The sequence below is a fragment of the Lissotriton helveticus genome, chromosome 5_1, assembly GCF_964261635.1.
Source record: "Lissotriton helveticus chromosome 5_1, aLisHel1.1, whole genome shotgun sequence".
NCBI lineage: Eukaryota > Metazoa > Chordata > Amphibia > Caudata > Salamandridae > Lissotriton > Lissotriton helveticus.
The window spans coordinates 1074168224-1074240312 of record NC_136065.1 but is presented as its reverse complement, the minus strand read 5'-3'; the positions used below and the strand labels follow the sequence as shown (position 1 = coordinate 1074240312).

Here is a 72089-nt window from a genome sequence, read left to right as displayed (position 1 = left end):
CAAACTCGGCACCTTCCAGGTATAAATATACCAGCATCTGCCCTAGCAAGACACACGGTGGTTTGGAGCAGATCGACTATCTACTTTCCGACGCCCTGCTGTAGCAAGTGCCGAAGCAAGCCGACCATCCCACTGACGCACTGAGAGAGACGCTGTCTTTTTTCCTGCCGAGAAATCCAGCTCCGGTGTTTCTCTGTCACCCTTGCGGGTTGCTGGGAGATCAAGTCCTGAGAGAGAGATACAAGACCTCATTCATTCTATAACCAAGGTACGGAGCTGATTAGACCCTTAAGAGAATTCTTGATTTAGATTCTTGGCAGAAACTATCTTAACTCAAACTACATCTCACTTACTACTTCCCTGTACTAGGCTTAGGTTAGGTACACCGGGGTAGGCGTATCTTAGAAGCACCAGTTGAGTACGTTTAGTCATTATTTTATCATTGTATGTATTTTATCCATTTTAAACACCGTATGGCTTAGAAACCATACTATGCTTTTACAGTATTATTTTATAATATTCCTTTTACTGTACGCACTTTACTTTATGACAAGTATTGCGATTGTAGCAATTCACTTCTCTTGCATGAGAAAGAAGACGGTTCAATAAATAACCTCTTTTATTGAAAACGCCCGTCTCTCTGTTTCTCTGCACTTCTGGTGAAACTAAGCATGCACGATTGACTGAGTAAAATAGCTATCTATTGTTTCCGTGACTCTGGAGATATACTCCTTGTTCTAGGGGAGCAAAGTTGTCATGTTTATGCGGTTGTCAGAAACTAATCCCTTCTTGTGAATTTGAGAAAGTTTCTAGTGACCTCTGAGCTAGCTGGCATTCATAATTAAGTCTAACATATTCAATAAAGACCTAGTCGACCTAAGTCCTACGTCTAAACTATCGTTTATGTTATTCCAATGTGCAGAGCCTGTTGGGAATATAGGAACTTCACTACAGTATCACTCCATAAAATTATCCAAAGGCCATAGAGGGGGAAGAATTCTTTGAGCAATAACTTTGCAGTGGCTAAAGCGGTATTGTAGCGGGTGGGGCATGCCTCCACCCATTTTCTAAAAGCGCACACAACCACTAGGACATATTTCAGACCATGGCACCGTTCTAGCTGGATGTAATCCATTTGTAGGACTTCAAAGGGGTGGTCAGGGACTCCAAACCCTCCCTGTGGTACTACGGTCCCCTTCCCTGGGTTGTATTGTAGGCAGACTATACATTGTTGCACTAGGCGTTTGGCAGATTCGGCTATCTTGGCATTATGCCACACTCTGGTGATCAGTTCAATTATGGGGGAGGAAGTAGGCATTGGGCAACAGCCATTTATTCCCATCTTTAGTTCTCCAGCAATCTTCCTCGTCCTTCAGTCCCACCTTTTCCCACTCAGTCAGTTCGTCCTGCGTGCCTGTCCTCTGTATGTCTCTTACAGTGGTTCTAGCATTCGTCCACTGTTCGGCTTGTGACCTGGTCACATACATTCATGTCATAGTCCTGTCTTCTGCCGTGGCTCGGGCAGTAATGTCAGCTAGTGCGTTTCCCTGTCCAATAAGATCAGTCACTTTCTTATGTATTTGGCATTTTATCACCGCTAGCTTCTTGTGGAGGAGGACTGCTTCTGTCAATGCGGAGACTAAGTCTCCATGTAGGATGAGTGTACCATGTGAAGTCAGGAACCCTCTCTCCTTCCATAAGATCCCGAAATGGTGAACTACCCCAAAGGCATACTGACTGTCAGTGTATATGTTGACTGTCGTACCTGCTGCTAAAATACAAGCTCGTGTGAGGGCAATGAGTTCCGCTGCCTGGGCAGAACGTTGAGTAATGCGGACTGTCTCTAGAATGGTTCAGGCTGTGGTGACAGCGTATGCGGCTGAGGTGGTGCCGTCAGGGAGTTTGATGCAGGAACCGTCCACCCACAGTTCTCCGTCTGGTTCTAAGAAGGCAGTGTCTCTAAGGTCTACTCTACTCTTTGTCTGTTCATCTGTCAGTGTCACACAGTTGTGCGGTGGAGTCACACCAGGATCGTTTTCGGGTAGTGGTAACAATGTGGCCGGATTGAGGGTGGTGCACCGTTTCAGGGTAATGTGTGGCGCTAGCAAGGGCAGCTCATATCCTGTCAGTCGGGCGCTAGCCAAATGTTGGGTCTTGGTCTGGTCCAGGAGTGTGTCAACCGCATGGGGTACTAACACAGTGATTGGATTGGAGAGCACTATTCCTTCGCTTTGTCGTATTGATACTGCTGCGGCTGCTACAGCACGCAAACACGCTGGCTGAGCTCTGGCTACTGGGTCAAGGGTGGCAGAGAAATATGCGCAAGGGCGCTGCTTGTTACCAATTGATTGCGTTAGGACAGACAATGCACATCCCTCCTGCTCGTGTGTGTAGAGGGAGAATGGTTTGGAGTAATCTGGGGTTCCTAGGACAGGGGCCGAACAGAGTGCATCACGTAGTTCTTTAACGGCAGTTTGACATTCAGGGGTCCAGGGGAGTGGTGAGGGGATGTCTTCAGCTAAGAGGGAGAGAAGGGGTTTGACGATGAGGCTGAAGTTCGGCAGCCACTGTCGGCAAAAGGAGGTGAGACCTATCAAGGAACGGACCTGCTTCTGACTTCTGGGGACAGGAGTGTCTAGGATTGTCTGTATTCTGTCGGGTGTGAGTTTCCTTCCTTCTTTGGATAAGAGGTGGCCTAGATAGGTTACTTGTGATTTACAAAATTGTAATTTCTTTCGGGAGACCTTGTGACCATTCTTGGCAAGAAAATGGAGCAGTTTGATGGTGGCTGTGACAGCTAATGGTGTAGTGTCTGCTGCTAGAAGGATGTCATCTGCATATTGTATTAGCGTCACGCCGTCTGGTAATTGTATAGCATCCAACTGTCTTTTTAACGCTTGGCTATAGATGCTCGGGCTCTCTGTGTACCCCTGGGGTGCTCTACAAAATCTATATGAGCGAGAATTTAGGGTAAATCCGAATAGATAGCGGCTGTCTTTGTGAATAGGTATGGAGAAGAACGCATTTTTGAGGTCGATTATGGTAAAGGTGGTAGCAGTTGAGGGAATTAAGGTCAGAATGGTAGTGATGTCGGAAACTACTGGGTACTGTGGTACTACAATTTTGTTTACTTCCCGCAGGTCAATGATGAAGCGGTAGGCTTTTCCATCTCCCTCTCCCTGTCTCTTTATTATCGGTAGTATGGGGCTGTTGCAAACATTGCTCAGTACTTCCTCTACCACCCCTGCCTCCATCAAAGAGTGTATGATGTCCATCAGTGCCTTCTCACCCTCTGGTGAGATTCTGTACTGTGGTACCTTCGGTAGAATTGCGTCTTGTCGTATTGTCACGTGTACTGGGTCAATCATCATTCATCCTACGTGCGAATCAGCTCTAGCCCATAAGTGTGATGGTAAAGTGTCCAGTAGGGATGTGTCAGTCTCAGAGATGAGATACATGTGCTGGGAAGGGCTATCTCCATGGTGCTGGTGGTTGTCATATAGGATGACACGCACTCCGTCTGGCGAGCACCTGATTGTCGCATAGAAGTGCTTCAGAAGGTCAAGACCCATAATGGCGCCTGGGGTGTTGGAAGAGAGGAGAAATGTTGTTTCAACGATATTGCTGTCAAGGTTGAAAGGAATCAGTTTGGACAAAGGGTTGGTGGAGGGCGTACCATCAAATCCTATTAAGGTCACATGTGAGCCAGACAAGGGTGCCCTTGGAATCAGTCGTTTGGATAGTGCACTACGTGTTGCTCCCGTGTCTACCAAAAATGGCGACTCTGTGCCCAGGACCGTTGCGGTAACATAAGGGCCTTGCTGATCAACATAGAGCTCGACTGGATCCCTCCCTTGCCCCTGGCTGTCCTATGCAAATTCATACGCGTTGTCGTAATCTTTCTGTTGATACTGGTTCTGTCTCAGATGGACAAATGCATTCACTCTTCCTGGCCTTTCTTCTCTTGCTTCACTTGCATACCCTCTCCCACGTCCTCTTCCTCTCTGTTCACTTGCTATTTCCCTTGCCCCTCTGCCCCTACCAGCTCCTGATAAGGCCGGGCATTGGGATTTCCAATGTCCATCATCCTTGCAAAATGGGCATTGATCCTGTCCTAAGTCCTGGCGTCGTACATATGGTGTCAACGAGTCATTTCTAGGCGGGTGTACTCTAGGGACATTCTGTTGGTATCATCCCTTTTATTGTTCCCTCCCTGTATTCACCTCTTGGAGTTGAGCTATCATTACTCTTTCCTTCAAGTCCTTCTTTTTCCTTTCTGTAGCTCTGTCATTCTCGTTTTTCTGATGTTCATAGTACTGGGCCATTTAGAGAATGGCTGCCGGTTTAGATGCTGCCCAACTACTTTCGCTAGTCTGTAATTTCTGGGATACCTCCGGTTGCAGTCCTTTGATGTAATTTTGCACGAACAAGTGGTGTCCGGTTGCAGTGGACATGTCCTGTCCACTGTAATCAGAGAACACTGTTTTGAATCTTGAGAAATACTCGGAGACATCCTCTTGTGGTTTCTGGCGGCACGCAGTTACTATGGACCAGTCTATCTTTTTCTCCGGTTTCAGTGTTTTTACCTTCTGCACTATTTTGTCAGGGAGGTCCAATATAGCTTTAACCGGTTTTTTACCAGGATTCCGCTGTTTGTCTAATGTGCTGAGTTGTTCCCAGGTATGACCGAGCAATTCTGTGTGGTCTACCTTCCTAATCTGCTTCCACACATCGGCTGGTAAACATAACCCAAAGAACAAGTCGATGTCAGCAAGTGTCATTATTGTGGACCTCAACGCGGTACCTAGTTCTGTGTAAAAGGCGGTGGGATTCTTTCGTAAATCCGGCAGAGATTTACGGAACGTCAGGATGTCCTGTCTGTCCCATGGCTGATACACCCAATTGTAGACCACCCTCCCTTTAGCGTCTTGATGATTTATGTTGTCATTAGTCTCTTGCCCCCTAGGGGGAACCCAATACGGGGCGGTTTCCTTTATTGGCGTCATGTTATCTAGCTTCACTACTGGGGGTTTTACTAGCTTCGATGTCCTGTCTGTATGTATCTGCCCTTGTTCTAAGAGGTGGCGGAATACTTCTAACGTGGACGAAAAGAGTTCTGCCACATTGTTGTCATTTTCGTCTCCGATGTTAACTTTTATGTAAAGAGTCATTAGTCTCCCGGGCCCTACATCCTGATATTTCTCTTCATAGGCAGTAAGTGCGTAGTAACAGAAGCGCACAATGAAGAATCGTTTGTGGTGCTTGACATATGAATTGCATATGTCAGTCACATCCTCTTCCGTTTCTCTTCTCTCCACGAGGGTTTTGACTATCTTGTCAATGTTTGCCCGCTCGTGCCTACTTAGTCGTGGGACCCTGGGTGACTCTTTTTCTATCGATCCTATTTCTACTAATGCATTTGTCGATGAGGCACTTGGTGCAAGTGGCTCGACTGGAGCGGAAACGGTTGTGGTGTCTCTGTTGGTACCTTGCTGTTCTTGGCGTTGTACTACGGGATGAGTAGGGACATAAGGAGGTGGCATGTAGATGATCGAGGTGCCTAACAAAAGGTCATCATTTATTCTCTGTTTAGCCGGTACCTCGGGGTAAAGAGTTGAAGGCATTAACAGGGTACTGGCCTGATATTTTTGATACTTGTTCATTTTTATCGTTTTCCCTTTCCTTTATTTCATCTTCTAACCTTTTACAGGTCTGGTAAGCAGACTTTCGCATCTCTTTATCCTGCCTGGCTTCGTCTCTTTTCTTTCGTAGAGTTGCTTCTTTCCACCAGAGGCCAAAGCTGTCAAGCATGGCTGGCGTAGCTTTCTTTCTGTGGGGCGCTATTTCTAATATTTCTATTTTAGCGAGAACAAAAGATCCCGTCAGTGTCCACTGATTTGCCCGGTCCTTCCTAGTGTATTTGTGCCACAGTTTGCTATAAGCACCGATGGCTACTCCATATTTAACTTACATGTCCTTGTTAGGGGTGCCCTCCGGCGGTGCTGGATGACTGACCTCTAACAAATGGTCCGGTCCAAAACAATCAAACAATTTTGAGAAGGCAGGCATGACATACAAGCGTTCAATATAAATATCTCAATAGGTCGTGGACAAAGGTCCGCACTACCTGCCCTTCACTGCCTGCAAAGAGGGAAATATTCCTATTCTATGTGGTTTGCAAGCAGGGAATGTCTCAATGACTACAAATAACTTCAAGAACGGAATACTAGTATTCGACCAAACAATTTCAATACAATCAGACAGTCAATTTTGACATATTTTATGACCTTACCCGGACCGTATGGACAGTTCTTCATCTTCCCCTTCCAGCGCCTGGTTGTCCTCTCATTCCGATATCCATACGGCAATTCTTTAGGGTCCCAGTCAGGACCGCAGGTCACTCGAGAGAGAGAGAGGTCCGCTCGGAACTGGTGAAGTTCAGGTTGATCGGCAGCCAGACGAGGGTCCTCTCAAGGCAGGTTAACCCCAATCGGTTAGTTGTTCACTCCGTCGTTGGGACCTCTCCTACTTGGACCAGCGAGTCGCTGATGGGCCCCACGCTTGGGACGCCAATTGATGAAAAGCAGCCCCCTTTGAGACCCCCGAAGCTGCTTGGCTTATCACCTTTAATTCACTTTTGATTGACAGGCGCTGGAAACTGGAAGGCAAGAACGAGGTTTATTTACTCTAGAGGAGAGCACGTCTACTGCAGACACCGGGATGTCTCTCAGGGAGGTGTTCTAACTTCAACTCTCCAACAGGCTACTTTTATACAGTGTTTCGACAATACAATCTTTATGAGCGGTGTCATGTAGGCTTGGTACCCCGCCCCGGACAAGATGCCATACATTTCGGACAAGTTGGTTTGTACCCTCCCAATCATAAACAGTCGGAGATATGATGTTTATCAGGCAGCTGGCCTTTGCCTCAGGGTCGGGAACATGTGAGACTGGTCAGGGTTTAACGTCCTTTACTGTTGATAGGAAAACAAGTTCCATTGTCCATCGGGAGGTGCATTCTTTTGGGTGCAATAAACCAGGTTAGTGCGGGACCTTTTGATATCCGCATCTTTGGTTACATGCACAGGGATGGGGATGAACAAGGAATGCAGAGGTTTGTGGCGGCAATAGAATGTCGTTCTTAAGCTAACATCAAACGTGGGCTTGTCCGCTAGATTTTGACCCTTAGCACACATACCAAGTCGGCCAGAAGGTTATACAGATACTTGTGGAAGTGCAGGTGAAAGAAGGGTGAACAACAGAACACAAAATGGTCGCGGTCGATCAAAATTGCTGCGGCCTATGTGTGCGCAAAAAGGGATCATCGAGCAAGACGGCGCAGGTAATGTTCACGATTATCGGCCCAGGTTTCACACTAGAAAAACGAAGTTTAGATGGGCAATTCTAGATTTTTTTTATTGAATTTGTAACCCTCAGAGGCAATTCCAAGTATAGTTGTATTCACTCTGTGCCTATCCAAGTCATCGTCTGTTAGATAGATGTCATCAACATATGATAACTCTTCATCATCATAAGTTTGTAGTAACTCTGTTACCCTCGTTGAAAATAACCTAGGACTATTCTTGAATCCCTGTGGGAGACGACAGAAGTGACGCTGTGTGTCAGGACTCAAGCTGTTATACTTAAACGGCTTACTAGTTCTTGCACGGGAACAGAGATGCTAGGTCCCAAATCCCACTTGGCAATGCTAGGAGGTCTTTACTCAGAACCTCGGGGGTAGGGGAATTGGATAAAATAATAAACAAAGAAGAGACTGGTCCAGAAACAGCTCCTTCTGTCAGCTATCTTCAGACGTCCTCTGTTCTTTTAGTGGAACCTGAAAATTAATACACCATTACTATCTTCACCTCTACTCTACTCTAGAATTACTCTGCTGTATATCTCACCCACCCTAATTCTCCTAGACCTTGCTTCTATTCTGTCTTTTAGTGATATTCTGTCTTCCTCGCCAGTTAGTTGTTACTAGTAGAAGAAAACAAGCATCAGTTTCTAAAGTCTGCCTTATCCCAACTAGTCCTTACTGTATTAAATTGTAAGTGCACTTCCTTCACTAACTGAGGAGTACTTCTTTAATTGGTTTTCTGTGATTCTCTCTTCTTTTTAAAGTGCTGTCTATTTAATGCGCCATCACTTCTTAACACTGTCTTTTTCTCTTGCAGGCTTCCTGAATAAACTCGACTGCAGTTCTGGTGAGTATTTACATATTTACTTTTAGCATTTGATTTTGCATTCTGTGGTCTCTAATTAATCTAAAGTTACTACGTCTTTTCTCTCTTTCTCTTTCTCTAGAGTCACTTAATATGAATAAACAGCTGCTCTACATCCGGTGAGTATTCACAACTCAATTCTTAACTCCGTGACTACTTTCACTTAGCTTATATTCCGCTGTTCTCCCAAATGACGAAACGTGTGCTCCACTGCTCTTCTCAGCTGACGAAACTCGTACTTCACTCTTTGACAACTCTGTCTTTTCAAACTCTGGTATGTAACTCGCACTAGGCTCAGGCGCCGACTTACGCTGTAAATCTTGTTCTTCTGCTCTCCAGATACCAAGGGATAAGGAATAAACTATCTACATGACTAAGAACTCTAAGGGAGCTGGGCGCTATCTTCAAACGACCTTCCAAGCGGGAAACTTCTGTGAAGTGCGTTGTTTCAAAAGCGCTCACGCAGCACCTCAATTCTCATGCAGCTGTGAGCTCAGAGACTAGACCGCCCACCTCCAGTTCTACTTTGGCGGCCATCTTATGTCTCCAACAGCGGATCAGTTCTGTCCAAGTACTGCAACCAGGGAACTCCTGACCCATTTTCTTTTTTTTTTGTGAAAACTTTTTATTGATTTTATAACACAAACACAAACAACTTGCAAGGAGGAAGAAAAAGAGACATCAATATACACAACGTTGCATTACATGGTGTTGGATCGGGAAGGACAATCCAATGAGCGTTCGTTCTATCGAGAAAGAGTTGCACAGTGGGGGGGGGCAGAAGAAACAAATTGCAAACAGTATACAATAGTGTGTGGAGGAACCCTCGGGTTACGGGGACATAGGTGCAACATCAGGGTCAGGAAGAGGAGGGGCACATATATCACCATGATAAGCGTTCCACTGAGTCCATATCTTTCCCCATTTCCGGGGGGTACCACGAGAAATATACACAGTTTTTTCTCTGAACATGCACCAGTCCATGTTTTGTTTCCATTTCTGAAGTCCGGGCGGGCCCTGAGCGCCCCACAATTGTGCAATGTCTCTTTTGGCAATCATGTTGCCCAAGGTCACCCACCGAAGCTGCGACACGAGTAATCATTCGGTTCCCACACGTTCAGCAGGCATCTCCTAGCTTCCGGCATCGATCGCACCCCGGTAACCTCACTCATCACCTCGTGCACACGGGTCCAGAATCGCACTATCTCAGGGCACTCCCAGATGATATGTAAAAAGGTGCCCAGGAGACCACAGCCACGCCGACACAAACCATCCACAGAGAAGCCCATATGCACCAAACGGGGACCAGTGACATACACTCTATGCAGGATTTTATGTTGCACAAATCTAAGGCGCGCCTGGATGGCCACCTCTTTAGGGGAGGAGATCGCCGCCTGCCACTCCTCATCGTCCAGCTCCAGCCCATCACCAGTCCAGACCTCTCGAAGTCGAAACAGGAGATCAGACCTGGAGTTGATTAATTTTTTATAAATAAGCGAAATCGTACTATCAGGAACATGTCCATCCAGTACCCTGTCCTCAAGCGGGGACGACTCCGGAATCTCCACACCCGAGGGGAAGACCGAGAGCACCGCGTGGCGGATCTGTGCATAGCGAAAGAATTCGCGATCGCTCAAAGCGTACTCGGTTTTCAATTCCTCAAACGTCTTCATTCTCCCCTTAGTCCAAACATCATCAATCCTGCTGATACCAATCAAGTCCCACCTATCAAACCCCCGGGACTGCCAAAGTGAGCCAAGTCTATCAGATGCGTACAGGGGGGTGGCACGAGTCAATTTATCAGTCCACCCAAGCGCCATGGAAGCATGTCGCCATACCTGGACGGCCGTCCTAGTGGGGCCCGTCACGTTGTGAGGGGTGAGTTTCGAGTAGAGGGCTCTATTGTAGTCGCCCCCCGGTAACAACCATTTGTCCATCGCGAAGGCCGGATTTGGCAAAGGGCCATACATGCAATGATTTATTGCCCCCAGTTGAGACGCCCAATAATAGCGACGGATATCAGGCAAAGCAATTCCACCGTCGTACCACGGGAGCGACAATTTAGCAATGGCAATCCGGGGCCTACCCCCCCACACCAGTCGTCTCTGTAAACTCTCGACCTCACGGAAATATGTAGCCGGGACAACGTCAAGTGTGTTTTGCAATGCGTAGAGGAAGAGGGGCAGTGACATCATCTTAAACAATGCCGCTCTACCCAGGGGAGAGAGAGGAAGTTTCCCCCAGGCGACCACATCTGCCCGAAGGCGCTGAAGAGGGGGCAGTAAATTACGGTCGAACCGCAGTGCAGGGCTCAGCGAGATAAAAATGCCTAGATATTTAAATCCATCTTCTACAATCGCGATAGGACAGCCGCTTGGCAGAAGGGGGGCGGTACCCGACAGGACGTATACACAGGACTTCGACCAGTTGATTACAAGACCTGAGTTTTTGCGGAAGGACGTTAAGACATCAAACAGTACAATGAGGGATTTACGGGGTGATGTAAGATAAAGCAGAATATCATCAGCGTAGAGGGATACACGGTCCTCAAACTCCGAATTCCATCTAATGCCCTTCAGGGACGGTTCCCACCGCAACCAGGCCGCCAGCGGTTCCAAGGCAAGAGCAAACAACAAGGGGGACAGGGGACAGCCCTGTCGCGTCCCTCTGCTCAGTGCAAAGGGCGCAGAGACCCGACCATTGACCACCACCTGGGCCATGGGACCGGCGTAAAGCAATTTGACCCACCGAACATAGTCCGAACCGAAACCAAACTTAGCAAGAACCGCCCACAAATACGGCCATTCTATTGTATCAAACGCCATCGTAGCGTCCAAGGACGCCAAGATGGCGGGCTCACGCAGCGTCTCGGCCCGTGCCAGAACTCCATGCAACCTTCGGAGGTTAAGCGCCGTGTTACGATGCGGTATAAAGCCGGATTGATCAGGGTGAACCAGGTCCCCAATAACGGTCGCCAAACGTGTCGCCAGCAGCTTGGCCAAGATTTTAGGTTCCGCATTAATCAATGAAATGGGTCGAAAAGAGGCGCAGCGATCCCGAGGTTTACCATCCTTGTGGATGACAACAATAGTGGCCAGTCTCTGGTCTGGCGGGAGAAACCCCACCTCCAAAGACTCAAGAAACATAGAGCGCAAATGAGGAGCTAGCGAATCCGGGCGCAGTTTATATAGCTCAATGGGGAGCCCATTAGGGCCCGAGGCCTTGCCGGATCGGACCGAACGGACAGCAGCGGCAATCTCGTCCACAGTAGGCGGAGCATCCAGAGCATCCCTATCAATATCAGACAATCGGGGAAGTGCAATATCACGCAATAACAGGTGGGAGTCCTGCTCCGATCGATCAGACACCTGGGAGTACACCTCGCGGAAATAATCGGCAAAACATGCGTCAATATCAACAGGGTCCGTACAACACTCTCCATTCTCCGCAACAATCACAGGGATGACACGACTCGCACTTTCCCTCTTATCCAACCAAGCAAGCAGTTTCCCAGCCTTATCACCCACATCATACAGGCGTCCCTGCTGTTCCCTCCCCATTTCCTTAGCAGCTTCAGTGACCAGAGCTCTGTATTCATGTTGTTTCAACTCCAGTAGATGTAACCCCTCAGCGGTAACCCCAGATTCCAAGCCCTCCTCCAGGGCCGTGACCTCCCCCTCAAGTCGAACCGTCTCAGCACGGTTGGCCAACTTCACGCTACCAATCAATGAGAGGGCCTGGCCACGAATGACAGTCTTGTAAGCTTCCCAAAGTACACCAGGGGAGGAAACAGAGCCCACGTTTTCCTCAAAATAACAATCGTGTGCTTTAACCAGCTCATCCCTGACCCTGGGGTCCTTCAAATACCAGGGGTTGATCGGGGCCACTCGGCCCGCCAAACCCTGCCGTGCATCAACCACCAGCCAAAGCGGAGAATGGTCCGAAATACCCCGTGCCAGATGTTTAACTTCCCGTATGAGGGATGCATGGGCCGAGGGCAGTAAAACGTGATCTAACCTCGAGAGACTACCATGAGCACCAGAATGATAGGTATATTGCAACTGTCCCGGGTGAAGCAACCGCCAGCAATCAGTGAGCCCCAACGTCTCCAGGAAGTCGCTCAACCAAGTCTGGGCCCTCGGCAGTTCCCTGGGAGGGTGACGATCATGCATTCCCGAGACCACCGCATTAAAGTCACCCCCAACCAAAAGCAGACCCTCGGGGAGGCCCAGGATAAGTCCACTCAGATCAGCAAAGGTGGTGGCCTGGAGGCCCGGGGGCACGTACACAGAAATCAGAATAAGAACCTTCCCCTCCCAGCGCCCCACAATGGCGGCGTATCGTCCCTTATCATCCAAAATGACATCATCAATGGCCAAGGGGAGGGAGGCCCAAACCAGAATGCCCGCCCCCCTAGAGCCCGAAGTGAAACCCGAGTGCGCCACAAGGCGATAACCACGCCTATTCAAAGCGTAGCACTTGTTGCCGAGCAAATGAGTCTCCTGCAGTAAGACAACATCTGGAGTCAAACGTTTCAGCAATTGCAACACCACCCTCCTCTTAATCCCATCCCCCAACCCGTTCACGTTCCAACACAATAACCGAAGTCCCCTACCCCCCATCCCCGTGCCCAGCCCCTCCCCGGCCCCACACCCAGAGCACCTGCAAAAAACAGGAGTGCGCCTTTCCTTCGCCTTGCAAGTAACAAGAAAATTCAAACAAACAACCCAGCCCCCCCAACAATGTCAAAACAACTATACCCCCCACCCCGCACCCCTGCTGAAGACCAAAGAGCCCCATAAACTCGCAGTGTGCCTGTCGCCCAACCACCCAACTAATCTACGAAAAGAAAACCCAGGAGGAGAAAGGACCCGTTCACCCCCCACCCACCCCCAAAAAGACTATTACTTGCAAACATTAAGAACACAGCATAGCACAGTTCAAAGCCAACGGGAAGGGTATGGGGTCGAAGTCAACAGTTACTCTTGCTCCGTCGGGCCACCTTCCGCCCGATCCGACTTGCCAGAGTCCTCAAAAGGTTCACGATCCGTAGGCAGCGTGTCAAGCCAGTCACTCACAACCCCAGGATGGTCGAAGAAAAAAGTACGATCCTTATGTACCACCCGCAGACGGGCCGGAAAGAGCATGGCATACTTCATAGACCTTTCCCGGAGTCTCTTCTTGACCCCCTGAAACCCCAGCCTCTGTTTCTGGACCTGTTGTGTAAAGTCCGGATAGAAGCTGACAGTAGAGTTCTCAAAGGCAATGGGACCAGACTGCCGCGAAGCCTGCAGGATAGCGTCTCTGTCCCGGAAATGAAAAATCCTCGCAATGATAGGTCGAGGGTTAGCACCCGATTTAGGTGTGCCGCCGGGGATCCTATGTGCACGTTCGACAGCGAAAAACTTGCTGAGACCCTTGGGCGCCAGGTGATTCAGCACCAGGTCTTCCACCAATAGGTCCGTCGAGGCAGCAGTCGATGATTCCGGGACCCCAATCAGGCGGATGTTATTGCGCCTGGCACGGCTTTCATGGTCCTCTAGGCGCCCAGAGTAATAATCATTAGCTTTCCTCAGATTCCTGACTTCAGCCTGCAAGTCAGAGACGTCGGTGACCAGGCTAGAGGTCTTAAGATCCAAGGATTTGACCTTTTCGTTTGTCTTCGCCAAGTCCGCCCTGACCAGATTGACATCAATCGCCACCGTATCCAGTTTGAGAGTCAAGGCCTCATATTGTTGCCCCAATGAGGCCTTCATACCAGTGATGGCGCCCATGAGATCTCGCAGCGAGGGCTCGTCCTCAATCGATGAGTCCTCCGGCATTGTCGTCGAGGTTTTAGCTGCTGCTCCCGGCGATCCCTTAGCTTGAGTGTACCGGTCCATAATGTTCGTTTGCAGAGCACTCCCTCGAACGCCCGGTTTAGGCCCGCGCTTCCCACCCTCAGGCTTGGTGGCCATCTTGGATCCTGGACCCGTACGGGTCGCCTGTTGACGGGTAAAAATGGTGACTGCGGTGGCGAATGTAGGACCAAAAGGGCGAAGGTGGTGCCAGTCTCAGATCTGGAAACCGCTACAGATCGGCAGTAGGAACGGAGAGACCAAGGGTGTAGGAGTGTCCGGCCGCCCACGGAGCCGACAAAGTCAGGTTAAGCTCCGGACAGAAACCGAAAGCGATCGCCAGCCCACGCAAGTCTGGCTGTCCGTTGTTGTTCACTTACTGAACGGCAAGCGAGACAAGATAGCGCGGGGCGTCACCATGGAGCAGGCCAGAAAACTGCGACAGTCTGTAGCTCTGGACCCCGAAGTCCAAAAAAGTTTGTTGAAACAAATAAATGAGCAGTAGAACTGTGGCAATAAACACCCGTCGTCTGAACCAGGATAAAGTACAGGATAGTCGATGGAGGTGGCGAGGGTCCGGGAGCCCTGTGCTCACGTGACCATCTTGGGTGCGCGCGAAGCTCCTCCTTCCTGACCCATTTTCAATGAATATACTCCGCAAATGCTGGCACCGGGTTTTGCGGTTCTGACACTGTGTCCCCATAATTGAGAAAGCAGTCAAATACCTAATTTATGGTGCAATGTTTTGACAGAAAAACACGTTAGAAATATCTAATGTGGTTTTATACTTTTTACGCACAATGTTATTCATTAATGCTGCACTATGTGCATTTTGTACTGCAAATGTTTTGCAACAAGAGTTTAAATGTCTGTAATCCAATACTAGACGATATGTATTGTCCGGTTTGGAGACAGGAAACAAAGGATTGTTCATCGACGAGGTGCATGTTTCAATCACCCCTTGGTATTCAAGTTGATCTAATATCTCCCTGACCGGTTTTTTAGCTTCTTGCTTAACTGGGTACTACCTTTGTGCAGTTAGTTGATTTTTTTAACTGGATTTTATGGGGAGGAGAATCCTCATCCCGTCCTACATGATTTTTATATAATGTAGGTGCCTGGGCCACTGCCATTTCCTGGCGTAAGTATATTTTAAATGAATTGGAATATGGTTGGAGAAGGCTGGCATAATGATGTCTTCGCCATGTGGACACTCCCTGACAAATTGTGGTGGCCAGTCTTGTTCAGCTAGAAGAATGTCATAACCCTTAGAAAGTCGCTCCCAAAAGAGTGCTCTCACTTTTCTTGGTATGTCCCCCTCCATCCGGAGTGTTATTTCATATAACTTATGTGGACAACTAACCCTGGTATCTGCAGTTTCAACTTGAATGAATTAATTCAACTCCACTGTCTCCAGGTGATCCTTCAAGTTCTTGCGAGCTATGGTTACTTCTGCTGCACTGTCCAACATTGTCCGAGCCCATTCCCCGTTATTGAGTTGTGTCCTCAAGATCCTCGGAATGTCAGATTCTTAGACCTGCTACTTTCTTTTTGGTAAATTGAGGTTTCTTGTTTTTCTGAACATGTTGATCATCTTTGGACTTCATCCGTTCTTCCTTGTGTTCTGACTGTCCTCTTCTTTCGGATTTCTCTGACAGTCTGAAAGGTACGAGAGGAACGTGTAGCAGTATCTTGATATCTATCAGGTTTTCTCAAATTATCCCTATTCCTGAGGTTATACCTCCTTTCAGAGGGCTCCTTTTGAGGAGACCTACATCGGGATAGAGAATGCTTCTCTTTAGAAGTTTGTTTGCTATTTTCCCACTTCTTTTTAATAGGAGTAGGAGTGTTTTTAGTAAAGACCTTTTCAGGACTTTCTGACAATTGGGGTTTAACTGGTTTTCCACCCAAGCTGTCTCTGCCTAATTCTTCATAGGATTTTTCAATTATTCTGGCCAGTTCTTGTAGTAGCTCAGTTACATCAAATTCCCTTAACTTTTGGCGGATCGTCACGGGTGCTGCTTCACCTTTAAAATGAGCGAATATTATTGTTGAGACCTGTTTGAAATCTTTCCGTAATTTCATACCTAGATTTAAAGCAGACTCTGCCCCGTATTCATTTTGAACTTGTTTCAGGACGTCTGGTATTACCGCCATAGATGGAACACCATGTGTTTTTAGTGTAAATTGCGTTTTTCTTTTTGTGAAACAACAACGGTCCATGCAAAAGAATTATATGCAAAGCAATGAATATAGACTGAATCAGTTCTATATTTGGGGCGACATGTCCAGCCGGACAGAGGTCTTCAATTTTTTAATCAATTGAAATATTTCATACACAGGAATACCTTCAACAAATCACCAGTGTGGGGCACAAGCCTGTACCCAAACACAGTCAGATCAGTACAAAAGGTAAACAGAGGAAAAGAGCAGGGCTTTTCAAGGCAAAAGCAGCGATTTCTGTAAAGTATTGAGTGTACAGAAATATCAGTTAAACACCATTACATATAACATATAAATCAAGCATTTGTATATGGTGTACAATGAGTCGACGGCGTTTTGGTCCCACTACTTAGTCATGGGGACCATCATCAGGACATTTATATTTGCCTTTAACATTATAAGCCTCTAATGCCGGGGGGGGGAGGAAAAAGGTTACCCCGATCGGCACGGGCAAGGGCTAAGAAATTGATAGCCTGGGGAAGCAGCCCAGAATCGGGCGCTATTGAGGTGGGCCGCGCTTCATTGAATCTGTTTCCTGGTTTCCTGGTTTAGTGTAAATTGCAGCAAAGACTGTACTCCAAGTGTCGCAGTCCTCCAGATGTGGTGCGATCCCCATTGGTAAACAGATTGTTAAAATTCTGGGTTTCTCATGAGGGGTAGTATTAGGAAATACTGCCTCGATTTAAGTCATTTTTGAGCTATCCAGAATGGAATTTGTTCCCGTTTTGCGGGTAATTTACCAACGACCGAATTTAGAGTCTGTGGTGTAATTTTATTTGTGTTCCCCTGGTGGGGGGATGCTGTGGAATCATTATTGCTGGTTGGACTGTAAGAGTCTGCATGACATATTGAACCAATTGTCTATAGATTTTGATTAGCTCTTTGAGTTAAGCTCATAGTTCCACATCTGTCATTTCATTAATTTCAGGATGTGGAGTATAGCTTGCTAAAACCGGCCATGTTGCTCCTGGTCTACCTAGTGGACCGAGCCTGGTAATGTGATTTATGTTTTAGGGCGCCTTTAAACCAGAGCGCATGCTCCTGGTAAGTTAGTGGAATTTCAATATCCTCGAAAGAAATGTATTCCGTTGGTGGTTCATCTTCTTTGTAGAAGTGAAACACATTTGTTACTGGATTTGCTTCATGGAAGATTATCCATGAATAGAATACCTCTGTCTGATGATATTCATGTGCCTCTATCACAAAAACTACCCTAATACCGCTCGGTGTTAGGCCATTTTTTATACGTTTTATAGTGATGGCTTTCCTTAAACTTATAGGAATGCATAAAGCATCCTCGTCGGTTTCATTAAAACCTGTTGTGTTGAAAGCTGCTGGATCATCCGCAGCTCCACCGTTCTCAGTGTTGTTGCCATTAATCAACATTTTTGTTGACTGAAAGTTTGCAGAGCAAGTTTCAAGGAAACTAAGATAAGGTGCACAATATTTTGGAACGCTGTATCCTTCAACTTTGAACAAACCAAAAAGCTAATACATAGGATTTTCGTCCTACTCAGCTATGGCGGATATTATCCCTTTACCCACTCCAGACGTCTATTGGAGTATTAAGGAAAAAGGGGTCTCTGAGAAAAGCACGACTGAGTTACCTTAGTATCTAGCGTTAAATTAGTGCCTTACCAAACGTTGGGCGCCATGTACTGTAGTTCCTATATTCCCAATAGGCTCTGCGCATTAGAATAATGTATCCTATAGATTTGATGTAGGACTTAGGTCAGTAGGTCTCTATTGTATATACTAAACTCAATGTAGGACTTAGGTCAGTAGGTCTCTATTGTATATACTAAACTTAATTGTGAGTGCCAGCTAGCTCAGAGATCACTAGAAACTTTCTTGAATAGACAAGAAGGGATTAGTTTCTGACAACCGCATCAACATGACAACTTTGTTTCCCTAGGACTGGAATAACTATCTTCAGAGTCGTAAAAACAATAGATAAGTATTTCACTCAGTCAATCGTGCATACTTCGTTTCTACGGAGTTTGCCGAGAAATAGTGAGACGGGCATTTTCAATAAAAGGTTTATTGAACAGTCTTCTTTCTCATGCAAGAGAGGTAAACTGCTACAATCGTTAGACAGACTGCAAAGAATAATGCGTACAGCAAGAACAGTATTATAAAATAATACTGTAATAGCATTGTATGGTTTCTAAGCCATATAAAAATACATACATGAATGACACATAAAATACCCAACTGGTGCTTCTAAAATACGCCTACCCCAATGTACCTAACCTAGGTCTAGTACGAGGGAAGAAGTAAGTATGGTCTTTAGCATAGGTTTAGTTTTTGCCAAGAATCTACCAATGGTTTATCTAGGTTATCAGCTCCATACCTTAGAATGAAGGAGGTCTGGTATCTCTGTCTCGGGACTCGATTTTCCAACACCCCGCAAGAGGAGTCAGAAACACTGTAGCTGGATTTCTCAGGAGAGGAGGGCATCTTCCTGATCAGTGCGTCAGCTGGAGAGTCAGCTTCCTTCGGCACTTGCTGTAGCGAGCTGCGTCGGGCAAGTAGGTTGTCGAACTGCTCCGAACCACTGCGCTTTGCCATAGCAAGTGAAGGTATATTTAAACCTTGAAGGTGTTTAGGAATGCCATGTTTGACGTAAAGTCTGGCATATGAACGTCATGAATGAACCCCTAAGGAATAGATGCTCATTGCAAAACTAACTGAGTTCTTGGAGAAATCAATATTCAAGCAAGGGGAAGTCCCTAACGGCTTAAGCTGGTTTTCCAAGAAATCGTTGTGACGTTTGGTGAACGGATGGAAGTAGCCATGCCTGTATTTGTGTTGCATGGGCTATGCCTAAATAAGCGCTTAATTTCTATGCCTATATAAGGGCAACGTGAATTGTACCTATATAAGGGCATGTATTGGGAAAATCTATTCGGAATCTAAAACAACATACAACACAGGTCCCTGCTATCCTTCTTTGTGACGTTTTTCCTTCTTTTCCTACCTCCGCCTTTCCAGTTCTGGTTTTCAAAAAATGAGTGCTGGTGGTTCCACTTGCAACCACCAGCTCAAATAATGCACTGTTGTTGATGTGTTCAACACTACGTGCTTAGAGGGTCTCCTCTGGACAGGGACCAGGTTAATGCCATTTCTTTTTTTTTGTTTTAAAGGAGCCTGGAGGTTCAGTGTGCAAAAGAATTATAAGGGAATGTTGAGTGCACAGGTTTAGTTAAAAAGTGTGCAACCCACACTTGGAGCCCAGTAACCCCTGAATCCCCTGGGATCCCTCAACCAGTTCACACAGACACAGTTCCCTACGTGGTTTGTGCTGTAAACAGCTAGTATGACTGATTTGCATTACTATGCGCTGTTAAGGGTTTGGGTCACTGACTCCAGTGGGTTAATGCACAGTAGGGAGCTTGCGTCACTGGCTCCTGTGTGTTGTGTACTACGGAGGGCTTAGTCACTGATTCTTATGGACCGAAGACACCTTGGGTCACTGATCCTCCCTGCTAAGCCCTCTGGTATGGTTTGTGTCACTGACTTCTGTATGTTTTGCGCAGATTGTTTGGGTTACTACTCCTATGTGCTATGTGTAAGCAAGCTTCAGTCACTGGTTTCTGTGTGATGTAGAGGGTTTGGGTCACTAATTTCCTTATGCTGTGCACTATGCAAGGCTCAGGTCACTGATTTCTATTGCTGTGACGGCTATCTAAACAGGGGTTACTCACTTTTGTGTGCTGAGCGTGGCGTGTGTTCCTTGGTCATTTAGGCTATACGCAGTGGAAGGCTTGGGTCACTGAGTAATGTGTGCTTTGGATGTCATGCGTCACTGGCTCCTGTTTCTTTGACATATTGAGGATCTGAGTGTACGGCTCCTGTGTGCTGTGCCCTATGAGGGTCATGAGTCACTGGCTTCTGCGTTCCATGTGGAAGGCAGAGATCACTGACACCTGCATGATGTGTAGCATCATTGTTCTGTGGCCTGTGAAATGTTCTTGTCACTGATTCCTAGACATTGATGACTGATTCCTGCTAGTCCAATGTCCGGTAGAAGTTCTGGCTTACTGACTGCTATGAACTGTGCCCTGTGGTGTTCCTGGGTCCACGGGTGCTAAATTTTGTTGGGCAATGAGGCTCTAGCCCCAGCAATATTTCAGATGTGGCCTGGTAAATTCACTCCCAGTGTGAGCTCTACTCAGGTACCTACAAGACAAGAGTGAGGTTTTATTTTCAGCGTGTAGCAGGGTACAAATTTCATGCATGCCAATTTCAGCCACCTGAGCCTTTTAGGACACCAAATGCTGCATTAGGTAAATCATAGCTTTTCAACATTGTAAGTAGGGTCTGAAAATCCCAACATGAAAAAAGGCTGGCTAAAACCTCAGGACCACCTGAAGGTATCATGCAAGGTATAATGTCACTTGGAACGTATTTTTTATTTTATTTTTTAAAGCGATCTAGTAAACATATAGTACTGCCACTACTTGTTCTGTATTTTAAACCAAATGAAACTGTCCATCTCGTATACAGAATCACCCCGTTTCGTTTACATAGTGTATGAAAATAAGCCCTGACAATGCCATTTGCTTTGACTTTTACAAAGTGTAGTTGAAATGATTTTACAACTGTTCAATAACAGACATGACTATACAAACAGGAGACAACAGCAGTGCTTCGACTTTCTAACACTACCCAAGGAATAGGCAGAGTTTGCCAGCTCTCCCTCATTCTACCTGAAAATCATCTCAGTGTGTGTTAAAAACGGGGTCATGGGACCTAGGCCCACCACTTTTTAGTAATCCTGGCACCCATATTTTAATCACTGACTCGTGTGTGCTCTGTGGGTCGCCTGGTCCACTGACACAAACTTTCCTCTAAAAGAAATGGGTCACTGACTCCTGCATGCCCCTGGTGGGCTTGCATCACTGACCACTGTGTCCTCAAACTACTTCACTCACTGATTCCAGTGTGCTGTTGAGGGCTTGAGTCAGTGATTCCTGTGTGCTTTTGAGAGCTACGGTTAATGAGTGTGCTGCTGGGAGCTACTATACATGGTGGCTGCGTACTACTGACAGTTAAAGTCACTGATTCCTGTGTGCTATTGATTGCTATACCCACTGATTCCTGTGAGCTGTTGAGGGCTAAAGTCATTGATTCCTGTGTGATTTGAGAGCTATGGTTACTGAATGTGCTGGTGTTGAGAGCGACTGTAACTGATTCCTGTGTGCTACTGATAGTTATGGTGACTGATTCCTCTTTGCTGTCGAGAGCTAGGGTCACTGATTCCTGTGTGCTGTTGAGTGCTAGAGTCACTTATTCCTTTGTGCTGTTGAGAGCTAGGATCCCTGATTCCTGTGTGCTCCTGATTCCTGTGTGCTCGGACATTGACTCGGTCATTGACTCGCTTGCCCTTCGCAGGGCCCGTGTTCTGCGCGCTGTGAAGGTCCCCGGCCGCTATATAAAGCGCCCCTCTCTTTCACCGACCTTCGCCGGCTTCTGTCTTGACTTTATAAGGCCGAGTCCCGGCAGGTCGCTGGGTTGGGCTGCCAGAGCCACACCCCCTTCTCTCCCTCTGGCTGTCACTCAGCGAGCCTCTTCCCTCCTCCAGCCAATGGAGAGGCAGGGCCCGGGGCAGGGGCTACATTTCGCCCGGGCTCCCTGGCACCAGGATTGATGCTCCCGTTGGATCCGAAGGCAGAGGGACCTGGCCCGGCCTGTGGTGGAGCCGCGCACCGAGGGCTCCGGCGGCCGGTCTGTACCCGGAGCGCAGGGAGAGCTGCCGCAGGTGGAGGCGGTGCTGTGCAGATCCCACGCTGCGGGCACCGGGGGCAGGCTGAGGCTGGTACCTGTGGCACGGAGCGGGCTGGGGGCTCGCGGGAGGGGCGCGGACAGGCATGGATCTCATGGGCGCCCACCACATGCACCAGGGGCACCCCGAGCCCATCAGCTTCGGCATCGACCAGATCCTGAACTCCCCGGACCAGGGCAGCTGCATGATCTCGGGCTCCCGCCTGCAGGACTCGGACTACGGCCTGGGCTGCATAGTGAGCAGCGCCTACAACACCATGACAGGGAGCTACAGCGGCGGGGGCGGCGGGGGCGCCGGCCCCGGCTACAACAGCGCCTGCAGCATGGCCTCGCTGCCCGGCTCCTACAACATGGGGCTCAGCTCGGCCGGGGTCATCCGGGTGCCGGCGCACCGGCCGCCCCTGGGCGGAGGGGGGCACCCGCCCATGTCCACCGGCATGGCCAACGTGTCCGGCGCGGGCGGCATGAGCAACCTGACGGGCCTGACCTTCCCCTGGATGGAGAGCAACCGGCGCTACACCAAGGACAGGTTCACGGGTGAGTGCCCGCGCCTGGCACTGCCTGCATGAGTGCCTGCGCCCCTGCACCGTGCCCTAACCCACCGCCGCCCCCTGCTCTCAGCTGCGCCCAGACCACTAACACGGGCACCCGCGCCCCCTCTGTATTTACAATCAAACCAGAAGGAGCCCCCTTCAATGGCATGGCCCAAAATGCAAGACACACGTGCTCTGTGACGGAGAATCCGTGTGAAAGTTCGCAAAACTTTGTGCGCGTGTGTCTGCAAAATACAAGTGTGGCATGTCTGTCTCCCTGCCTGTTGCCCCTCCGAAGCAGAGTTTTAGTGCTCAGTTTATTTCAGTTCATTGTTGGTATTGTTTGTATTTATTCTGGTATCAATCGAGAAATGGAATATATATATATATATATATATATATATATATATATATATATATATATATATACACATATATATGTACATATATATATATATATATATATATATATATATATATGTGTGTGTGTGTGTGTGTAGAGAGAGAGTGTGTGTGTATATATATATATATATACATTTATATGTGTGTGTGTGTGTAGAGAGAGAGTGTGTGTGTATGTATATATACATTTGTATGTGTGTGTATATATAAATTCATGTCAGACATTTCTGGTAGTGATATTATTATTAGTATTATTTCAATTGGTGGTATTATGATTAATATTATTAATATTGATATTGCTATTATTAGTGGTGTTATTATTTAAGTTGATCTATCAATTAGGGAAGGCCGGGTGCGGTATTCGCACAGTGAGGCATACCTGCACACAGTGCTCCTCAGAATTTAACACGCAGAGGGTCAGCACATTACTAACGCCTTGTATGGGGCAGGTTCTTTTTTTACATTTGTAACCAGCGATAAATGTAACTAGGCAAACGCCGGTCATTGAACACCCCACCTGTCGTACAGGAGATGGGAGATCTGTATGGCAGATTCACTGCAGATAATAAATAATACGAATAATAGGTTTGCTTAGACTTGAACAGTCCTTATAAGCATCACACTTTTAATTAAAGAAAACAAATATTAAAATATGTATTCTATTAAATAGTTAACATAAGTCCCTTTAGAGTTCATTTCTATTAAATGCCCTAAATAGTATCTAGATCGGGCACACGGGTATTTAATGTCACTGAAGCGGGCACTCTCTGGGGAAAGAACTGTAAATTAATTTCGGGGTATACATACACGACAAGAGGTCAGATCCACATTCACATAGATGGATGCACATTTCACGCGCACATGCTTGACCAATTGCATATACTGATACTATAATATAGAAATATTTACACACACGACCCTGCATATAAATATGCGTGCGGTACACATAAAGACATATATGCACATTTAAATAGACGCACCGAATTCATAGGACGTATTGCACATGCATGCTTGTAAGTGCGCATACATTGTACGGGATTACTGCCTTGCCGTGCACATGTATAAATAGATACACGATTAAATTGCCATATAGATCCAATGCAAATTGAAATTATACACCTGCATGAAGTTTCTTTGCAAACGTATGAAGTCATAGACATAGGCAGACAGACAAATAGATAGATAGATAGATAGATAGATAGATAGATAGATAGATAGATAGATAGATAGATAGATAGATAGATAGATAGATAGATAGATTAATTAGATAGATAGATAGATAGATAGATAGATAGATAGATAGATAGATAGATAGATAGATAGATATAGATAGATAGATAGATAGATAGATAGATAGATAGATAGATAGATAGATAGATAGATAGATAGATAGATAGATGTGTGCACTTACAGACCCTGCACACAGCTCTGCCTCCCCCTCAGAGGATGACGTCCTCCCGCACACAGGCCGCGTGCAGGCCCCAGACGCTCAGCAATAATTTATATGGCACTTCTGAAGTGATACTGAGGCTAATCTGTGCAATAAATAATGAATCGTCAATACGTCTGCGGCGTCAACAACTGCTCAATCGATAGGTCCGCAGCAGGGCGGTGAGTGCTCGTGCGAGGCCCGTCTGGTCCCTGGGCGGGGGACCTCCGAGGGGGGGCCCTCCGAGGGGGGTGGGTGTGCACGTACAGACTGAAGCCAGCCCGGCAGCGGGCTACAGATGTGTTAGCGTGGTGCATAACACAGCTGGGAATGAAAGCGTGCACTGTTTGTGCGCGGGATTAGTGCAGAACACGGCGTGTGTTTAAACTAATACACAACGCACTGAAGTCACAAGTGCGACAAAGGGTACTTCCAGGGCACGCCCACAGGCTGAGGGCCACGGCACCACCGACAGGTTAAACTGCAGCGTGTCACATGCACTCAGCACGTCAGTCCCACTGAATACAGAGTGCCGCGAAAATAGTTTAAAATCGATCGCGTTCAGGAGGCAGTCGGAGGAGTCACAGGCCTAGAGTCTGAACTAAACTCTACCACCTGAAGGCGACAGGCAGGGTGACAGGGAGGACAGGAAGGGCGCGTGGGACACTCACATAGCAACGCCGAGACTGGAGAACAAGAAAGAGTGAGCTATAAAGAAAGTGAAAAGCAAAGAATGAGAGATAGGAAGAGTGTCAAACGAGAGAATGAAATAGATAGGTAGGTAGACAGACAGACAGATAGATAGATTGATTTATTTCATTTTAGGTTGTGAAAGCAAACTTCTTTCACAACCTAAATTGAAATAGGTAATGTCTTTCATAAGAAGCTTGAGGGATTTATCTATCTACTACTTTTACTTTGCACTTTATATCGTCAGTTTTCTGTACTTTGTGCATTGACTTTCACTTTCACATGCACAGTTTTATTATGTAAATAAAACACGTAGGTAAGTTGCAACAGAAGCCCAGCTTGTTTGTTGCCATTTTATTTCCGACTCTCGGAAGCGTCTCCCGGGGCAGTGAGTGTACAGTGTAAGCCGCAGGCAGCAGCTACTGAGCAGCCGGACATGGGGGGTCACTGAGTCACACAGGAGCCCGCCCCCAGTCACACGCACAGAGAGCCCGCTACAGGTACCAGCAGTGTCTCACGTTTAGTGACGTTTCTCTGCATAGAGCGTGGTGTTGTGCTCACTCTGCAGAGATACCTCAGGCAGGCCACAAACGAGTGTCATTGAAATATGTGTTTTCAAGCTCTGGGAAGACTAATTTAACACACACGGGAACAGGCAGGACACACTCCATCCAGCACGAGGCAGGGCGGCACGTTATCACACCGCTCACACAGGAGCAACACACAGAGAAAGACACGAGACACCCCAAACAGAGAGCACACTCACGGCAGAGAGGGGCTGCAATGGCGGCGAGAGAGGTGCACTTCCGGATTGGAAACAAGAGGCAGCACCACGGTTTAATAGACCCCAAGGCCAACGCGATGATGTCTGCCAGTCACGGCTGTGTGCATGTACATGTGTGTGCACGTTTTAGGGAGTGAGGTGGGGCCCCTCTTACATAAATTGGGGTGACTGCAGGTAGAAAGGCCGGTAGGATGGAATAGAGTCACTCACGTCATCAATGTCACGCTCTGCCCATGGGTAGCGCCTGACACGTGACAGACTCGAGCCCACCCCAGCCGGGCCTCCGTAGACCCCGTCCAGCCAGGGTGCCCCCTAAGACCCTTTCAGTCTGCTAATGCCTGCTGCTGCTGTGCTGTCGCCCCTGAGCCCAGCCCCCGGGCACTGTCTGTCTCTGGCCCGTTCTGTGAACCCTGCTGATCTCTCGCCTGCTTGCTTTTGCCGTCTGTCTCCCATCCAGTGGCCCTCTCACCCTTCACTGTAACACGCCGTATAGGTCACCCCTACCAGAACAGGACCCCCCCGAAGAAGAAGAAGCCGCGCACCTCCTTCACCCGGCTGCAGATCTGCGAGCTGGAGAAGCGCTTCCACCGGCAGAAGTACCTGGCCTCGGCCGAGAGGGCGGCGCTCGCCAAGGCCCTCAAAATGACGGACGCGCAGGTCAAGACTTGGTTCCAGAACCGGAGGACGAAGTGGAGGTAAGGGCAGCACGGCGGGGTGGGGGAGGAGTGGCTGTGTACATTGCACTGTGGCCCTGGCATCACTGCACACGATGCACATTTCACACCGTGTTCATGTTTCTGTGAGTAATTTATGCCAGGATATTTGCTAACCATGGGAACAAGAGGGCGTGACAGCAGAAGGGACTCATGGGGACACGTCACCCTTAATTTCGATTGGAGAGACATTTTTATTTTCGGTGGGTGGGTGCTTAAATACTCAAAGATACATGCTTACAGCTGTGTGTGTGTGATGTATATGAAGGCGAGTTTCTCGTTGCTAATTTTCACCTTTTGGTGGTGCTTAGAAATTGTTGTTGGATTCTCTCGAATTAGAAGGTGAGCAGGAAGGGGCGCCCAGATGTGCTACATCCCCTCGTCGGTGTGTATATGTGTGTGTGTGGGGGGGGGGGGGCGTTGTTTATGGTCTGGGTACAAACACTGGAATCGTCTTGCTGCACCGTGGGTGCCACACTGATGGATTGTATGTGACTCCAGCGGGTTCTAAATGCGTTCTGCAATTTTAGCAGACACGCCACATGTGCATTGTAAGCGTTACATTCGAGTCCTAGGCTCATTCGAGTACATCACATATAAGTAGCAGTGAGACTGGACTTAACTGCACAACCGAGCGCGTAAGGTAGCGGCTGCATATTCAGAGTATTACTGAAATTAAAACACTGGCTCGAGACAGCCTTGGATGTACCGAGGGCCCCGAAACAGCGCCTTATGAAATGGGAAGGCATAATAGCCCTGAGTGTGCCATGCACAGGGCCTGGTTGTGGGAAGCAGGAGGGTGGGATGCTTCTGGTGCATCAGTGGGAGGGGGCATTACCTGCTTCAGGATAGCTAACAAACATACCAATGTGAATCCGTGCAAGGGCAGTGCAGCGGGTTAAGCGTTCGCTGCTGAGATCAGCTTATAACTAGCAGCCACTGATTCGAATGTAGGGTCAACTCATCCTTCTGAAGTTCAAACACGTTGTCTACCTGTTTTATATCACTGGGAAAGAGCATACATGTAGAGCATACATGTTAGTCCATTTGTGAAAAGGCGTTATAAACCACGAGGATAGAAGTCACCGCAGCTGTGCTAACACGTAGTGGCTTGGGCCTGCACAGGTGAGCTGTCGGGAGTTCTTAAAAGGGCCTGGCAATGAATGCGGGTGAGTTCTTTATTTCCACCTGATTTCCCTGCCTGGTTGCCTTTGGTAATCCCCAGAGCCAGGGCCTTCCGTCTTGCATGTTGCTCATGCGCTGCAGACATTGCTCAGCCGAATAAGGCCTCGGGCGCTCAGGAAGACCACACCCGGCCTGATTTTGCAGTAACACACCTTGTGCGTAAAGTGTGCTGCTAAGATCTAGCACCACTGCAGTCCTTGCAGTTCAAGGGCCTGTGGCACCACAGCACTGGCACTTCTTTGGAAATGCCACACGCGCTCAGAAATAACCGAAACCCATAAATACATCCAGGAAGAAATACAGCTGTTGTGTGCTGTACGTGCTCCAGAGAGTGTTCTGTGACTGTAGAGGTATCCACAGCCCTTCTTGGTGCGCGGGGCGCCTGGCACCACAGCACGGGGCCTTCTACCCTATGAGGCGCTGAGGAGATTGGCCAGGACAGGCCATTTCTCAGCCATAAGGACCTGGGCAGCAGATGCATCTCCGTGAAACGAGGCCTCGCACGAGGCAGACTCCGACCGTCGAGGGAAAACGATTAGAGCGCAGTAATTTGGCCAATCAAATCAATAAACTTAATGCAGATTGGTAACGGGATCTGGGAGGCGTCTGGCAGCGGCGGGAGGCCGCGCTGTGCCAGGGATGGTCTGGGCTCAGAGAGGCTGCAGGGGGGCCCTCAGAATGGCAGGGAGGGGGCAAACCTACTCTGGGGCTCGGGGGGAGGCACCCAGAGGCTCGGACCAAACCTCATTGGAGTTCACAGGCACCCAGAGGTCTCTGAAACCTGGACACCGATCAAAATACACAGGGGCGTGAATGCACGAAATGTGTGCTTAGACGTTTTCCAATGGGAGTAATCTGACCATACATGGACAGCAACAACCCAGGGGTTCGGGGCTGAAGTATGTATAGCCCTAGAAACTCGAACACGCATCAAAACACACAGGTGAACAAGCATACTATTAGTAAACAAATGTATGTTTTCATTCTTTATAATATGTGTTCGGGATCAATGTATAACATCTCACCACAATAGATAGATAGATAGATAGATAGATAGATAGATAGATAGATAGATAGATAGATAGATAGATAGATAGATAGATTGATTTTCAGTAAAGTCACGAGGCCGAACATTTACTACATGCATTAACTATTCTAATTAGATAGCTAGATATATCGATAGGTCCCAGGCGTGGGGTTGACAGGAGCCCCCAGTTAAGGCCCTTTCTTCGGCTTTGCCCACTCTAACTCCTGTGGTCCAGGGCGGACTTGGAAGTGGCCGCCTGCCCGCTGGTCTGGGCCTCTTCCTGCCTGTTCCACTGGTTCCCTCGTGAGTATGCGGGGCTTTGCTTTCAGGAACGCCCGGTGGCTCTTTCTCCTGCCGACAGCCCTGGGCACATCCACCTGTTCCGGAGCCGGCTGGAGACGGGGCCTGTATAGAGGCATGGCCGCAGAGCCTCCCGGGCCAATGGCACAGACACGAGGTTGCATTTCACGTCCGTGGGCTCTTTAGCCACCAAGAGGAGCGGCGGACTGTAACTGACTCAAGGTGCTGTGAAAGTCATGATTTAGAAGAGGAGCAGTCCCCGCTCTCAGCCACACGCCGCCGCGTGTCTTTAAAGACTCTTTGAAACCTCATCCGATGCTGCGTTTTAGGAAAAGAAAAAGGTAAAATATTACGAATGTGTACAGAAGAAAGCACGTGTTGTACCAAGTGCTTTGTGATCACTTAAGTGCGCGGCAATCGGTGCGTAACTGGCGCAACTCAAGGAACTCACCGCCAATCTGGCTCAGCGGAAGCCGCCGTGTGGCCTTTGTGCAGGGATCAGTGCAGTGCATGTGCTGAGCTGACAGGGCCCAACTTGAAATGCAAACCAGCTAGAAATCTGCCTTCATATGTTCAGGGTTTCCATACAAAACGAAGGCGAGGTTACCTATATTGTCGGTGGTGTGTGTGTAGATAGGCAGGCTGGCAGATAGACCCAAGCTACACCTCACGTCATTTTTGATTATATATATATATATATATATATATATATATATATATATATATATATATATATATATATATATATATATATATATATATATATATATATATATATATATATATATATAGCACACCCAATCCACAAATCCTCGAACTCCCACGTCCACCGGAGCGCTTCAAGGCAAGGAAAGAGGAGCTGACCCAGAAAATGCAGTGAGCAGAATTACATTTTATTAGTGGAAGCTCGCCCTGCCAGCATAACGTTTCGGCCTTCACAGAGGCCTTGGTCACATGACGCCATAAAGGGAGGGGGGACTATTTAAAGTGCAAGTGCAAGCAAGAAAAGGGGTTACAATTGGTCAACGCAGGCACATAGTAGTAGCCATAGAGAGAGGGCAGAATATCTGCATGAATGCAAATTGACTCTCTAAATGCTGCGAATTTAACACGACTGTATGAAATGTTAAAAACATAAGAATAATAAACTCACATCAATATATATATTTAAAACAATTAAGGACGTGCCATGTTGCTCGGGAGCTCTCTGCTGCCAGAAGCTGTTTTCAATACTCCGGAGGGAGCGCCGGCTCCTTCTCGGCCGATATGTAGCGCCAGGAGCCTCAAAGAGGCCAAGAAAGAGCCGGTAAACAGACAGTAACAGTAACAGAGACGAAAAGATCGCACACCGCAGCCTCCGCTCTGGGATGAAATCTCCCAATCAGGGCCTCAGGGCATGCAGACTGTCACGGGGAAAAATATAATTGTTCTCCTGCTGCAGCACTGCGAATTGAAGTGCTTAAAATGTGCACCCATGGAGAAAGCGCCACGTACTCGTAGAATTAATAACAATGAAAATATCACTTCTAATTCCATCACTACCAATACTTGTACTGCAAAAGTCATATTATTATTACCATTATTATTAGAAGTACTGCTATTATTAGGATTATAATTAACAATGATACCATTATTATTATTCGTTTATATTATTGTTTATATTATTATTATTATTGTTTATATTATATTATTATTGTTGTTGTTTGTTGTTATTATTATTTACTAGTACCAATACTCAATGCTATTATTATTATGCCAACACGCTGTTTTCGTGATCGGCAACATTTCCCTTACAGTTCTCATTTCCGTAGTAAGGTCGGCCTTGTGTTTGCTTTTCTCTAAATTCGTGCAGACGTACGTCAGATATTGCTACGAGCTCTGTTTTTCTTGTGCACATTTGTATACAGTGAAATACTTGGCCCAAGCTATCAAAACAGCACGTTACAATCTACATTCGCGGCACCGTAGATTTTCTTTCATTATTTGCCCACATCCTAAATTACCCTGTAGAGATTCAAAGCTGAAGGTTTCGCAGAACGTATTCTGTAAGAAGCTCGTTAACTTCACGTGTGCTGAAGCACACGAAGCGAAGCGCTGCTGGAGCCAAGAAGGGGGAACGGGTGGCGTGCGGCGCTACGTTACGTCACCACACATATAAACAAAAGACATACGTCTCAGCAAATCCTTTATATATATATATATATATATATATATATATATATATATATACGAGGGATATATATAATACATAAGGGACAAATACATATGTATTATACATTTGCGTGGAATATATATATATGTATGCATTTTTTTTATGGGGCAAAAATATAATGCGCTCCACTTCTCCAAACTACTCCAGGAACTTTAGAAAAAAAACGCACTCCCGGGGCAAATTTCACTCGTTTATTGACAGGACCTCACAGCAATCTGCAGCATTTCTGACGAAGATACCTGAAATAACCCACTAAAGGACGTTCAGTGAAAAGAAAAAAAACTACTCGTCGCCCCGTCCATAAATGAGCAGCAGTCCCCTGCAGGAGAGTGGAAACCTCCGGTTGACAGAGAGGGCGCCTCAGGGCGACGGATACACTAGAGAAGGCGCTATGATGTAGAAAAGGCGCCGATGGCGGGGCCCCGCCTGCCCCAGGAGAGGGGACACCACCTTCACAGGCGCTGCTACCTTCCACCCCTGCCACCCTCAAAGCCAGATTAGAAGGCTGGGAGAGGCTGCTATGGGATGTTGTCTCCTGCCCTCCAATCTGCAGCACCGCCACCACATCAGAACCCCCCCCCCCCCCTTCGAATTACTTAATCACATCCCTGCCACCTATGGGGTGACGCGAATCAGAAGACCACCAATAAACGCGTTGTTGGCTCCGCAGACCTCAGCAGACAACGCCTTGCGCTTCTTTCAGTGGCTGCGTCACAGGTAACTTTCCACGTAAGGCCTTTTTACGTTGCTGAACTTTTGTACATTGTCCAGTGACCAGTTCTTATTAGGTGCTTTACACTAGCTTTTGACTTGTTTTGCAACGAGTTGCGTAGTAACCCGGAAAACAGCGAGATATACATCAGAGATCTAACATCTACCCAAAAACATGCGGGGGCTTATTTACAAGCCCCTTGCAGCCGGTACCGTATGTGACGTATGATGAGTGACGTTTCGGCGATACGTCACTTTTAAAATGGGAAAAGTGACGTACTGGTGGCGCAAGGGGCTTGTAAATAAGCCCTGCAGATTGTTAAAGGCGCCGCAGCCCTGGAGCTTTTCATGCTGAGTCAACGTTGGAGAAAACAAATGCAACAAACTCAATATCACTTAATGTAATGACCGAGAACATGATATGTGGCAAATAGAGACACCGAGGTCGGTTGCATTCGGCATTCCTTGTTTTCTAGTGAACAGAAGGAGCGCCTCAATAATGCACATACTTGTGCGTCCGTGTCGGGGTGCGTCTACGTGCGTGCGTGTGCACGCCTGCGTCTACGTGTATGCGTGTCCGGGTGCGTGCATCCGTCTACGTGTCCGTGAGTGTTTGCATGTATCATTGCGAGTCTGCGCGCGACTGCACATGTACAAGAGCGCCTTAAAAAGAGACACAGCGAGCTCCGTCCACAAGGGTTTTGTTTGGCTGTAGAAAAAAAACAAAAAAAAAAACTTTTTTAAGTGTGTAGAATATACATGAGTTAGGAGGAAAGGTAAGGTTACGTTTCGTTGCGAAGTCCGTGACAAATATTGTCACGTGTAGCTTCTCAGGCACCACCCTCCCGTTCATTGAGCGATGCAATACATATTCATAAGTAAACATTGAAACATTGTGCAATCTCCCGGTGCATAAATGATCGGCTATGTTGGAATCTTTGAACTGGAGCACCTGGTTTGATTCTGGGCTTCCTCTCTTAATCAATTTGCGTAATGTGAGCTGAGAACGTGTCTATTTGGCTCAGCTTCTTATCCTGCCAAAAATTTGTAGCGCCTAGAAGGATTTAGTTCAGAGGGTGTGCTAGCGAAAAAAAAAACAATAATTCGACGTGGTGCTTTAAAAAGTTATTTTTTGTGTATGCCCTTTTTAAAGAGATACGTTTTATGCGAGTGCATTGATAATTCTAACCAACATATCGCACGTGTGTATTCACACATGTATTATTACAAGTATTAGCGACCATGACATTATGAACTATGTTTACGTGCTTCTTTATCATTTGCATAAATGCAATTAACGATTTGTACAATAGCGTGCTTTATGACCTGGCTGCGTCATTTGTTCTGCTAAATGACGGCTGGCCGATCCACGCCTTCCTAACTATGAATAATACCCTTCACTAAAATTAATAATGGGCCGTCGCTAATTGCGACGGCGGTGACTGGAATGCATTTATCTGTGAAGTCAAAACAGTATTAAATATGTATAAACAGTAGGGCTGTGGTTGAGGGAGCGCCATCCATTACTGAAACAGCCGATCATTTTTGTCCAATTCATACATAAAATAACAACGCGTGTACTGTAGTACTGCATTTTTAAATATGCTTTTTCGGGCTGTAGTTTTTAATACATTTACGAAATATATATTTTAAGTCACCAATGGAATACTATTTACTTGTTTTCCATTTCTTTCAGAAAAACGCAGGAATAAGATACTCAAAGCTACTTGTCATCGAGATGTAGGTTTCCAAAAGAACCCGTAAGCGCCATTTTGTTCTCCCCAGAAGAATTAAACTATTAAAAAGGGGAACTGGGGGATCTGAAGAGAGTAACCTGCAAGTTAAATTTAACATCTTTTTTCCGATATATGTTTTTAAAGCTTGACATTGACACAGTTGTGAATGGAACCGACAACAACCCATTGACATTTAAAAAATAACCTATATCACGTATCTGTGTCTACACAAACGTACAAACACTGCTATCAAAGCGTGAGGAAAGTGTTTTGATATACAAATGTTGCCAGTATCTATGCAATGATTTTGAGAGCGTCGAGCGTCTGTATGTATTTTATATTAGTGCTTACGCGTTGTTAAAATATAGGCACAACCTAAAAAATGACCTTTTGCTGTAAATTTTGAAAACGTTTGTGGGACGGAGTTCATGGCTTACGCGCGTTACTTTTAAAATGTAACCCCTACTACATAAAGCAAACTGGGGTCTGAACCCGGATTGAAAATAGGGATCAAGGCCTGTGTGTAAGTGTGTGTGCGTGAGTGAGAGAGAGAGACACACACACAGACACACTCTCATTGGAAGGGGGCTCGCAACCTGAACTGAATCATAACAACGCAATTATTATTGTTGGTGTATTTGTGTGTGTGTGTGTGTGCCGGCGCGTGTAAGAGAGGACCCGTAGGACGGGTTCACGAATTTTACGCACATATAGTGTGGACGAAACCGACTATAAGTTGAACCTTCCTCTGTTCTTTTTGCGCCCACTTCTGTTCCTATGAGTTTGCGTAAATCCCAAATATTGTTATTTATTATATCTCAAAATACCCTAAATTCTAGTGAGGCACTCTGATCTTATTTACCCCTGTGTAAAACTTCAGAAATAAATACAACTAGTACATTAATAAATAAACGTCAGGCGCTGAGTGTTGCTGCCGTGGCAGCCAGTGTGAGGTACGCAGACCCGAAGTGAGTCCACAAACTTTGCACACCCAAGATGGGAGCAGCTTGAGCTGCAGGTTAGCGGACTACAGACCGGGGGTTGATGATTTAGCAGACGTGGGCGTTGTATTTGTTGTATTACTTATTTGATTAGAAACATGGGCCTCATTTATGAAAGCCTTGCGCCACCGGTGCGTCACTTTTTCCCATGTTAAAAGTGACGCACCGGCGGCGCAAGGCCTTCATAAATAAGGCCCATTGTGTCCAAGTGGCCTCCAGGCGCTATGGGCAAAAGGGCGGAGGAAGCAGACAGCTAGTTCAAGCAGCCATGGAAAGGCTAACAGAATAGAAGGGTGTTTGAAAGTCGCGTGTTTCGGTTTTCCAGAGATTGCAGAAAGGTTATCCCCAGTTTAGCCACCGGGAATGAGTGCGTACTCTGGGGCTACACCCCAAAGTTATTCCCCAGTTTAACCATGGGTAATGAATGCCCCCATTGGGGTTACATCCATGGGTTGGTTTGCTGAAGGGCAGTGCTTAATTTGAGCCAGTGGTTCCTGGTGCTGGGCACAGGCACTAAATTGCCAACACTGCACTTATGACAGTGTACCACATGGTGGCACTGTCTATTAGACAGTGTCTAATTTAGTGAAGAGGACAACAACCGTTGCTTATCCCTTCAATATATATTACAAATGACTAATGCCTGCCACTCAAGCCATTGTTATATCTTTGGGGGCCTGGAATAGTCTGAATGTCACACTGTTTGAGTGTGTTGGTTAGTACTTGGATTTGTAGTGTCATTGGTAGTACTGGCAGAGGCATTGGGAGGCGCACGAAGCAATAGCCTCCTGATGAGGGCTCTGGCCCTTATTTTCTTTTTCTAAACAAATTAAGCACTGCTGAAGGGACATATTGTCCGGGTGCACGAACAGCTCGTATTCCTCAGGCCATATGCACCCTGTGGGGCCCTTATAGCGCCCAGCCCTCTACTCCGGCATTCAGTGTAAACACCCCCATTAATCTGGCTAGGAATAGAGATTACAAAACCCGACCTCTGTGCTGGTTTTGACATTACGGTTTCGTTGTAATGTAGTCCGAGTGACCCGGGAGTCACAAACCCAGGCTTCTGCAGTGGCGGAGGGCAGAGAGAGCGCGAGCAGAGACCACCGGGGAGGAAGGAGAAACGTCCTCAAGGTCCGAAGGCCGAAGAAACAGCCGGAGGACGCAGCCCGAACCCTGGCCTGCAAGAGATCACCGGGCATTTAATATATAGCGGGATGTATGGAATCCTTTACACCTAGAGTGCCGTAAATACTTTCTGAGATTCACAGGCCTCGCTGAAGGTCAGCGGGATAAAAACAATATAAAGAAAACAAAGGGAGCTCGGGAACTGAACAAGGGGTGTTGGCCAAAGTCATACCCCCTGCCGTGTATCTGTAGCGCTTGGCACCAGGCCGTGAGCTGCAGGCACTATGGGCATGGGCACCTGGCTGTGCCTAGCTCGTAGTTTGAGCATGTGTACTGGGTGCAGAGTATGGACAATACTCTCTGCCTAGTATCCCCACTATGCCCACAAGTACTGCGTGCATAAGTACTGGGCTAAGGGTGATGGCCATGCACTGTGCACATTGCCATGTTCCATGGGTACTGGTGGCATGGATAATTGGCAGAAACCATGGTTGCAGGCTATGGTCCATAATGCATGGTCTTGCTCTCCGGTACTGCAGGCGACGGTACTGGGCACTGGATATGAGTCAGAGCTACCAGTGATGGAATGACGTCTATAGGACAATTAATGTAGTCTATCTAGCCTCTGAAATGGCACTCAGGGACAGGATCAGGCTAATGCAGCGTAGGTCCAACAAGCAAACTAATTTCCAAGAACAATGGCGTACCCTCCCTTAAAATGTTTCCCCTAATCTAGAATGTAAAAAAAAACCTTCATTAAAAAGGGCTGCTGGGGGAGAAGGTGCGCCATCTTTTACCACAGGGTGAAAGTACACTCTTTGAAGCATGCAAAGAAGAAATTCACCGCCTAACACCCACAGGTCTACTTTTTAACATATGTATGTTTTTTTTTAGCTTAATTATATTACCAGATCTCATTAAATTCATACACTCTGTAATACAGTAGCACACATCACAATGAACGTTGTTATGATCAGTATAGACATTCTTAAAGAAAGAATCGAGTGCAAATCAGTAGCAACATAACCAAAAGCTCATACGTCCAAATCATTTATTCACATATATGCCTCTAACCAGCGTCTGAATTGACCAATTGCTCGACACATAATTGCTTACTAAAAGGCACAAATATGCACTTTAGTCTCAAGAGCCCACGTAATACCAGGCGTGTTCATGAATTATAACTTGAATTAGCCCGCAATAGCGCATTCTGAAACATATTCAGACACACACGTGCTATGCATTGGGGTAAAGTTATATATCGCAAATTGAGTTCTTAGCGTTACATTTTCTTTTAAAGCACAACTTTATCAGGCATCATTCTTTTAAGTGCATTTTTTTTAGCAAACCAGTGCGTGGTTGAACAGGTTTAGCATCCTGGGATCTTTATCAAGACACAATATAAGTGGCTTCAGTGGGTTTGTGTTTGAAGACATTCATTTGAGTCGGAACATAACACAGATTGACCAAAGGTGCATTACAAAACACACCACTTAGGCAGTGATGCCCTGAGTCCAGGGAGATAAGCTATGAACAAATATATTTATTCAAATTATACCTTCTCATACAATGTAAAAACACAGAGACCAGGGCTACTTAAAGCAAAAACAGAGGAGGTGTGAGAAACAGTCAAAAGGAGAAAACAGGGAGGAGGTGCTCATGATGTCTATTACTACAAGAGCAATAATATGAAGATAGTATGATTTATAATTAAGGCTCCCAGCTTTCCGGTTTTTTATTGATATTTACAGATAAATACACACAGAGAACAGCATGTTTCCTGTCTGTATTTAAGTGGAAAATACGAAAAATTGTGTTTCTTGTGGTTGACTCTCCATGCTGTCTTTTGTGATTTCCAGGATAACTGCTAAGTAGATAGACATAATGGGAAGTAAAAAAACATGTTCGGATTTCCCTAAATACAGGCATATCTTAACATATATTTGTAGTATAATCAGTGCTTTAAATGAACCAGTACTGAGTATCAGTACTTTTTCATTTTGAGATCGAGAGTACCGGCACTTCTCAAGAGAAATGTAATGCGTTTAATTGGTGATTACCAGCACTTCTCAGAAGCAAGCAGGTACTCTGGTACAGAGTACCCACACTTCTATTTTTCCATTTCAAGCACTGAGTATAATGTCAATATTTAAGAGGATGTGATGTTTTGCTATATTTGGCTGCTTAATTTGCGAAAACATGATAGGCACCAACGTATGAGTGCATATCAGTTAAATGTGGAAATATAAAATTTGACTACATCATTTATTCTCAAAACACATATAAGTGTGTATAAATACCAATATGATGGCCAAAAAATAAATATAAATAAATATAGATGGAAATGTAAAAACAAAATAACATACAACAGTGAGCCCTGTTTAGAATTAAGGCTCTGTGTTTTCTCTTTTTACTATTTTTTACTGATTAATGTAGACAGAAAATAACGTGTTTCCTGTCTATATTTATTTTAAAAGTGGAAAAATACAGAAAAGTGGGATTCTAGTAAGTGACTCCTTATACTGTCTTTCAGGAATTTCAGGACAACCACTCAACAGATATACAACATAGGCAGCTAAAAAACAGGATGAGATTTCCTTAAATACAGGCTTATGTTAACATATATTTGTAGTATAATGCTAATATTTACCTGTAGGCAAAATCTTTTGTTATATTTGTCTGCTTAATTTGCTAAAACACAACATGCTTCAAAATATGATTACATGTTTATCAGTTAAATAAATGATGAAATATATCATTAACCACTCCATTTATTCTTAAAATGTGCAGTAAATATGGATAAATACCAGTAGGAGGGCCAGGTATAGACAGAAATAATAAAAAATAAATACCATGACCCAAGGAACCCTAATTATAATCTAAATTATACTACATGACACCCTAGGTGTGACCCAAGATGTAATATTACCTTTAACACCAGAACTAATTCTATCTAGAGTGGTTTCACATGTATAATAAACTCAACACATTCAAAGAGGTTTACAGACTTTTACTTTATGCAAATCTTTATGCAAACAACCAGCCACAAAACTCTGAGCCTCCTGGAATTTCTCCTGCGCTGACTGAGTTGGGGCATTTTCATCCTTAGGCATTATTGATATTGTTTCAAGGGATCTTCATGCAACTTAAAACCCCGAAATCTAAATAATGAGCATGAAAAAATGCACTTCACCCTCTTCAAGTTTGGTCTTGTTCTACTTTCAGATTATCCTAGATGCTTTGTGCGGCCTCCACTTGAGTGAAACACACAAATTGCAAATAGAACAACCAGTTTTAGTAGTTGTCAGATCATTGATCCTACACTAAAGTCTCACAAAGACAAAGGGACCTACCTCCTCTGGGTAGTTTCCAGATTAATGTAAAAAACATTCCCCAGGCTATTATATTCAACTTCACTTCTAAGCGTTCGCACCCATTCCAATTCTTGTCTTCAAGGGTGGGTCCCAGATGTTTAACCTATCTACGCATTCCACTAGCTGTCCTCTTTCCTTTCATCTAGATGGATTCTAAAACCATCTGGGCACTTGGACAGATATCGCCCATGTCCCAGAACTAAGCCAGATTCAACTCTATCTCACTGTTTAGGTCTAGGCCCTTGAAGAACACACTATTTTGGATGTGGAGTGATGGCGGGCCTGGCAGGGGGAACAGGAGTATTTATGACCTCCATTAAGGTCATGAATAAACATTTTTAATCTAGACTCCTTTGTGGTGGCTTTTGTAAACAAACTTGAAGGATTTATTTTGGGGGTGACCCATGCTGAAAACGAACTGGAAACAATAGAAACTGCCTCCCAGACCAAGGTCACTAACATTGTGGAGAATGACAGCAAGCTACGGTCTCATGAGAAATGACAGATCTCTGAGATGGAGTCTGTACTCCAGTTGGGACATATGTGAAATTATAAGATACTCGTGAGGGTATTACATCTGACGCTGAATAATGTGCCTGCATTAACCAACAGACAAATTACTTTAAGATAATTGGCAACTGAATTGGACATATGGCCCTAATGGCAAAATAAACCCAAGAAAAAGCTAGAAATATCCAATACAGTAGGACATATTTGTTTTCCCACAAGGGAAAAGGGAATGGGCATTCATCAAATTTTCATAGTGGACAATCCTCTTTTATCTAAACCAAAAAGCCTTAGTGACAAGCAAACCAGAGTCCATACGACAGAAAGTTTGCAATGGCGTAACATCTAGGGGAAATACATGTATCTCTGCTTTGCTGCTTGCGTAATACAGAATTAATTAAATACATGTTGCTATAGACCCTAATACTGAAAAGTTGCACAGTAGAGAACCAGGAAGGAAGCAAGCCGATTTTGCTCGGATTATGCTATTTATGAGTTAGTATTGGAAACACACTGACTTTGACTCACACATATTCCCATTTTTCCCATTTGAAACGTGGAGAAAATCAATTGCTTCTAATATATTTATAATGACAACAAAAGTGTTTAATCATTTTGCTCTGTGATTTTTGCCCTGATGAAAAACTTAACTTTGGAACAAAAACTGTTTGCTCCATTATCTATAACATCTATAACACAAGTAACAACAAATGGAGCACATGAATTTACTCCATTTTTTTCCTCCAAGGGCAACATTTTATGTTTATTGCCCAGGCTTCTTTTATTTGGACTGATGCTCAAACTACCCACTGTGGAATAAATATCATAAGTTGTGAAATGTTGGCAGTCTTTGATATTTCAATTTTTTTCCCGCACTCCCACCCAGTCAAAACTACACGATTTTCTTCCTGTCATGCTGTCTCCATGTTGGATTTAGGAAAGCCACCGTAATCCTCTGTATACTCTTGTAAAGACCAGAGGGTTATGTCATTCATCACAATGAGCTAGTTTGCCCCACATTATTTCTTGCATTGAGAAAGACAAGGAGGCATAGATAATGTATAATATGAAAGTACCACAAAAATATAAATCAGCCATCTAACACAGACCGTCTAATTCAAACAAAAGCTCGACATTTCAATCTCTTTTTAGATTTAACAAATGAACACATAGCCTAATACTCCGGCTATGCACGCATAGTTATGTGACTACTTGGTGAGTTCTGAGGAGGCAGCTACAAAGATTTTTTAAACTGAGAACCAAAGTCCTCAAAATGTAGTTCGGAATCTCAAAAGGTTGCGTGTTAATTGAGAGCAGGTACTCTTGTCATGGCCTCTCGAGCTGGTATAGATAACTGGAGACAGATGTGGCACATGGCCAGATCTTCTTGTTAGTGCAGCATACACATGGCATGACTGTACTACCCCTTTAGTGTGCTTGCGTTGCTGCAGAAACTCTTGTTACGTAGAAAGAGCTTATCACGGACGCCCATTATCTCTTTGTGCTGAGCATCCATCTTACACATGCAGAGAAGATAAAAGTCTGTTTCCTAAATCTTTTCCAAAGTTATATCAGACTAATTCCTTCAAACATACACTGCACGATATACACTAAACAATGTGTAGATACATTCTGTGTACAAGTCTTCTAACATGAGGGAACATGGTCAGTGTTTCATGCAGTTCACACTTTTAATTACTGAATGGGAGCGACCAGGAAAATGGCACAGGTTGGTCAACTACATGATATGTACATTTGGAACGTACTTTGATATAAGTAACTTTCTAAATACTTCAAAATATTCTAACCTAACTTCCAACAAACAAATTGTTCAGAAAGTACAGTAAAATGAACCAATTCATGTCATGCTAGCAGATTTAAAGGATAAGGGGAAAGTAAATAATAGAACTATCAAAAGAAATTAAAAAATGAATTGGTTGATTTTTTCTAACATTGTCCAACGCTCTGTTTAATAAAATGAGTGCAGCTTTCAGCTGTACATAAATAATGTTTAATAAGGCACACAATGCATGTACGCTAGACAAGTTACAATGAAATGTGCTCGAATCAGCAAAAAAGACTAGCATATCCATAACATAGCGTAAAGTTATACATAGGTTTCATCTCAACTTTTGTGCATCAGACCCAAAATGCTCGTTCAACACCATATTCAATATGAACAAAAGTTTCAGAATTTTGTGAAAAATAGAGTAAGTTGTACGTTTGCTCAAGCTTGCTAATTTGAAAAGTAAGGAAATAAACAGAGTTTTGTTCTAATTATTCTTGGTCTTGCTCCTAGATGAGGTCTATATACAAAAAATTGGGCTGGAGTAAAAAATATGGGGGATTAATTATGCACTTTTGTCGTTGGTCACATAAGAAACCGAAAAAATAATTTGGCTCCTACTTTCACATCAATAAGGTGTTCCCATATTTCATACCATCTCTATTCTCTGTCACAGAAGCAGGAACAAAACATTCAAAATTCTTCCGTTTAAACCTGGTGAATTTGTTTATTTGTTAGAGAAATTATGGAAATCTTGCTGGCATTGGCAACAAAAATGGTGTGGAATGGTTTAATTGCAGTCCCCATCTACCCTTGATTAAAAGAGTTTTGTGATTGTTGTGGTATCCTGTCAAAATATAGGCCCAGTTTAATGAGAAAATAATGACCTGAGATGTACTTAAAAATTATGATACACGAGGAAAGGATTATCCTTGAAGTGGGTAAATTAAAACATGTTCTTAAGGCAACTGTGAGACATTAGGCCGAACTATCATGAAATGTGGTGAAGGACTATATGTCACAATGAGAAATGTGAGTCAGGCATCACTAGGATGAGTGAGTGGTGTTCAGAGTTTAGAATATCTTCACATTGACTGCCTGAGGTGGCTTCCACCATTACTCAATAAAAACAAATTAAAACAACATAGTGATCTCATTTATGTCTTTCAAATATTAAAGAAACTCATTTGAAATTTCCCATCTTCTTATACATTTTCGTACAACATATTTCAATTCTTGTTCAAATTTCGATTTTTATATTTTTAAGCATCTGAAGAATCCTGTGTACACCATGGGAGGCTAAGAAATAAAACTACAAGTTAATTGGATCTACAGAAATAGATGTTTTCTTCTTGCAGCTATATATTTATTGCTTTAGCCTTACTGAGGTTACATTTGGAAAAAAAGATAACAAGTGCAGTTATTTTCCTCATTCAGTTTCCACAAATCATAGAGAGTGTTTAGTCAAGAAATTCAGAAACTTACAATTCAGGAAATAAGAAAATCCGTAGTTGTTACAGAAAAAGTAAAATGCGAGAGGCAGTCTATAGAAAGCAATCAAATGAAAGAAGATGCATAAAAACTGTCAAACTAAGATAAACAGCACCACAATATATCTAGATTATCAGTGTACATGAGATATCCACATCTGTGGATCCCCATTATGCATACTTTAGTAGATTTATACAGCATACAAGATGAACTGAAGATGAAAATCCAATAATGTTTTGAAAGAAAAGTGGCTGATCGTGAGAAAATAGCCACTTTGACCAAAGTGTCCGCCTTTCAGGATCTATCCTCTGAGATTTCCTAATCACGTAAAATAAAATACATACAAAAAAATTAATTGGTGGATTTTGCTGAAAGCAGTGGTTCCTAACTTCTTGTCCGTGAACCCCTGGGGTTCAAAAAAGTGTAGAGAATGAAACAATATTAGCAGATTAATAAAGTATATGTAAATAAAGAATCAACATGGAAAGTGAATATTTTAAAAAATGTTCTACAAATGTGCAAGAATTTGCAATTGGAGGGTGAAAAATCAAGTTGATGTCCATAACAGGATTTGTGGGAACAGCGCAAGTGCAGCAAACAGAATATATTATGCATGATGAAGTGATGACAAAAATACAGCACACATTCGGATAAAAAAAGTCAAAGTGATATATATGCGAGAGTTTAGCATATTGCTTCCCCTTTAAGAATTAAAAAACTAAATTTAGAAAAGCTTCACCCTTCCCATGAAGATTAAAAGTTCGAGGTTTCTATATTTGTGAATTAAATATTTCATCATTTGTGAATTTTTTTGATGTATACTTGTTTCTGTAATTTTTGAGTATTGCTCTGAGATTCAAATTCCAGAGATTGCTTAGGCTACGTTCCCTGGCTCTGTGTAATGACTTAGTGAAGGTCCCTAGATTCCAGTAATTATTCAGTAGGGGATCCCTGGATTTCAGTATTGCCTCAGTGATGATCCACAAAAGTCAACAGGTTAAGAACCACTGGCTTAAAGCCTTTGAACAATGGTGGTTCTTGGAAATGCATTATTTTCTGAAGCTACCTATGTCTAGCTGGCCAAGCACCCCTTGTTCTTAATCCCACCCCCTGCAGAATCAGACACATAAAGTTAAAATGCACTTCAAGTCATTCTGTGGGAGACTAGAGACCGATAGAGACCTAGAGTTAAAACCCACAAAAACACATCAATTAAATTAACTGCAACCAGACACATCAACTTTGTAATGAACTTTAATGGCAGATAACATTATTTGAGGAATGCAGAAGTGGTGCTTAAAGTCCAATTCTCAACAAGGAAAGAACATATATACACCTGGAAAAACAACACAGATTGCCCACTGCTTCTCATGTGACTGTTAATAAGAAATTTGAATCCATATACGTATTACTTTGTGCTTTCCCCAAAGCAGAAAACACAAATTACAAATTCGGTCTGTCTTCATGTTAAATTATAACTGTACAGTGTCTTACTGTAGGATATTTGGAGTTGACTTATAGCACCCTGTTACGATGTTGTAGAGGAGATTCGGAAAGGATACTCCCCCACACACATCCATTCATGTTTACTTTAAAATGTTAACACAAATTAATGTTGCATTACACTTTCCATATGAAGTCGAAATTTAATTTCACATACATTTTTCTAGTTTCTTAAAGTGCCAAATACCAAAATCAACATAGGAAAACAGTATAAATATGTTTCCTGTGACCTTAAACCTGACAATTTCCTGTCTGTTGAATTTGTCCAGGTGTCTTAGTATTATAACTCTTTTTTCCATTGAAATATTCTGATGCTCCTATTTTTCTTTTACCAGGGAAGATCCCTATTAAACTCAAAATTATTTTACCTTCCAATGAATCCCCGTTTGCTTTCTGCTACTCCCTAGTCCCAATGGTGTTGGTTTTTTTCTGTTTTATTGAGGATGACCTCATTTACCTCCACTGCCCATGTCCTTCTGTTTTTCACTTTTTGTTCTTTTTGGCTGCAAATCTTATATCCCAGAGCTATTATCTCCCACATCACTTCAGCTGCCTGTGGAAAAATAAGTTCAGAGATGAGTTTCCATGCTTGAACAAGAACTAGTGTAAACAGTAACACCAATTTTGTTTTTTGTTTAATTTTAAAATGTTAAAAGTATCACTGCTCATGGCCCTAAATTAGGAATTGTTTTTCTGTTTCAAGTCTTTTTTATACATTTTGGTTTGGGCTCATCGGAAAGTTGTTATCTTCAGGTTGGTTTTCTTCAGGCTGACATAAATGCACAAGTTCAAGCTTATCTCACCCCTAAGTATAAATAATGTCCTTGATTAAAAAAACAATTCCATCGAAGGTGAATATTAATGGAATATCCACATATCCACTTACTGTCCAGTATTTTAATACAAAATACTTTTTGCTCCTTTCACACATTTGTTATTGTTAGCGACAACATTAACTTCTGACACAGTTGCCAATTAGGATCAACCTCTCTCTCCCTCTCTCTCTCTCTCTCTCTCTCTCTCTCTCTCTCTCTCTCTCTCTCTCTCTCTCTCTCTCTCTATATATATATATATATATATATATATATATATATATATATATATATCTCTACATAAAAATATACACACACAAATGCACACATATATATATACAAATATATAGACATTAACCTCTGACACAGTTGCCAACCTCTCTTCCTATCTATCTCTCATATATATCTACATATATACATATATGTAAATACAGTTATACACGCACGTGTATATATATATATATATATATATATATATATATATATATATATATATATATATATATATTATATAATTTCACAATGCAATTCAATCCAGGTCAGCCATAAACGAGAGCAATCAGGGTAATTATGAGCAAAGTGCATTTATTATGCAAGCCTCCTGCACTGGTATATATATATATTTATATTTATATATATATATATATATATATATATATATATATATATATATATATATATATATATATATATATATATATATATATATATATATTTAAAAGCAAAAAATAAAAACGCCGCACTCTTCTCGGGTAGTTTTCAAAGCGATTTATTCCAGTTCAAAAGATCTTCCTTCACCTATGGTTTCGAACAAATCTGTTCCTGATCACGGTAGTCTCCAGCACCAGCTGAGAGGTCGCTCCTCCTTGAAACAAGGGACACTTGCTGTGCAATATATATATATATATATATATATATATATATATATATATATATATATATATATAGTCACTTTTTCCCTTAATTCAAAGGAAACATGCCGCAGCCTGATTCCTTTCACATGAATATTTGTTTTTTGAAGCCAAAATGCCAGATACATTTTGGAGCAACAAGAAGGGAAAATGTAATGCTTAATGTTTATAAATATTGACCCTTCCGAAAAGGCCACTTATTTGCAGTACGATGTAGACGATCTTGTAGTCCTACTTTAATGTTTTGGAAAAGTGCACATCTATTTATGTATGGTGACAGCATACGTAACTGACCAATGACCAAGGAGCTGTTAGCTTCAAATGCGTCTGGCGTATTTGCTGTAAAAAATAAGTATTCACGTGAAAGGAAATGGGTTGCGGCGTGTTTTCTTTGAATTAAGGGAACAAGTGACAATATATATATATATATATATATATATATATATAAATATATCTATATATATACGTATATATATGTCTATATATATGTATATATATATCTATGTATGTGTGTATATATATGTATATATATACACCTCAATAGAAGGAATCAGGAATGTTTACCATGTTTTCCCGTCAAAAACTGCCATCAAGGTACTCTGGTAGCATGTTAAAACTATGAGGCAGAAAGCTTGGATGCTCAATGCAGGGTCTGGCCATAAGCCAGTCCCCGTGTCAAGAATTCAGCTGCAGGTAAAGAGGTTATGGACTGGATTTGGCTATATTGCCTGCAGCCACTGCTCTCTGGGCCAAGCCTAAGGGTGTGCCCGGTGGTCTATTGTGTGAGGACATGAATAGTATGCACATCTTTACATGGTTGAAGAAAGTGAATGTTGACCTTTGGAAATCCTTGCAACTTTAGTGCAAGAATGTGTAAAGGCCAGCACCTGCACACAGGGAATTTGGTCTGTGACTTATGGTATCATGTCTGTTGTGTGAATTATGGACTTTAACCATAACTTGCAAATTTATGTTGATTTTCTGTTTTAATTCATAACAATAAATGGACTTTAACCATGGACTTTTAAGTGAATTTCTAAGGCTTTAAAATATATATATATATATATATGTTACTGTATTATAACGAAGGCTGACCATGATATAGCTTTACTTTAACCCTCGTTCTTTTTTGTGACACTCTCAATATCTATTTTGTAAAGTGAGGGTTGTTTAATGCATTTATTTCCCAAAATAAAGGCTCATTTGAAATACAAAAACTATTCAACAGTTTTCTATATGGAGAATATTTTATGGGTCAATGTGAAATTCGGGTGTCATTATAATAACGACAACCCCAAATCATTCTGTACAGCATTAACAATTTCCCACTGAGAATAGATTCACAAAATATGGTCTTATATTACTATTGAGGGGTTCATGTGACATTTGCAAATCATTCTACCTTCTGAGTCAAGTTTCAGTAGAACTCCTCGATATCTATCTATCTATCTATCTATCTATCTATCTATCTATCTATCTATCTATCTATCTATCTATCTATCTATCTATCTATCTATCTATCTATCTATCTATCTATCTATCTATCTGTCTGTCTGTCTGTCTGTCTGTCTGTCTGTCTATCTATCTATCTATCTATCTATCTATCTATCTATCTATCCATCTATCTTATGCAGATTGATGGTATCAAATCAAAACCGTAATTAAGCTAACACAGCCGTATAAATGTATCTTTCATGGTCATCATATCACTTTAGAGGCTTGAAGGAGGCTTTGAAAGAAATATATAAACCATTATACTGCAAAATGTCTTACTCGTGATTTTTTGTTGCCCCTATAACTTAATGCAAATCATTCCAGACAGCCAGGCATATTTTGTAGTTACAATGTGCAGTCAGGCTTTCCTCTTCCACCCCCGCTGAATGACCTTATATGGACAATGTACTAGTTACACTGTGCCATGGCACAAGTTACACATGACACAGCTAGAAATGTTAGTAAATGATATTGCAGATGCATATTTTAGGACCGGTCCATGTACACTTTCTTCTTGGCATTGTTTATACCTGAATAACAATTCTTGGAGTCTTGATCACTTGGTGTCTTTTTAATAAGGTGCACTAATGTGCGAAACTTTTTTCCTAAAAGGGCAGTCTTTCAAATCTGAGTTGGAGTCTGTTTCTAGACCCGTGTCTCGTAGCATGTAACATAAACTGCCTCTAACTGCACCATATAATGCATACATATATACCAACTCCCCATCTGCTGTACCTGGCCGTCTAATAAATAGGTTCTTGCTGTTAATATTCAGCCTAACATCATTATTTTTGCAAGAAGGAATGGTCTCAAACAGCCCTGAACAGTCTTGAATGGTCTTAAACAGTCCTGAACAGGCTTGAAAGTATCGACCCGTCAACAGTGTTAAGTTGTTTTATGTGCCCTGTTGCCAGTGGGAATTATTTTGAACATGATTGCACCCTGTTATAATTTTAGTTTTTTTGTACTTGTTTTACTGGGAATCGAAAACGGATAATGCTAGTAAAATGCTGATTTGTAAATCTTGTAGAATCCCTGACATAAACCAACTTGGTTCTACTTGCAGGCGGCAAACTGCGGAAGAGAGGGAGGCGGAGAGGCAGCAGGCCAACCGGATCCTCATGCAGCTGCAGCAGGAAGCCTTCCAGAAGTCCATCAACCAGCCCTTGCAGGCAGACCCCATCTGCATCCACAACTCCTCGCTCTTTGCCCTACAGAACCTTCAGCCCTGGTCTGACGACTCCTCCAAGATCACCAGCGTCACTTCCATAGCCTCTGCCTGCGAATGACCCTTAATGGAGACAATTGAGGCATAAAAACTACTTTAGGGTGTGCACCAATGACCTATGCTCTCTTCTGGGCCAGAGGATGAACTTGCAGACCTCCTGAGAATAGGGGCACCCAACAATGCGTTCTCTTTCATAAAAATGGAATTCCTCCCTAAATGTCACCCTTGAATTCCATTTCTGACATACCATATATATTTTTAAAAGAATTTGGTCTGCCATTTTCAGAAAACCAGCTGATTCGACAGACGTCCAAGAAGAGACAACTTTGCAAGGATTCCATTAAAGGGTCAACTGAGAAGGATAGGAGAGCAAGTTTCCCCTTGTCACTGGCCTCTCTCTTTCAGACAACTCATGCAGGGCCTGGGTTAAAAATCCAGCAGCAAACCAAGGCCCACTCCTCGGTGCCCCCACTGCCACCTCTGGTGCACAGTGCAGCCACCAGTCCTATGACTTCAATCGCTGAGAAGATAATGTGGCAACGTCACTTCCGTTGAACATCACTGCACAGAGGCGTTACTGTGAGACTGACATGCTGGCACATCACAGCACTTTGGAGTAGAGCTCCCTTGACCCTACTACCCCTGAGCACACGCCTATGGTGCCTACTGGGATGGCATCGTTTGTTTCAGGGTAAAGAGTTTAAGGGAGGCAAGTGAACGATTATCACTGCACAACTTCTATTTAAGACACACCTCATTTGTGCAACTAACAACAATCGATATCCAAAAAACAGACTGAACTAAACATACCAGCGTGGATAATTTATATTGGTTTACTTCTGCAACCAAGGCATCTTTGCTGGGAATTTTTGGTCACAATTGTATTTTATTTAATTTCTTTTTAGATAAAAAAAACATCAGTGTTGACAAAAACTGAGACTAGAGAAAGTCAGTGCCATGCCACAGGACAAAAATAACATGTCCTCCAGCTGCCATTCTAATGGCTTTTACTTGCCCTTGAAGTATTTAAAGATGGATTAGATAGTATTTCTTTGTTCCCATGTTCCTTTCTTTCTTTTTTTTGTTTGACTTTCTTTCTCGTTTTCGACTGTTCTATACTTTTCTTGTTTCTTTCATTTTATAGTTTTATTATTTGCCACCTGTCCTTTTATTTTCTTTCACCTTTCCATGTGTCTTTTTCTCTCTTTATTTACTTGACAATTCATTCTTTCTTTTTCTTTCTTTCTTTCTTTCTTTCTTTCTTTCTTTCTTTTTTATGGCATTGCATTGTCTGCTGTTTGAATAGTCATCTAATGACTAAAAGAAACACGCATCTCATCTTTGCTAGCTTTAGGGAGAATTAACGGCAACAATCATGTATTGAAGTTGATGTTGCAAGCACTTCTATATGAAAATCCAGGCATTTCTTTGTCAATTGTAACCTATCTTCTGTCAGCTTTAGGAATCCGTGTTGCACATTTTTCCAAGGAAATTTTTAAATGCATCATCTCTTTTTTAATTAAATTATGCACTTATAACATGTTTCTTCATATTAATTTGACACTGTGCTTGTGAGAGAATCCGAATAGAACAGACCTGCCCATTATGTACGTACAGATCTTACCAACACATGCCATTGCTTTCTGATTTCGTCTACCAGCATTGCATCAACATTACTTCCCCTGGGGAGGACACATTTAAACATCAAGTCAAATCACGCTTTATTCAGCTGAAATAAAAACCATAAACGTGCATATCAAACACAGTACATTAATATAAAAGCAATCAATAAGATGAAAAACGATTACATTTACATATACAAACACAACTGCAAGATTTTAATACAAGAATAAATATCACAATAGTTACAAAGAAACATCAATAGTTCATTTATCTATGTCAATATCTCTTTCTAGTGAGGAAAGAGCATTTTACAAAATGAATCACAGCATAACACACCCCAGCGCTCTCTAATTACTGTAAAAAAGTGTAAGCTGCCTTGTGAAATCTAATATTGGATCTACATAGTATTGGAATAAGGAAGTGTTTTCTGTGGATAGTATAAAACATGCCAAATTAGATAAAGTGCACAGTGCTCTGTCTGGACATACCATCGCATGGGCATGTGGGAAGAGATATAAACCACGGTCCTTGGATTGGACAAGCCAGCAGGAAGTGGACAAGATTAAAATGCAACCTTGTGAGGAGGAATCTCATCCATTCATATAAAATGAGTTGGCTGAGGTATGAACCCAAGCCAGGCAGGAACCACCACTTTAGTCAGGGTCAGCTAAGTACACACTAAAAGATAGCCTGTGCTCACCCTGTAGTATCTTGGCGCAGAGCAGTCAGGCTTAGCTAAAGAGGCAATGTGTAAAGTATTTGTGCAACACACATCCATAGTAAAACAATGAATACACCACAAAAGACTCCATTTTGTTTAGAAAAAATAGATGTTTGTTTTTGGTTCAAAACAGGACCAGAATGATAAAAATACATTGGATACTTTTCAAGTAATACATGTTTCAAAAATAGTACTCCCTACTGAGGAAAACAAGATCAAAACAGTAGCAATTCAATCAGCCTTAAAGTCCCCTTTTATTATATGAGTCACCTCTAAGGTAGGCCATAAGATTTCCTAAGGACCGGCAGCTTTATAAGTAAAAGGTAGGACATGTGCTTTTACTCTTTACATGTCCTGGTGGTGGCAAACAGCTGTGATGCCCAACTCTCTCATAGGTTAGCATGGGGGATTCCCTTATTCTGTTTTAAGTGGTAATTCCTGATCAGAGAGGAGTAAATTTTTGATGTTTCATATGCTTGGAATGGCATTGATTAATTCTAATTACTGGTGAAGTTGGATTTAATCATAATATTTTAGTAATGCACACATTTAGAAAGTGAACATTTTTCTGCATGTACTGCTGTATGCGCCTGATAGTCTGTTTCCAATAAATGTCTGTGTTGGGCTAGGTGACAGCTACATTTTTGCATACCCTCTAAACAGTCACAAAACAGATCACTCAAATGCATTTGTATCATCTGCATTCTGATGGGTCTTCCTGGGCTAGGAGGGGCAGGAGGGGTATGCCCTCCACTTGTATAGGTAGTATTCTGCTCACACACAAGGTACTGAAAACCTCCTCACCAATAGCCTGGCAGACAGGACTGGGTTGCCATGGGAGACCTCTCATGCAACGGAGTATCTATACCATCAAGCTATAAATTGGTCCCTTGGTTTTGGATAAATTCTCAGATAAAGAATAATCCATCCATGTTTAAAATGATGAAAACATGCTCATTTTCAGACAACTAGAAATATAAATTGTGGGTTGAAGAAAATGATAAATATCTGCAATTCAGAAACTTCTAAGAGATAACGTTTGCCAATAAAGAGCAGATAACATGAAAAACCATTATGCCAATTTAATCTACTACTCCAAGTACAAGGTTTGTGAATTGAGACCTTAATCTATAGGCAGTTTCTGAAAGTGTGTCTTTATCAGACAAAAAAAGAGATCTGTCAAACATGTTTAATAATCAGAGACATGTTTCACCCTGTATTGGGCTCATTAGTATGATGTAACTGGCAAGCACTGAGATTAATTAAGCTCTAGGGGCATTATTACCATAACCTTAACTCACATGGTAGTTAAAAAAAATGAAATACAAGTATTATAAGAAATGTTTCCTGTAACAAAGCTTTCAATTTCAGAAAAAGTTCAACATTATAAGAAAGTTAAACATAAACATCACAAAAAATAGTTTCAAATCTGCAGGTGTTTTGGCAAATAAACATAATCTTAATACAACTATCAGCTTTGCCTAGAGAATGCCCTGAGCCCGAAATAATGGGGCTGGATCAAAACAGCAGCCAAGAACATTAGGAACCGCAATTCCTCCTGTGTAATACAAATGAATATTGCTCGGGTATAATTCCCAGGAAATCATTCTCTAATTATAGACAGTGATGGCATAGGTGACAACAATGAGTACATTATTGTGGCCTTTAAAGGCGATCCCTTGTAAGCAATGAAGCTGTTAAAGGCAAAAGTAAGTCTTAAGAGAGAATGCAGGCATTTCTGGTATTTATGAAGGCAATGAGCAATCAAATTGCCTACACATTTAATTAATCTGTATTATTTCATTGAAGAAGTGGTTAATACCATTTAATTGTTCCATAAAGTTTTGCATATGAGGGTCAAACGGGGTTGATGTAATGCTTGGTTGTTTTGGAGCATACTCAGTTTCTGTTGGCAGCTTAATTTACGGTATAGTACTTGGCTTTGGCCGAATCGTCCACTTGTTATATGAAGGGTCTTCAGTAAGGTGAAATTGTCGGTTCTATTTTAATACTTTTGTCTTTTCTATCTAAAGATGAAGTATGCATTGTCAGCAAGATCTTTTGAGTGCCATGCTGCTGAAAGGTTTGGCTTGTATGATGGTGTTTTAGTTGGAGTGTGGGTGTTCACATGGTTTTCCAGAATTCCACTGAAGTCGTTTAGAAGTGTGCAAATGTCAGATGTGAAACTTTTAAGGTGAACAATGATTATGATATTTAAATAATTTATTGAGAAGTCTTTGAAGTATCTGAAGGTTTGTTGTTCTATTTTGGGGGTACCTCAATGTGTTGGTTGGATGGCGAGTTCAGTGATTGAAATAGCAAGGTGTCATTTAATCCCAGGAGTGTGGAAGTCTTGGGTTTGTGATTTCAAGAAGATGAGGTCTAGAATGTAGTCTTTGGAGTATATTGCTTGGGTGACATGATGTATTTTATTGAGTGTGTTGATGAGGTTGAGGGCTGAGTTTCTTGTATTTTTTATATTTGAGTTGTCTGGGAGGTTGAAATCTCTGAGGAAGTTGGTGTGGATGAATTCAGATGGATGAGGTGGTGAGGACACCTGAGATTCCATATAAAAAGATCTTGTTCTGTCTAGGAGACCTGTATGTGAGGTGGAAGTTAGTGGACTCAGATGCAGAGAGTGGGCAGTGGCATGTGAGTAGCTCCATGAAGTTGAATGCTGTTTGCTTACTTATGGACCAGTATATCTCATGGATGATAATGAGGCCTCCTTTCATCTTATCAGCATGGTCTGCATGCTAAAAGTTGTAGCCTTTCAGAATAATGATATCTAGGGTGTATGAGGATGTAGGGTGAGACATGATTCTGTGATAAAACCGGCATCCAAGTTTTGATAGGTGATGAAGTTTGAAATGTTTGAAACAAGAAGAGTTACTTGTGTCTCTGGCTACCATTTCTTATGAACACTATGGTTGTATGGTAAATGGGCCAGACTCCTCACTATCCACTAAATCAGAGCTATGGGTTGAGACGTGACGAAACTAAAACCTAAAGGTTCTTGTGAATTGTTAAAGATGGATAGGAAGAAGAAGAGAAACATACTGGAGGTTGGAGGTTTTCCTTCCCAGAGTATATCGTGGTATGGTAACATATAAGCCATAAGGGTAGCAAGTCTCCACACACAGTTTAAGTATAAAAATAAGCATGAATAAATAACAAAACGTAAGAGCTCGATTTTCACATTACTCATCTGATGCGCTAATAGGTGGCACTATTGATGAATCCAGGAAGTAACCAGAGATCTTCCCTGAGAATCTGGAGCATCAGGAGACTGTATTTGTGACAGCAACTTCTGGTTAAGTCCAAAGTTAGAAGATGCCGAGATTGACAGAGGAGTATTCTTCATAGATGATGCAGGTAAGCACAAAGAAACATGAAGGAAAGGCAGGGGAAACAAAACAAAGGTGCACACAATGCAATTGCAGTGACCAAACTGATTGTACGGGAACCATACAGCCAAGTAGTTGCCAGACAACTTGGTCCCACTATACTGCTGCTTAAACTGTCCTGCATGTAGTCCTTCCATTGTTCTGATTGGCCTTTCTTCTCTGACTGACATGGAAGAACTGGCTTCTGTATCTCAGCCTCATTCATCATTGTCCTCCACATTCGTCAGGTCTCTGAACACAATCCTTTCTTATATATCCATGTTGTTCTTATTGCATGTCTGGTTTTAAGTTTCATGCTACCTCCTGACCTTGCTGTGTCATGTCATTATCCCTTATTACGTTGCCAAGCAGGAATGGGTACACTGAAGGCCAAGACATCTTGCTTGCTTTCTCCCAGACCATAGAAATCACAGTAAGAGAAACATGTATCTCTCTCCAACAAATTCAAATTCAAATGTATATATTCAAGTGTTCGATGTTTTAAAAACCATTTCACCAAAGCAACACGTTTTACAGCATAAAAACATCCTAGTAAAAATCATTTCACATATCTCTCTCCAACGTTCCTAGACACATTATGCTGATCACATTAGTAATGGAGCCGTATTGATAGGAAACAACGAACAAGGCAAGCTGTATTAAGAGAACAAACATAAACGGCAGCATCACCACACTAAAACTTGACTTATTGATAGCTGATGTTTTTCTTTGATCTCAGTCTTTTAGGTTTATTAGGGTATTTGACTATGTGATTACTTTATATTTATTTACAAGCCATCTTTTTAATACGTAGACTTCGGAAAAAAAAATATAAATGTTTACTCTATGACGCTGTCTTAAGTCCTACACATTAACTAATGCAAAAAAAACAACAGACATAAAAAACTATTTGAGACATTGTATTGGTGTTTGAAAGTCAAATCACTTACCGACCTTTTAGCATACTGAAAAATCTAAAATTAGGCTGCAGTTTTTTGCATTGGGCTGGTGTTGACTGTGGCCTGCACTGATGCTTATTTTTGGAGACCAGGACTTATCTTTCACCATCACACCTTTACTCAGTGCAAGATAGAGAAAATGAAAAATGAGAAAAGGGAGAAAGATAGGAAAATAACAAAGCAAGACTTACAAAATAAACTGCACGTGCTAGATAACTAAAAGGGAAGTTTAGGGTGGTGTTGAGAAAGAGGTATGAGGTGGAATCCTGTCCAGGCAGCTGTGGTATTTAACACTCCCAGTATTCAGCAGCACCAGGAGCAGGCTACTAAGAAAATGATTGAGCCTGTAATTACTATATGAAAGTGAATATTGAATAAAGTTAAAAGTTAACATTGAAATGCCCTGGAAACATTTATGAATTAAATTGTGGCAAGAAAAGTAAGTATAATGTGGAAAAATCAGAAGTCTGCCTTTATCAGCAAGGTGAGTAAGGCCAGTCATGGAAAGCATTGCATAAAAACATCTTTTATAATATGCTAATGGTTGAATATGATCTTTGAGAAAAAACAATTAGGAAAATATCGTTTGTTAAGCTATTTCCCAACCCGTTTTTACAAAATGTTCGAGATAAATAGCAACTCCTAATTTGTCTGATCCATCTTTTTTTTTTTTGCAGAGTTTTATATAGCGCGAACTAGAACCGAACCGAATCAGTTATCAGAGCGCTTTACATAGCACCAGTTACGTTACATGAGGACACACAAGAATACCTTTTGGATTCAAACTGTTTTCACCAAGACGATTTGTTTCTTTGCTTTTCTACATCTGTCTTCCCCCCCTGCTGCAGTTTTCTTCCTATTTTATTTTTAAATTTTTTCATTTTTTGTTACCTTTCCCAGGGGAGGTTCCAAATCATACTACTCCCTGTTTTATTTTCCTTCTTCATTCACTCCTCTTTCCGTAGTGTAACACTTTATTGACTTATGCCTTCGCTGTTTCTTTTCTTTAACTTGTTTCTGTATGGTTAGCCCCTTAACCACTTTTTTTCTTTATCATCTATTTAGCACCAGTTTCCATTTTAGCTCTTTACTTCAGACTTGGCCGGACTCAAACCTCTTCATCTAACTATTAAACAATTAATGGCATAGATCCCATAGTCATTTCCCATTCGGAAACTGTTTAAATGGCCAATCTATTTAAGGCAAGACGAGCAAGAAAGCATAGCAGTTGGCAAAAACACATTTCTCTAATAGTAACCTGCAACAGAAAAAGGCTTTCTCTTTGAACTGTCACGAGATCCAGTAACCAAACAAGTGGCTAAGTATTAACATTTTGCAAATTAAAATAATTTTTTTATAAGTTAAAAAGAGCAGTTTAAGACTGCTATGATAATTTAAACTACAATTGAATGAATGAATGGAGTCTTCTAACGCACAACTTAGCCCAAGGGCGTCAAGGTGCATAAACAGGTCAATTAACATATTCATTTTCAGTCCAATTTTAAGTTTCAAATCGTGGTTGTTTCATATTTTTTTTTAATAACAAATCATGGTTAACCATTTTCCTATTATTTGCTGATTCACTCCCACTTAAAATACTAAGAATTGATGCATACAATGAAAATTTAAAAACATGATAGACAGCTGTTTTGCACATCTAAATCTATGGTAGCATTTTACATTTTCTGTTCTATTTAAACTCTATACTTTTTCCCTTATAAGATCAATGTTCTCATTTTGGAATACTTACTGCACCATGAATGTGTATGTCCTACATGTGTCATTAAATATTTTGTCTATTATGATTATAAAATGATTCAGAAGTAATATTTACAGAATATTAAACAGCTACATTTGATTCATGAATGCCTTCGGCAGAAGGTTTTTCTCTTGTCACAGGAGAAACGGTGGCGGAGCTTGAACGATGGTGACTGCCTCCCTCCTCTTATCTTGTTTGTTTCTTGCCTAAATTAAACCTGCTCTGGATATCTCACCTGTGTAAGTGTGTCTTGCTTCGTTACCACACTGGTGGAACAAGCAATTCCCCGTGTTCGCGGAACTTTGCGTGCTCACAGAGATGTTTTACCATTTTGTGGAGCTTTGCGTAGCGCTACTACGCAAATCCCGCCCACCCCAACTCATGTATACGTACAGTGGCGGCCATATTTTGATTGACTGATTCTGTGCGAAGATAAGCCATTTTGATACAAGCAAGCAAATCACTTTATGCTTATTTTTGAGCACATTTTTGTTGACATTTAATTACTGTACCAATTCTTATGTGCTCAGGTCAAGACCATTTTCGCTTGCAGCAGATTGTATAATTTTCTGTGCCAACATGCAGGTGAATAGTTCTGAGCACCTAATGCTTTTTTGGGAGCTATTGATGGTTTAACCCCTTGTGCGCTTCGGACGGCCCTCGGCCGTCTGACATCACGGTGGGCGTGTGCTGACGATGGCCGGGGGCCATCCGAATCCCGCCCACTTAATAAAACCCCCGCACAGCAAGGAAATTCACGCAGCGTGGAATGGGTTAATGTGCAAATATGAAACGAAGAAATGATTATTGGAGCATTAACTACATCTGGTGGGCCAAGAGATTTTCAGACCTTTGCCTCCATTTGTACCTGAGGATGAAGAAGCAGAACTTTGTGAGTACTTTGAAGCAGTCAACAACCTAACTTGATGGTTAAGAGAATTCTTTTTTCTTTCAAGGGAATAATTCCCCACAGAATAAGTCTGAAGGTGTATTTGCTTCCTTCTCTCTCCAATATCACTATAACCCAATATATTGCCATTGTGTTCATATACATTGAGATTACTTCATTAAGTGTCCACAGTAGCCTTTGTCTTTTGATAATAAACTGTGTAGTATAGCTTTCCTTACCAGACTGAAGAAGTGAGTGAGGATGGTTGTGCTGTGAAATTGACTAATGGTCAATCGTGGGATGTTATATATATATGAAAAAACAAGGACCCGCTGACAATAAGAGTCTTCTAGGACAGAGAAAAACAATATGTGGGTATCTTCCTAGACAGATTACAGTGCGATAAACAATAAAAGAGTGTGTGGATAATAGAAAATGTCAAACTAACAAAAACATGTACAGGAAAATATTTTTATTATAATTATTGAGATAGATACTTTATAAAAAAATACATATAAAAACCAATTATTAATCACAGTAGTGTGCAAATCATACAATACATAAAAATAATCATAGGTTAAAAAACACGTAGATACAATCAATCCAATAAAAAGTTGTGGCTGAGCTAGTGTTTCATTCTTCGACGCGTGTTTCGGCGTGTGAGAACGCCTTCATCAGGAGATTTTTATGTAGGCCACAATATTCCTAAAATTTATGAAAAACATAATCTATTTCAGAATTCCAGTACATGTTTAGTTAGAGTATACAGTTAACATAATCTTTGTCATGTTTATTATCTTTAATAACATAACATTCTAACAAAGATTAATAGACAAATGTATTACCTTCACAGAATTATCAGAGTCATAGGAGAATAAAGTGTGGAAAGCTTGTATAGAAAAGTAGATCACAGAACTTAGAAAAGGGAAGGGCTAGGGATAGATAGAGTTAGATAGAATTGAGGATTTAGATAATCAAAAGGAATGGCATGTTATTTGAGATTTATATCGTGTAGACCTTATATATTCCAGGGCTAAAGAGGTGGTGTACGTGGGAATGATTATCATAAGTGATGAACAGTTGAAATAGATGTAAGAGAATATAGATAAACACAAAGTGCAGTGATATAACAGGAAATAATGTGATGAACCCAGAGTAACCATGATTAGATGTGATAGATATAAGGTGAACACTATCTAGTTATAGTAATACCTGGGTCTGCAAGGACCTATATGCTTAATTAGCAAGGCATGAAATGCTGGAGAGTTCGATAGTGGTGGTCAAAGCTATATCAAAGGGAAATGAATAGCAAGGTATTAAGGCAGGTTTCAAATCCAAAAGGTGTAAGTGGCAGCCTGATCAAAAGGGTAGTTACTCATGACTTACTCTGAATGGGATAATATGCTGCCTGGCCAGTGTAGATGGAAAAGCTTCAATACGGGAGCAGCACTTGATAGATTTCTATGGGTGAATGAATAGCCAGAATGTAGAAGATGGTGATCTATAAAATATATGCAGGATGAAACCTTAAAACTATTAGGGGCACTGAAGGTATAATGACACATATGAAAAGATAAACATGATGGTTTAAATTAATATATATTACCTTCAATATAGTATTATGGTGCTGCCAGTGATAAGGGATTTGTTAAAAATGTTCAAGCGGCGCAGCAATACTTCTAGAAGACAAGGATGGTTGTCCTATGGATGGAATAATAAGCGAAGATATCTTAGTAAAAGTTTTTATGGGAAAAGTGGTATGAACTATATAAGTATATGTGGAGGCGTGTGACAATGACTATTATATCATGAAGACCAGTGTTTAAAAATGTTTTATCTTAGGGTTGCTCCTAGTGAGAATGATGGCATATAGCTGAAGCCTAACTCAAAGCTGAAAAAGAGACCTGGCAATATGAGCAAACTACATAAATGCATGTAGGGCTCATGTAGCCACTTATATGGTATTATGGATATTACTGAAGGAGCTAAATGGTGTCGCCGTGGGATGTTGCCTGGCTGGTGAAATTCCAAGAAGTTTCTGAGTATGATCAAGACTTTGGTTCTTCCAGAAATTATAATGGGATTGCACAAGAAGTGATCTTTGGCAAAAATGGCCAGGAAAATGGCAAGGTCACAGCAGAAGCGGAAAATCTGTCTGCTAAGCCCTCATGTAAGTCTCCGAAGAAATGTGACGATTCTGTTGTGGAGTATTTGGTAGGGATTTATTTGTTATAAGAGGAAAATAATTGCTAGATTTCATCTTTTCTCACATGCTTTCTGATATGTAGGATGTTCTTTCAGTTTTTGTAATTTTCTTTTATGTTTGTAAAATTTTTGTTCAGCATTTATTTTAAATATTGAAGAAAGGGATGTGTGATATATGAATGCCTATTTATGTACATACGGTGTGTTGAGTTAGAGTCTTTGTTCTGTATTGGAGTTTGATGGCTGCATGGATCCGTATACAGGAGAAATGGTTGCAGGGTTTGAAGAATGGTGTCGGCCTCCCACCTCTTACTTTGGTTGTTTCTTGCTTGTATTAAACCTGCTTTAGATATCTCACCTGTGTTAGTGTGTCTAACCTCGTGCCACAATTACCTCCTGTGGTAGCTGTTTCTCACTGTGTCTTTGTGATCATCTTTTCATATTGTTTTAATTTATGAGTCCCTACACACATCCTCTTTGTCTTATGCGATCGAAAGTAGAAGGTTATTTCAACCTTTTCTTTATTGATCTTGGTTTATTACTGCTGCATGTTTCAAACCATCTATACATGCCTGCGCAGGTCTCCAGGTGGGGCCTACCTTCCTTACAGGTGCTCTCACAGGTGTTCACGGTACCTGGGACATCTAAGCTGCACCGCCTACTTTCTTTTTATTCTGGCACTATTAATTCACTATGCGGCTTGGTAGGCACTTTAGGTCCCATCCACATGAAGTATGGTATGCAACCATTTTACTGTAGGCCCACATTACTTTCCAAAATTATCTAAAATCCATCTTTGGGGCAATATTGGCATCACAAAGCATATGAAATGCCAGCAACAGTTACTTTGTTCCTTGCTATTTATCTTTGGTCTCTTTTTAAAACTGCAACAAAAATGAAAGTGATAATAACTTTGATAAATCATACAAGAGGACGCCCATTAGATTAGGCTCCTTTCCATGCTACAAATTTATTCACTCCTTGTACTAAGCTCTTCACTGCTTTCCTGTCAATCTTAGATAGCTTTGGCAACCTGTGTTGACATTAGGGGTGGACAAAGCTCACATAGTTTGACTGTATGGAATTCTGTGTAATTACATAAAAACTGCGGAGTTCTGCGAGCAGGTGGAATTTGGCATGTTGCGCTGCTCACACTGATGTTTAGTGCCAGGAGCTTGTTCCACACTGTAAAATCACTATGAACAGCACCACATTGCATGCCAGAGGACAATGCTTCTTTCTGCCGCTCCAGTAGCTTGGCAGCCTTCTCAGCGCTGACGGTCGTGACCTGCTGTGACCGCCCACATTGAGAAAATCTTGCCGGGCGGCGTTCTAGCTCCTGAAAATCATGCTAGGGGATGAAAATTCTCACTCGTGCTCACCAACTTAACGTTGGCGAGCCGCTTACAAGAAAAAACTCTGCCATGCGGTGTTTGGCAGAGTTGTGTCAGAACTTCGCAGTTTTCGCATAGTGCAGAGTGGGCAAATCTCCACGAACTCTGCCAGAAAAGCAGAATTTTCTGCCCACCCCTGGTTGACATTCAGTATTTAGTTATTTAGTACATATCTGTGGCAAAACTGTACTGCCCTGTTTAATTGGCTTGCCTGTTGCAATTAAATTGGCCAACATTTTCCAATCCATTTTGGGATAGATTAAGAGAGACTTTCCTAACTCTATATGATTCAGAGGAAAAGTGGTAGGGTCATCCTCTACCTCTTCTACTATTGTGTCACTGCTTCAGTTGTGCCAAGCTATAGAACATCCCAATTCACTTGTTTTTTCTTTATTGAACTCAGCCATCCAAAAATTGACCTCTCTCTGGCAAGTCTCACTCATAGATGCCTTGTCCAATTCTTCTATCTTTGCTCCTGTTAGCGCTTTATAGCATTTACAGCCTGATTGAGGGATCAGAGCTATGTGTGAGTCTATTCCAGGTGAGAGCCTTACAATTAACATATTTACCCAGAGGACAAAGAAAATCCACTCATGAAAATCCACTTAATATAGTATTCAAAGTTCAACCATATAGATTTATTACATTTTGTATCACATTCAGAAGGCAAAAAGCATGTGTTTGGCAAATCACATCAAAATGCTGAAAGTGCAAATATTTGTGAATATCAATGCCTGTGTAATCTAAGCCCTACTATGGTAAATAGCCAGTGCAGAATATGGTTCAGCATCAAGCCAAATGACAATTAATGAGGACTTGTCTTAAGGACTGATCAATAGATCAGGAGCGAAGGGACATGAACATTTCTAAGTTTAGTCGGACAAATAGACCAACATAGGATCTCCCATCTAAGAGTAAGGAAAGGAGTCTTTTGAAATTTTGTAAGTATTAAAGTAAATAAAGCTTGGACCTAAAGTCTGCCTCAATGGGAATTGGAAAAAAACGGGCTCATCTCCAAAATGGTGAGCCTTTATACATTTTCTAGACAGAAAACTGTACAGGCACTGTGGTCTGACAAAACACATCACATGGTAAGCTTAACATTTGCCCTATTTTTTATGAATACTCTGCACTATGTCTTACTCAGAAAACAATACTACATTGAAAATACAGTCTGCACCTCATCTGGTCCAAAGGAAATGGCTTTTAATTGTAATCAGTTGTAGAATCTGTCCTGTCGAGAAACATCAGGGACAGAAACCATTACATTTTATAATGATAAAGTGCAAGCAGACAATTGAACTGATTGAATTTTGTGCAATTATTATTAAGCTTGACTGGCACATTCTGAGCCCTGCGCTACACAGGCTCGCCTTCCGGGTCCACCAACAGCTAAAGCTATAAATAATTGTTCATTTGAGAGAATGCTAATTCTTCCTATTCTTTATTCCAATTTCCATATGCTCATTGGTTCCCATCTACAAATACAGAGTTCGTGCACCGCTGGTTTTCATCTCTACTGGGGAAATCTGCTCAAAAAGCCCTAGGTTTGGTGTGTCCTCACCCTTCCATCTCTGGGATGGCTTGGCCTACCCCCAGAGATTGACCAGCATTTTCTCACCTTCCTCCAGCTCTCTGGCTTGGACTCATCCAAATTTGTAGAATGCATTCTGGAAGGCTTATGCACTGGGTCCTGAGTTTCTTGGGCTTCCTCAACCAGAACTCAAAAAAGCTAAAACCTCTCCAGATGAAGACAATCTGGATTCTTGCAGAGGTACAGCCCAGCGTACCTTGGGTTCCACTGCAATACCTAATCCACTTTCTCTGCCATGTGCCACAAGAGGCTTCCTTTATGCATCAATCTCAAGATTGCAGGGGTGGTTAATTAAGATATCAATGACCTACTGTTTGGTGACAATGCACACTCTTCAATGTGGGAAATGTGCATGGGGTACTCATCTGGCCATCTTGGGGCCAGTTCCTTTGCCACATCTTACTCAGGTGCAGGGATAACTCCTTTGTCTCTCATCCAATACCAACCATTTTCCTGCGTGGCAGTCAAGTTTAAACATTCTCAGACTGGGGCCTCAAGCCGTTAGCTCCCAGTTGGCTTTCACACCAACCTCTCAAGTTAAAGCCACCAAAATGTTTTCCCTCTCCTGCTGTTGGTCATGTGGGGTATGTTCTTCAAACAGTCTCTGGGCACAGCATAAACATTTGGGCTAAGTTTGATAGTCACAAACCCCTTCAAAACTCTAGTGGTGGGAGCAGATTAGGATTCAGGCCAAATGTTAGAACATCAACCATGTCATAAAAACTAGAAGTCGGAAATGGGCAGAAACAATTCTGAAAGGCAGAGGGGAAACACAAGCTTATGGCAGACAGATTTGAAAAGAGAAAGCTATTAAGGTGGACTTTTTAAGAAGGAGAGAACCAGGGAATTGTATCTGCTAGAGTAATACAGAAGTCTCTTAAGGTGACTACATGTCACAAGAGAGTAGCCTAGAGAATATTCACTAATGGAGATAGAAGTCTAGAGGCAAAGATTGACACTAATCAGTCATTGTTTTGTGTGACAAATGTTAGGAAAAAAAGAACTTCTAAAGGAAGTTCACAAGTGAAGTAGGAGAGGGAGCAAGGAGATCCACACAGAAACTGAAAGGGAGACTTATTGATCCATTGGCTAAGACTTCATCCAGCACAAAAGCTTGGTCACATTGTGTGGTGAGAATGGAAAGACTGAAGATACTCTGCAATAAACTCAGTCAATGTGCCTAAAGGTCCTCAGAAATAATTGAAAGAAGCTTTGATCTGGCACCTTGCAGCTTGATAACTTACTTCACATTAAACAGGCTGTCCTATTTGAAAATAAGAATAGCAGTATATCTTCTGTTTGGTCAGGCTCTTGATGGTAAAGGTGCAGACAAGTAGCTCCAGCACAATTATGTGGAGGATCTGTTCTGTAGAGGAACTTGAACCCCTAGTGGAAAAGCCAGTAGAAATTGGCTCTTTAGCCATTACTGCTGTAGTAAGATTAATTGACAGAGTGTTGAGCAGTTACAAAGATAATCTTGCCTTTCCATGCTTCCTTAGTACCTGAGAGCGCCATTCAAGTCCTTCATGAGCATAAATTAGTGGCTAAATTAGCTGCATGAAATATATATTTGAGAGACATATTTCTTATTACTTATTAGTTTTGAGCCAGTGTACATTTTGCAATAATATTTCTTGGACTGTGATTACAAAACCAATGCAGAATTATTCCCTGGGTATATTACATGGGTCACCTTAATGCAGCTTGAATTGCTTGTGACTACTGATTTCTACAGAAATCTCATAGCCATTACACATGCTTATCAGTAGCTGAAGTGGTAGCACCCTCTTCAATGTAATGGACGAACCGTTCACTTCCACTGCATTACCTTGGTATAGTGGAAGATATGAATGATTTATCCACTGCATTGTCGAAGAAAATGTGGTGCCAGCACCAGAAGGATTTTCTTTAAAAAAAAAAAGTAAAGCCAGGATGCAAGCTAAAACTTCCCTTGCATCATGGGTTTGTTTTCTTTCATTTACTACTATGTGCAGCACACTCACGTCACAGTAAAAAAAAGTGAAAGCATACCGAGTATTATGAGCTGTCTGCTTTCATTTTGATCAGTTCTCAGGAGTCACAGCTCTATCCCGAGCATCAATCTGTGTGGGAGAGGTACAGCTGGCTGTACCTCTCATGAGTGTATATACCTGATTGGGGATCATCCCAGTACCGTGATCCCCAAGCATTCATCCACCCACTTCACATTAAAAAAGCCTTTTACTTTGGAGGCAGCACCCCACCAGGCACAACGTTCTGCCCTCATGTGAGGGCAAATGAGGGGTTACTCCCCAGTTAAACTCCCACCCCAAAGTGGGCAGAAAGTCCACTGAATGCAAGGGATCAAGTTTTATTTTTTCAAAAAGGAGTGCGACGGCCCACCCTGGCCTCAGACCATGTGCCCATTCGGAACTGGACCAACAGTCTTTCTGCCTCTCCCTGGGAAGGGCATTTATGGGTAGTTTTGCACAATCTACCTCCCCCTCGGGAAACATTAGGGAACATCCTAAAACAAGAGGAGATGGGGAGGTATCAGGCTGAATGGACCCAGCAGTCTTTCTAAAGATGTAGGAAACCAATGGGAGAGCAAGGGTATTGAGGGAGCGCGTCCTGGTCCCCTGGATCGTATGATACTTAAACAGTGTGGACGAGCCCACTATGGGGCCGATTCCGATCCGGTAAAAAGCGCTCCGAATTGCGGTTCGGAGCGTTTTTCCCCGTACGAATCGTACCCGTAGGCGTCCCCGTACGAATCAGCAAGTACGATCACAATCTAAAGCATCACTCCATACGGCTCGTAAAAATCACCGTACGAATCGAAAGTCCATACGAATTGCAGTCGGCTGACGCTCGACGCTACGCCCAAACGTAAAAAGAGCGCGTCTCCCGAACCAGGAAGTACGATCCGTGTAGAACACACTCCATACGGCTCTTTTTCTACAAGAGCTCAATACTACCTTAAAACCACACTCCGGCACGAACCGCACCCCGGTACGCGACAAGCAGGACATGAACGCCATCGTCCGTCTCATCCCTATCCTGTACAGCCACCACCTCGTACTTAGAAACCGACGACGGCGCAGAAGGTGAGTACAACGAAGTCCAGCATACGTGTAAGTGTTGCCACACGTGCACATCTCCATTGCACGACTGTAATGTCTGGTTACGTTGGTCCACACACTCCCGCACTTCACCAGTGTAATACGGAGACATACCGCACCTACGTCATCGACCTCGGGGTACGGTACGTCACCGCACAACACCACTGCAATACGGAGACGTGCCGCACCTACATCATCGAAGTACGTCACCACACTTCAGCAGTGTAATACGTGCCGCATGTACGTCATCCAGCTCGGGGTACGGTACATCAGCGATCTCGGGGTATGGTACGTCACCGCACAACACCAGTGTAATACGGAGACGTGCCGCACCTACGTCATCGAAGTACGTCACCGCACTTCACCAGTGTAATAGACGTGTGGGACATACGTCTGCTATGTCATTGTAAGTGTAAGTATCAGAGTGTGTGTGTGTACAACACCCCCACCAGTGCCCAGCAGTGCTCAGCATCAGAGTGTGAGTGTGTGGACAACACCCCCACCACTGCCCACCAGTGCCCAGCAGTACCCAGCATCAGAGTGTGTGTGTGGACAACACCCCCACCACTGCCCACCAGCGCCCACCAGTGCCCAGCATCAGAGTGTGTGTGTGGACAACACCCCCACCACTGCCCACCAGTGCCCAGCATCAGAGTGTGTGTGTGGCTGAGACCCCCACCAGTGCCCACCAGTGCCCAGCATCAGAGTGTGTGTGTGGACAACACCCCCACCACTGCCCACCACTGCCCACCACTGCCCACCAGTGCCCAGCATCAGAGTGTGTGTGTGAACAACACCCCCACCACTGCCCACCAGTGCCCACCAGTGCCCAGCATCAGAGTGTGTGTGTGGACAACACCCCCACCACTGCCCACCAGTGCCAACCAGTGCCCAGCATCAGAGTGTGTGTGTGGACAACACCCCCACCACTGCCCACCACTGCCCACCAGTGCCCAGCATCAGAGTGTGTGTGTGGATAACACCCCCACCACTGCCCACCAGTGCCCAGCAGTGCCCAGCATCAGAGTGTGTGTGTTTACAACACCCCCACCAATGCCCACCAGTGCCCACCAGTGCCCAGCATCAGAGTGTGTGTGTGGACAACACCCCCACCACTGCCCACCAGTGCCCAGCAGTGCCCAGCATCAGAGTGTGTGTGTGGACAACACCCCCACCAGTGCCCACCAGTGCCCACCAGTGCCCAGCATCACAGTGTGTGTGTGGACAACACCCCCACCACTTCCCACCAGTGCCCACCAGTGCCCAGCATCAGAGTGTGTGTGTGGACAACACCCCCACCACTGCCCACCAGTGCCCAGCATCAGAGTGTGTGTGTGGCTGAGACCCCCACCAGTGCCCACCACTGCCCACCAGTGCCCAGCAGTGCCCAGAATCAGAGTGTGTGATTGGACAACACCCCCACCAGTGCCCACCAGTGCCCAGCATCAGAGTGTGTGTGTGGACAACACCCCCACCACTGCCCACCAGTGCCTACCAGTGCCCAGCATCAGAGTGTGTGTGTGAACAACACCCCCACCACTGCCCACCAGTGCCCACCAGTGCCCAGCATCAGAGTGTGTGTGTGAACAACACCCCCACCACTGCCCACCAGTGCCCAGCAGTGCCCAGCATCAGAGTGTGTGTGTGGACAACACCCCCACCACTGCCCACCAGTGCCCACCAGTGCCCAGCATCAGAGTGTGTGTGTGGACAACACCCCCACCACTGCCCACCACTTCCCAGCAGTGCCCAGCATCAGTGTGTGTGTGTGTGTGGACAACACCCCCACCACTGCCCACCAGTGCCCACCAGTGCCCAGCATCAGAGTGTGTGTGTGGACAACACCCCCACCACTGCCCACCAGTGCCCAGCATCAGAGTGTGTGTGTGGACAACACCCCCACCACTGCCCACCAGTGCCCACCAGTCCCCAGCATCAGAGTGTGTGTGTGGACAACACCCCCACCAGTGCCCAGCATCGGAGTGTGTGTGTGGCTGAGACCCCCACCAGTGCCCACCACTGCCCACCAGTGCCCAGCAGTGCCCAGCATCAGAGTGTGTGTGTGGACAACACCCCCACCACTGCCTACCAGTGCCCAGCATCAGAGTGTGTGTGTGGCTGAGACCCCCACCACTGCCCACCAGTGCCCACCAGTGCCCAGCATTCGAGTGTGTGTGTGGACAACACCCCCACCACTGCCCACCACTGCCCACCAGTGCCCAGCATCAGAGTGTGTGTGTGTGGACAACACCCCCACCACTGCCCACCAGTGCACAGCATCAGAGTGTGTGTGTGGACAACACCCCCACCACTGCCCACCACTGCCCACCAGTGCCCACCTGTGCCCACCAGTGCCCAGCATCAGAGTGTGTGTGTGGACAACACCCCCACCACTGCCCACCAGTGCCCACCAGTGCCCAGCATCAGAGTGTGTGTGTGGACAACACCCCCACCACTGCCCACCAGTGCCCAACAGTGCCCAGCATCAGAGTGTGTGTGTGGACATCACCCCCACCACTGCCCACCAGTGCCCACCACTGCCCACCAGTGCCCAGCCCTTACATCATAAACATACCATTGTTAACCACATTACCATCATGAGAATGACACATGTCAACATTACTATATTTGAACATCACACCAGCTCCCAGGCACACAGCAGTCACAGACATCATCACACAAACGAAAGTTCAGAAAAAGAAAAGAATTGCTTTATTCAGCTGGTTCAAAATAGAAATCCAAATAAGAGTCCTTGCTCATTAAAGGCCAATGGCCAGTCCAAATAAGTCTGAGCAACTGTTTGTGCCTCCATGGGTGTGATCACACCCAAACTTGCCTGCACATGGCGTTTAATCCGCTGAGGAAACTATGGGGGCTCCATCTGTGGAATCCTCCGGCACCGCATGGACAGGAGAGGGAAGGACAGGTGGAGTGGGTGCAGGTGCAGTGGATTCATCCACACTGGTTGGTGCAGCGCCGAAAGTAGCCTAAAAAACTTGGCTGCACACCTCAGCCAGTGCGGAAAAACTACCACCTGAACCCGGGGACACATTGGTGGTGGAGGTAGAGGGCTATGAGTCTGTTCCCCTGGGTGTGTGGATGCGTGTGTGAGGTGTCTCTCCTCTCCCTGTGGGTGTGCCTACATCCCCTTGAGATTGGGTGCGTGGAGCTTTGAGCTTCTTATGGTGTGTGTGTGTGCTGGGTGTGTCTGACCTGTGGCGTGTGCATGTATGCTGTGTAGGTATGTGAGAGGCAGAGGTGGATGGGTCTGAAGGATGGGGGGGACAGATGCTGCTGGGTGTACAGAGCTGCCGTCAGTGTTAACTCTATGGCAGCCACACTCCGACGTAGATCAGACATGGCCGATGACATGCCCTCCATGAACGACACCAACTGTGTAATCAGTTGTGTATGTCCATGGAGGACAGTCAGCATGGATGTCTGACCTACTGCTATCTGCCGGAGTAGGTCCACAGTCTCAGCACTGAGGGCAGCAGGGGACACAGGGGCAGGGGCTGCGGTGCCAGGAACAAAGGAGACACGGGGGCTAGCACGGACCCTAGGGAGACTAACGACTGGGAGGGTGGAGATGGTACTGGAGGAGGGGAGGCCAGACAAAGATGAAGAAGTGACCATTGCTGCATATTCCCTCTCCTCCTGAGAGTCAGACTCGGAGTTGTCGGCATGGTAAGATGTGTCAGTCACATGTCGTCCGGCCTGCAGACTCTCCTCACCCTCCGTGCCACTGCCTCCCTCTGACACCTCAAAGCAGGTGGCACTGTCGCTGGGTCCCTCTGCCTGGTCCGCGCCTGTGTCTCCTCCAGATTCAGATGATGATGCTGTGGGCAAGGAGAAGAATAAAAACATATCAGTCACCTGTACACATCAGACATATCAGCTACAAATCATTTGGGCTCATTTCTAAACATGGCATGCATCATGAGTCACATGACACAGAACTCTGCACAATGATAAGTCTAGTTTTGGCCAATTGTGAGAGACACAACGCTCAATGTATACTAGGATACAAGCAACAGGCAAGGCAAAAACTTGTATGAGAGACACAATGATGATCCACTGCCTGACAACAGGATAGCTGATGATGCATCACATGCTCATTTACCCACCCTGGCACCCAAACCCAGACCTGAACATGTTTGATTTGCTTAGACCTTGTGCCACATGGGAAAAGTCCTTCCTGAACTGAAATGTGATGCCATCCTTGGACCTGAACCAAGTGTAACAACACCTCACACTGGCATCACAGCTGTTGACACCCAAGGCCTCATTGTGTGGCTGGTCATCATTATTAGTTAGAAACAACATTCTACTTATTTGGCGAATATGCACACACGCACTGCCAAGTGTGAGTATGCATAAGCCCAAAATGTTGGACATGAACATTGTGCACCTGTAGCCAACACATGACAATTCGAAAGAGGACCATGGACAAAGGCCACTGAGGCTGACTCGTGCAGAAAACACATGTTGACACTCAGGATCCGTGCCAATGTATTAAGAATGGCAGACACAGTGCACATGTGGTGCTACATGTAATGTACCAACAGGTGTCACAGACCCCCCTCCTACATGATGATGTGCAAAGGAATATGCATACTGAGACATTGCACCATAGGAGTACATGTGAAAAACAAACATCAGCCAAAGCGCAGGGCTAATGTGGAGTAGGGCAAGGCATGTAAAGTAGCAGCTGCAGAAACTGGGACATTCTAATGCCAATGCATGGAGTGCCTGTCTGACCACACCACTCAAACTATGGGAGTGTTACCATGCCTTGAAGCACTGCAGGGAGCATGTGACACACATGACAACAAACAGACATGTACCTACCCCCTTCTTGCTGCTGTCCCTCCTGCAACTGCCTATGGAGGTCTGGGAACACCACTTCCAGGACCCGGAGCATGTGGGGGGTGAGGTGGCGGGTGCCGCCATGCCGGCGTGGAGCTTCCAGCCCCAGCTGTACTCTGGCGATGCGGCGGGTCCAGCACCGGATGTCCTGCCACCTCTTCTTGATGTTTCTGAGGCTCCTGCGAGCCCCCCCCTCACTCCTGACAGCCCTGGCGATGGCCATCCAGATTTCACCCTTCTCATAGGCAGATACCTGTCACAAATGTAAAGTAAAAGAGCATCAGTACACCTGGTCCATGTTCTAAACACACACATATGTGCACAAAATGCTTGATGACAACAGGGCATCGTAGGCTCCACACATTAGCATCATTGTCCAGAAGTATGTGGCCTGTGAGCAAACACTAAGGCATTACATGCCATTGAAAGGCTACAGATGACATGACGGGTGCTAAACACTCTTAGAGCATGGCACTCACAGAGCAATGTATGCTACATCTGGGTACACTGCAGCACGTGACACGCTGTCACACACCCCACTACAAGAAATAACCCTCT

The 72089-nt window shown here is 43.8% G+C and overlaps 1 protein-coding gene across 2 annotated transcripts; it reads left to right on the top strand.

Annotated features, from left to right (window-relative positions):
- Window positions 1–21920: 21920 nt before the first annotated feature.
- On the top strand, window positions 21921–50945 carry TLX1 (T cell leukemia homeobox 1). 2 transcript variants are annotated; one of them, XM_078643638.1, is made up of 3 exons: window positions 21921–22611; window positions 26370–26607; window positions 48870–50945. In XM_078643638.1, exons 1-3 carry the CDS (start codon window positions 22161–22163, stop codon window positions 49090–49092), a joined length of 912 nt encoding a protein of 303 aa, XP_078499764.1. In that variant the 5' UTR covers window positions 21921–22160; the 3' UTR covers window positions 49093–50945. The 2 variants fall into 2 exon arrangements, with proteins under 2 accessions (XP_078499764.1, XP_078499765.1); XM_078643639.1 differs by having other exon boundaries at window positions 26406–26607; window positions 48870–50943.
- Window positions 50946–72089: the final 21144 nt, after the last annotated feature.

Coding starts and splice junctions, on each gene's coding strand:
- TLX1 (XM_078643638.1), top strand. CDS start 22,161: ATGGATCTCATGGGCGCCCACCACATGCACCAGGGGCACCCCGAGCCC. Junction 22,612..26,369: donor CACCAAGGACAGGTTCACGG/GTGAGTGCCCGC, acceptor TCTCCCATCCAG/TGGCCCTCTCACCCTTCACT. Junction 26,608..48,869: donor AACCGGAGGACGAAGTGGAG/GTAAGGGCAGCA, acceptor TTCTACTTGCAG/GCGGCAAACTGCGGAAGAGA.